Raw genomic sequence first — 72089 nt, 5'->3', positions numbered from 1 at the left:
AGCGGAGGTCGCCTTTTGCTCGGGGGAAGGGCCCATGATATCTATGCCCCATACAGCGAACGGGATAGGAGATAACACTGATGCTGGCAGGTTCGGGCTTTTTCTGGGAACATTGCTAAATTTCTGGCACTGGGGGCACTTCTGAACGTAAGCGACGGAGTCGGAGTGTATTGTGGGCCAGTAGTACCCTTGCCTGATGATTTTGTGAGCTAGAGCTTTGGCTGCCAGGTGGTCTCCGCAGATGCCTTCATGAACCTCCCGGAGGCAATAATTGGCCTCCTCAGGGTCTACACATTTCAAGATAGGTGCGGAAAAGGTTCTTCTGTATAGCTGACCCTCTTCTAGGAAGAAACGTGCAGCTTTGTGCTTCAAATATATAGCCTTGTTCTGGTCTTCTGGGAGTGTCCCATCTCTTAAGTAAGCTATGTAAGGAGTCATCCAATTGTCTGGGCTTCCGATGCACAGGATCTCAGCTCGCTCTGTGCGGGGTACTTCAAGTTCTTCGAAGTATACTGAACTAACGAGGTCGGAGGAATTCTGCACGAGCTTGGACAGCTCATCCGCTGTGGAGTTCTCTTCTCTGTTGATCTGAAGTATGGTGATGTTGGGAGTGGCTTCCAAGATGCTCCGTATCATTGCCTGGTACTGTGCCAGTGTTGGATCTTTCGTGATATATTCTCCGGTGGTTTGCTTGACCACGATCTGAGAATCACTATGGATGGTCATTCTTGAGATGCCAAGAGATTTTGCCAACTTGAGCCCGACAATGAGTGCTTCATATTCAGCCTGATTATTCGTTACCTTGAAAGCGAAAGTTATTGCCTGTCGGATGGTAAAGCCCTCCGGGCTAATAAGGATGAGGCCTACTCCGGACCTTTCGGCTGTGGATGATCCATCGACATAGAGCTTCCAGGGATCCATCCCCGAGTTGGTTCTCTCCGGGGATATCTCTTGGGGTAAAGGATGATTAAGTTTCGGGAATGTGCATTCCATCACAAATTCGGCTAGGGCCTGAGCCTTTATTGCCGTTCGTGGCAAGAATTTGATGTTGAATTGACTTAGTTCAATGGCCCAGTTAACTAACCTTCCATAGGCATCCGGCTTGTGAATGACCTTCCTGAGCTGCTGGTCCGTGACCACTCTGATCTCTCGACCTTGGAAGTATTGCCTCAGCTTCCTGCTGGAGTGCACGAGGGCCAAGGCAAACTTTTCCAAGTTTGGGTACCGAGTCTCGGCATCCTTGAGGACTTGGCTGACATAGTAGACGGGGCTCTGCGTTCCTCCTTCCTCCCGGACCAGTGCCGAGGAGACGGCTTTGGGGCCGGCGGCGATGTAGAGAGACAGAGGTTCTCCGGGCTTGGCTTTGGAGAGCACCGGGGGGTCCATCAGGTGCCTCTTGATTTCCTTGAAAGCTGTATGACATTCTGGTGTCCAGTCCACTAACTTCTTGTTCCGGACCCCTTTCAGCAACTCGAAGAATGGGAGACATCTCTCCGCTAGTTTCGGGATGAATCCTCGCAGGGCTGCTAGGCATCCTGCCAACTTCTGGATGTCCCTCTGCGTTTGGGGTATCTTCATTTCCATGATGGCGGTGATCTTCTCTGGATTTGCTTCTATTCCTCTTTCGCTGACCAAGAATCCCAGGAATTTGCCTGAAGGTACCTCGAACGCATATTTCTCCGGGTTCAGCTTCATGTTGTACTTCCTTAGGTTATCAAAGCACTCCTTGAGGTCTTTTATGTGATCCGGGGTGGTGAGTGACTTGGAGATCATATCGTCTACATAAGATTCCATGTTCCTCCCCAACTTCCTCTTGAAAATTGTGTTCATCATTTTCTGGTAGGTGGCTTCAGCGTTGATGAGTCCAAAAGGCATCATGATGAAGGCGTAAACCGCCCTATGAGTAATGAAGGCCGTTTTGGCGATGTCTTCGGGATTCATACGAACCTGGTTGTATCCCGAAAAGGAGTCCATGAAGCTGAGCATGGTATGGCCCGAAGTCGCGTCGATTAGCTGGTCAATATTTGGGAGGGGATAGGAGTCTTTAGGGCACGCAGCGTTGAGGCTCGTGTAGTCGACACACATTCTCCACTTTCCGTTTGGCTTCTTGACTAGCACCACATTGGCGAGCCATTCGGGATACTTGATCTCGCAGATGATGTCGGCCCTGAGCAGCTTTTCTATCTCCACGTCTATTGTTTGCTATCGTTCGGGAGCAAAATTTCTCCTTTTCTGTTTGATTGGTTTTTTCTTCGGGTCTACATCCAGGTTGTGCATTGCCACTGACTGATCGATTCCGGGCATATCCTCCAGCGTCCATGCGAATACATCCTCATATTCTTTTAACAGTGAGATGAGCTCTTCCTGAAAGGATGTCTCCAGGCCTTTTCCAATTTTCAACTTCTGGGTGGGGTTCCCGGGGTCCAATTATATCTCTAACGTCTGGGCGGCAGGCTCTACCTTGGTTTTCTCTCTTACTTCCACAAATTTCTGTATCCGGGCGTCGGTGTTGGTTATGCTGTATCCCGAGTCCTCTATCATATTGGCATCCAGCTTTAGCCTTTTACTGAAATGTTCGCGATGTTTCTTGCGGCTTTGGCCTTTGGGTAAGGCCATTACCTTCTTTCTATTTTCTGGGTCGGTTTCAGCCATGATCAGCGCCTGTCCATAGCATCTTCCCGAAGCGCCCCGGTCCCCCATGAGTTCCCCAATGCCTCCCAGGGGGGAAACTTCAGCTTCCGGTGAATTGTAGACGGGATGGCCCGGAGCTTGGTGATGGTAGGTCTTCCCAGGATCATGTTGTAAGAGGATGCAGCACTTATCACGTAGAACTTCATGACATGAGATACCTGTCGGGGAGTGGTACCAAAGACCATGGGGAGGTATATTACCCCGCGGATCGGGATCATATTATTTCCGAACCCGTAGAGAGGATCTTCGAGGCATGGATCCATGCGGAGGTGTCCCAACTTCATCATGTTAAGGGTGTGTTCGAAAACAATGTTAGCTGAGGAACCGTTATCAACCAAAATTCTTTGTACCTCATTGTCGGTGATGTCAAGGGTCACGACCAGGGCTTGGTTGTGCTCGGGATCCAGGTCTTCGTAATCTTCATTGGAGAAATATATGCGCTCATCTTCAGCCGGCTGGATCATCAAGACATCGCTGCCCTCATCTGGACTTCGGGGCGGGGAGGAGGTCCCCCCAAAAATCATGTTGACCACATGTTTTCCTTCACCGGAGGGTTTATCTCTGTCATCAAGTCTTCTCTATAGGTACTGGTTCATGTTGCCCTTTTTTATCTGATCTTCAATGAACATTTTGAAAGAGAAGTAGTTCTCCGTGGTGTGGCCATGATCTTCGTGGTACCCACAATATTTGTCCCGGGCCCTGTTCCCGGGGGGTGCCAACAACAGCGTCCAGAAAAAAACCGCTGCAGTTAATGATTACACAGCTGTAATTATTTAACAGGCGCGAATTTTGAGGCAAAAGGGGGGAAAACTGCAACATTTCGTGCATACACATATATTTGTACAAGAAGCTCAACCGCCACCTGACACTCCGGGAAAAGCGCCAAAACATTTACCACCTGTCACATTTGCACCAAGGCCTACCCAAACACAACCCCGGGGACTTGTACCCAACAACACCTCGGGGTTAGGGGCCACAAATCAAAAGAAAAATGACAAAAATTTTCCAAGTGCAAAGAACCATAAGGCCTACCCAAACACAACCCCGGAGACTTGTACCCAACAACACCCCGGGGTTAGGGGCCACAAATCAAAGGAAAAATGACAAAAAATTTCCAAGTGCCAAGAACCAAAAGGCCTACCCAAACACAACCCCGGGGACTTGTACCCAACAACACCCCGGGGTTAGGGGCCACAAGTCAAAGGAAAAATGACAAAATTTTTCCAAGTGCCAAGAACCAAAAGGCCTACCCAAACACAACCCCGGGGACTTGTACCCAACAACACCCCGGGGTTAGGGGCCACAAGTCAAAAGAAAAATGACAATTTTTTCCAAGTTCCAAGAATTAAAAGGCCCACCCAAACACAACCCCGGGGACTTGTACCCAACAACACCCCGGGGCTAGGGGCCCCAAGTCAAAAGAAAAATGACAAAAAAATTTTCAAGTGCCAAGAATTAAAAGGCCTACCCAAACACAACCCCGGGGACTTGTACCCAGCAACACCTCGGGGTCATGAGACAAGTCAAAGAAGTGAATTTTTTCCTACTCCCCCATCCGGGAAAACCCGCATAAGGGAGTGGGAGGAAAATGATGGGCCAGAAATAATCAGGCCCAGATAGAAGAACAGGGGCCCAAAAGAGATGTCACCCCAGGCCCAAGCCGAAGTGGTCCCCGGTGCCACGTGGCACAGGACAAAAGAGAACTGTCTCATGTTACCCAAAATAGAACAATTGCATCCTAGCCATTCATGGGTAATCATCCCAAGACAGCTCCGATGGAGAAAGGACACCTGACCACACAGCTCATCTGGACCATCCAACCTGTCACCAACCAAGAATGATCAAAGGCCAAGATGAAGAGGTACAAACCCCAAAACCCCTAAATCTTGGGACATATAAAAGGTCCCAAAAAAGAGGGTTTTAGGGGTTGGAAAAACATTTGACTGCTATACACACATACACACTATTAGAAATATGTGTATTAGTTTGATGATAAGTTAAACAAAACACTTAAGTAGAAATCTAGTGTTTGTAGCCTCAACGGATAAGACCATCTTGGCTATCCGTTGAAGGAGTAGCTTTACTTAGCAATAAGTTTAGTATTGTAGCACATTTCATTCTCTGGATTCAAGTTGTAATTCTTAGATGTTGTAGGAAATTATCAGTAATGTTGACTACTAGTGGATATGCAAATAGGAGGGCTAATTGTAAATATTTCATGCCTTGTAATTTTGTATAAGTGAAGAAGTATCAACTGATATTGAAGACCTTCAACGGATAAGAAACAAAGCTTCAACGGATGTCTCTAAAGCTTCAACGGATAATATCCATCAACGGATAAGTGCTTCAACGGATAAAGACTTCAACTGCTAATGCATCAACGGATAAAGCTTCAACGGATAAAGCCTCAACGGATAAGGCATCAACGGATGAAAGTTTCAACAGATACTTAGTTCAATAGCAGTTGATAGTGACAATTCATAAGCTGACAGAGGCACATGGGTTGACAGAGACAAACTGGAATGTGGCAGCCTCTAGGAGGAATCAAGAAAATGCAGCATTTCCATTTTGGTGCAAACAAGGGAGTATTCAAAGATTAACAGCTAAACCTAAATTGCATTGGATAGAGAAATGAAGAAGAAACATGTGAAGAGCCTTTTAATTGTATTTTACAGTTTTGTCTTCACTTGTAAACTTGGTGATATATAAACCAAGTAGCAGCTAGTAATTAGATGTGAATTTTCAAGAGCGTTTAGAAAAATCCAGAGAGAAAATCATCTAGTTTGTACTAGGAAGCAGTTGTGATTTAATTCTTTGAATCACAGATTTTCTGAAATAACACATCTCTGGTGGAACAACAAATCCACCAGAAAAGTTTTTAAGTTCTTTGTGTTCTTTACATTTGTGTTTGAATATATATCTGTCTATATCACCTTCTCGCCATTCACACACATTTGCTCAGTAAAACACTTAGCCTTAGAAACTACTCAAAACTTGAAAAAGTTTTGAGATTTACATTCAACCCCCCTTCTGTAAATCTCATTGTTAGTCCATTGGGAATAATAATTGGTATCAGAGCAAGCTCTTAACATACAAAGAGTTTAAATATCTATTCTGCTAACATCATGAGTGCACAGAAGAATCCTCCTGCTAGGAAGGATATTGGAATAAAGATTCCAGTCCTAGAAAAAGATAACTATCATCACTGGAAAGTGAAGATGCATTTACATCTTCTTTCTCAAGATGAAAGCTACATCAACTGTATTGAAAATGGTCCTCACATCCTCACAAAGTGGCCACAGCTGCTACTGCAACAGTTGCTATTGGACAGTCCATTCCCAAGCCAAAAGCAGAATGGACTATTGAAGACATAGAAGAAATCCGCAAGTACAAGAAAGCCATGAAAATTTTATTTAATGGCTTAGATCAAGATATGTTTGACAATGTCATCAATAGTTAAACTGCAAAGGAAGTTTAGGATACTGTACAAACCATCTGTGAAGGTACTGAGCAGGTTAGAGAGAACAAGATGCAACTTCTTATTCAACAGTATGAATATTTTCACTTTGAAGAAGGAGAATCATTAAATGATACCTTCAACAGATTTCAGAAACTGTTAAATGGATTGAAGCTGTATGGTAGAGTGTACCAAGTCAAGGATTCTAACTTAAAATTTCTGAGGACTCTACCAAAGGAATGGAAGCCTATGACTGTCTCTCTAAGAAATTCTCAAGATTATAAGAACTTCACACTTGAAAGATTATATGGAATTTTGAAGACTTATGAACTTGAAATGGAGCAGGATGAGCTGCTGGAAAAGGGAAAGAGAAAAGGAGGAACAGTTGCACTTGTAGCTGACAGTGAGAAAATTGAAGTCAGGAATGAGGAGAAGACAATGCCAAGTCTCAAAATTGGCACAAGCAAATCAGAATCAAGCAAGGGTAAAGAGCAAGTAGCTGAGGATGAAGACAATTCCAGTCAGGATGACTCTGATGATGTTGATGAACATCTGGCTTTTCTGTCCAGGAGGTTTGCAAAGATGAAGTTTAGGAAAAATACAAAATTCACTATGCCAAACAAAAACATGGTGGACAAATCCAAGTTCAAATGTTATAACTGTGGCATTAGTGGACACTTTGCAAGTGAGTGTAGGAAGCCAACCTCTGATAAGAAGAAATTTGAGCAAGTTGATTAAAAAAGAAGTATTTTGATTTGCTCAAACAAAAGTAAAGAGCTTTTCTCACTCAAGATGATTTGGCAGCAGATGGAGTCAATGAAGATGATGATATGGAATATGTCAACCTAGCCCTGATGGCTAATTCTTATAAAAATGAAACTAGTTCATCAAGCAACCAGGTAATTACTACTGATCTCTCTCAGCTTTCTAAAAATAAATGCAATGAAGCCATAAATGATATGTCCAATGAATTATATCATTTGCGAGTTTCCCTTAAATCACTAGCCAAAGAAAATACTAGGATCAAAGAGAATAATGTGTTTTTAAGTGATAGGAATGTTGTGTTAGAGGATCAGATAATTGAGCTTGAAAAGATTAAACTTAAATGCTTGACTGTTGAGAGTGAACTAGAAGAAGTTGTTAAGAAAGTAGAAATTCTTTCTAAACAGTTAGAGAGTGAGCAAGAGGTAATCAAGGCTTGGAAAATATATAGGGATATTAGTGTTCAGATTGCCAAGGTTCAGGGAATTGAATCATTCTGTGAGGATGCCTGGAAGAAAAACAAAAAGGAGTTAGAATTAATTGATGGATTGTCAACGGATGTGGAATCAACGGATGATGAAAGTTATCCGTTGAAGGAAGAAAAGGAGCATCCGTTTAAAACAGGCAAGTAATTTTAAAAATAAAAATCTCAATAAGAAGGATGGTTCAACTTTCAAGAACTTTGTCAAAGAAGGAGCTAACACATCCAAAGATGCCAGTAAGGTGAATATAGGACACATGACTTTAGATCAGCTGAAAAATAGGCTTAAGTTGGTCGAGGATAAAAAGGAAACTAAAAGAAAATCTAAAAGAAATGAGAAGGTAGGGATTAATAAACATAACAATTACACACCTGATAGGTATGCTCCTAGAAAAAGCTGTGTGCATTGTAAAAGTGTTAATCATCTATCTGATAACTGCAAATCTGTTAAGAATGCTCCCATGCCTTCAAATCCCTCCATGCCTAACATGTCTATGTCACCTCTGCATGCCATGCCTGTTATGTCTCATCAGGATCCCCATGCACATTTTGCAAACATGCCATATATTAATAATCCTTATTTTACTACATTCAGTATGCCTCAAATGCCATACAATATGCCTATGTGGAATAACATGTTTGCACAATCTATGCCTTATCAAATTCAATCAAATGTGCTAAATGATTCTGTGACTAACCCTACACTTCAACCAACTACATCTGAGACCAAGGTTGACCCAAAGTTACCTAAGTCAAAAGATGCAGGAGGAATGAAGTCTAGGAAAAAGACTAACAAGGCTGGACCCAAGGAAACTTGGGTACCAAAATCAACTTGATTGATTTTGTTGTGTGCAGGGAAAAAGAAGGAATCTGTGGTACTTGGACAGTGGCTGTTCAAGACACATGACAGGAGATTTCACCCTGCTCACAGAGTTTAAGGAGAGAGCTGGCCCTAGCATAACCTTTGGAGATGACAGCAAAGGATTCACTATGGGATATGGCTTGATTTCAAAAGAAAATGTCATCATTGATGAAGTTGTATTGGTTGATGGTCTCAAACACAACTTATTGAGCATCAGTCAACTATGTGATAGAGGGAATACTATTTCATTCAATTCTGAAGCCTGTATTATCACAAGTAAGAAGGAAAATAAAGTGGTTTTAACTGGAGTTAGAAAAGAGAATGTGTATTTAGCTGACTTCAACTCTACAGATGCAGAATCTATCACTTGTCTTTTCAGCAAAGCAAGTCCAGATGAAAGTTGGCTATGGCACAAGAAGCTGTCCCACTTGAATTTCAAGACAATGAATGATCTAGTCAAAAAGGACTTAGTTAGAGGAATGGCTCTAGTAGAATTCACAAGGGATGGACTGTGTGATGCTTGTCAGAAAGGAAAGCAAAAGAAAGTATCATTCAGTAAGAAGCTTGAATCTGCAATTGATGAACCATTACAACTGCTACACATGGATCTTTTTGGACCAGTCAATGTATTGTCAATTTCAAGGAAAAGATATTGCCTAGTGATTGTAGACGATTTCTCAAAGTTTTCATGGGTTTATTTTCTTGAATCAAAGGATGAAGCTAGTGAAATCATTATCAATCATATCAAGCAAGTCAACAATCATCCTGATTTCAAAGTAAGGAATATTAGGAGTGACAATGGAACTGAGTTCAAGAATTCAACCATGAAGTTGTTCTGTGAAGAAAATGGGATCATGCATGAGTTCTCAGCTCCAAGAACTCCACAGCAAAATGGTGTGGTGGAAAGGAAGAACAGATCACTAATTGAAGCTGCAAGGACAATGCTTGAAGAGTCAAAACTCCCAACTTATTTTTGGGCTGAGGCTGTTAACTGTGCATGTTACACTCAGAATATTTCTCTAATCAATCAGGAAAAAGGCATGACTCCCTATCAACTATTCAAGAGAAGAAAACCAACTTTAAACTTTCTGCATGTCTTTGGTTGCAAATGCTACATCTTAAGGAATCAACCTGATCACAAAGGGAAGTTTGATGCAAAGGCTGATGAAGGAATATTTGTTGGTTATTCTGCTGGAAAATCATATAGGGTCTACAATCTAAGAACCAACATTATCATGTAATCTGTACATGTTGTGTTTGATGATAAAAAGATTGATGGACTAACAGATGAGGGACATCATGAAGGACTCAAATTTGACAATATTGAGATATATTGTGATGATAGTGAAGATGAGAATGATGAAGAAGGCATCTCAAGAAGAATTCAAAATCTGCCTTTGGATAATGCACAGAATGTTGCATCCGTTGAAAGTCATAATTCAGCTTCCGTTAAAAGAAGTAATGCAGCATCCGTTGAAAGACAAAGTGCATCATCCGTTGAAGTTCATAATGAACCATCCGTTGATCACAGTCTGTCAACGGATAATCAATTCACTTCATCAGTTGATAGAGCTCCCAATTCCTTTCAAAGGATCAGCAACTCAGGGGGAGTTTCAACCAATCAACATTCTATCACACATCATGATAATACTGAGGCAACCTCATCTAGAGCTAATCTACCACCTCAAAGGAAATGGACCAAGAATTACCCTTTTGAACTGATCATTGGTGATGCTACATCTAAAGTGCAAACTAGAAGGGCTACTCAAGATGAATGTCTGTATAGTAGCTTTCTATCACAGGAGGAACCTAAGAAAGTAGAAGAAGCTCTATTGGATCCAGATTGGATTTTAGCAATGCAAGAGGAGCTAAACTAATTTGAGAGGAACAAAGTATGGAAGCTGGTACCCAAGCCAAAGAACAAGAGTTCTATTGACACAAAATGGGTATTCAGAAACAAGATGGATGAAAATGGCATTGTCATAAGGAATAAAGTCAGATTGGTTGCTAAAGGCTATTCTCAACAAGAGGGAATATATTTTGATGAAATATTTGCTCCAGTTGCCAGACTTGAAGCCATCAGAATCTTTCTAGCCTATGCAGCCCATGCCAATTTCAAAGTCTATCAAATGGATGTCAAGAGTGCATTTCTAAATGGGGAATTGGAGGAAGAAATTTATGTAAGCCAACCTCCAGGATTTGAAGATCCAAACTTTCCAGACTATGTGTATTATCTGTTGATAGCACTCTATGGACTAAAGCAAGCACCTAGAGCCTGGTATGAGACTTTGTCAAAATTTCTTCTAGATAATCACTTCACAAGAGGTACTGTTGACAAAACTCTTTTCTTTAGAAATGTTAATGGCTCTACAATACTTGTTCAAATTTATGTAGATGATATTATATTTGGATCTACAGATGATAAGCTTTGTAAAAAGTTTGCTAAGTTAATGCAAAGTAAATATGAAATGAGCATGATGGGAGAGCTAACTTATTTTCTTGGTTTACAAGTTAAACAAGTTAGTGGTGGAATTTTCATTAGTCAAACTAAATACATTTATGATCTTTTAAAGAAGTTTGACTTAATGGACTGTTCACCTGCAAAAACTCCCATGGCCACTGCCACCAAGCTTGAACTAAACAAGGCTGAAAAGTCTGTGGACATTTCAAGTTATAGAGGCATGGTTGGCTCACTTTTATATTTAACTGCTAGTAGACCTGATATAATGTTTTCTACATGTCTCTATGCTAGATTTCAAGCTGACCCTAAAGAATCTCACTTAGTGGCTATTAAAAGAATCTTCAGATATCTCAAAGGGACTCCAAATCTAGGAATTTGGTACCCTAGAGAGTCTGGTTTTGATCTAATTGGCTTCTCAGATGTAGATTATGCAGGCTGCAAAATAGACAGGAAAAGCACAACTGGCACCTGTCAATTTCTAGGGAACAAGCTTGTGTCATGGTTCAGCAAGAAGCAAAATTCTGTTTCTACATCAACAGCTGAAGCTGAGTACATTGCTGCTGGTAGTTGCTGTGCACAGATGCTATGGATGAGGAATCAACTATTTGACTATGGACTAACTGTTGACAAAATTCCTATATTCTGTGACAACACAAGTGCCATTGCCATTACTGAAAATCCAGTGCAGCACTCAAGAACCAAGCACATCGACATCAAGTACCACTTCATTAGGGAGCATGTGATTAAAGGTACAGTGGAACTTCATTTTGTTCCAAGTGAAAAGCAGATTACAGACATATTTACCAAGCCACTTGATGAATCAACACTCACAAGATTAGTAAGTGAGCTAGGTATGCTTAATTATTCATAAATTTATGTCCTCTTTATAATCTGCCTTGAAGCCTGAAATGAATTTGCTGCAAGAACAAAGTTGACTTTAAGTAAAAATTATTCTATCATTGGATATTCCCTATCCGTTGAAAGCCAAAATTGTTCTATCAACGGATGTTCATTATCCGTTGAAAGACAAATACATTTCTGGTAATTTTATCCCTCAACGGATAAAATAGTGTTGATCATCAACGAATAACTATTTACCTTATCCGTTGAAGTGTCACATCAGTTACTTTAAGTGACTCACAGCCGTTGATTCTTTTACTTAACCGTTGATACAGATATACACTATTGTATGTATTTGTATTAAAGGCAGTTTTCAGAATTTCTATAGTTTTCTTTACTCTTAAACGGCTGTAATTTATTTAAAAGTATCATTTAATCATTTTATTTACGTTTTAATTCAAGAAAGTATAAAAGCCCATTGAATTCTTATTTTCACTTTACGCTTTCTTGCAATTTTTATTCTCCTTCTCTCCCAAAACTCTCAAGTTTTTCTTTGCAACCTCTACTCACAACAATGGCACCAGTAGTCAAAATTATGTCTCAGTCTGGATTTGTTTATGAAAAGAACAATTTCGTAGCCTTGGTTGAAAAGAATGAAGCCCATTCTGATTATCACAAGATAATGGACTTCATCAAAAACTGCAAACCAAGCTATGCAATGCTGGAAGCCCCAACCATTTACTGTGAGGTAATTGAGGAGATTTAGACAACTGCAGAGTTCAACTCCACAGATATGACTATTGCCTTCTCTCTCAAAGGTAAGGATTATTGCATTAACTGTGATGATATACAGTCTTGCTTTAAGTTGCCTGAGAATAATGCCATGACACCACACACTGATAAAGATGTATCTGCTATGTTAGATTCCATAGGCTATGCTTTTGATTCTGCTAGCTTAGGTAGTATTAGAAGGAAGGGCCTTAGGAAAGAATGGAGTTTTCTTGGAGATGCCTTTATCAAGGTTTTCTCTGGGAAGATTAGCAATTTTGATGCCATAACTTCATCTCTTGTTAATATGCTCTATATGCTAGTTTCTGATAGGTACTTTAATTTTAGCAACTATGTCATGCTAGAATTAGGTTCCAGGTTAGGTAACAAAGCTAATAGACCATAACATCTATTATGCTAGATTCTTTATATTATTGGCTAACCATGTTGCTGAAGGACTGGTTATATCTAATGAGAGGAATAAACTCAAATGCTGGGCACAAGAGAAAAGGGTCCTTGCAGACCTTTTGAGAATCAACCTCAACAACTAGGTGCCATTGGTATATTTGCCAATCATGAATGCACCACAGGTAAGTGAGGTAAACACTTCAATAGCTCCTACTGTTTCCAACCCCACTATTTTTTTGCCTTCCAGTGTGGCAATGGAATCTGTGTCTCTGTCCAAACAGGTTCCTACCAAAGCCATCAACACTAAAATTTCAAAACACAAGTCAAAGAAAACCACCTCTGTTGTTTCTCAAAAGACAACAGTTGTAACAACTACCATAAACCCTGAAGGGAGTGAACAGGGTGTGAGTGGTGAGGGGAAGGGTGAAGATCAAGAAACCCCCAGGATAAGGTGGGAGAGGTGAGTGGTACCCCAGCCAGCCAAGCCACAGTCTCTCAAAAGACTGTGGTGGTTCAAAAGGAGTCAAACACATCCCTAGTTGCATCCTCCCAAAAGGATGCAGCTATTGAAAATAGTCCCCAACCAGGGACACAGAACAAAAGAGGGAGGGACACTGGAGCCACACATTCACCAATCAAAGCCTTTTCAAGAAAGAAGAAGGCCAAGACCCTAGTTTCTATACAGGGGGCAAACACAGCACAGATACATCCACCTGTATCTTTGCCTTCTCAAATTCAGCTTGATGTGACTCTAGCAAATGTGGAGTCACAGCCCCATTCTCTCATAATAGAAACACATCAATCATCAAACTCTCCATCACCCTCTCTGAATGTGGATATGATATTCACATCAATTCCTGATTCTCCCTCCTTAAAACTCAGGGAGGAGCCCCACTCAAATCCTGATGATCATCATCTTTTAGATGATTTGTTGGATCATCAGCCAATTCTTTCAGATATAGTTGAAGAATCTGTGTCACCTCACTTAAAATCAATTCACAAAGATTCAACAATTATGTCACTTTCAATATCTACATATTTTCCTTCTTCAACGGATATCTCTCATCCGTTGACAAGTGGTTGTTCTTCGACGGATAAGCTTAACAGCAGTTATCCGTTGATACCATCAGTTTCCACTTCAACGGATACTCCCTATCCGTTGATGGTCTCTACACATATAACAGAAACAATTCCAACTGTAGAGGACATGGTTACTGTACAATCACTTTTAGGTTTGAGGGAAGGGAGTGATAATTTGAGTGAGAGGCTGGGTTGCTCCCAGGCAAAAGGAGAGGTTGAGAGTCACCATATGCATGCTATTTCTTCCAGCATGGCAAAAGTGAGTGAGGGGAGTGCCACCTTAGAAGGTGAGGGTGAGGGTGTGAGGGTGTGTGTGAGCCAGGGGGAGCCCCTGATGCAAGAAAATAGAGAAAATGAGAGAAAGGCAGGTACAGAAGCTATAAGGGTGGATCCAGCCATTGCTAGTGAGTTAATGATAGTGGATGATGCAGAAAAGGAAAGACAATTTCAGCAACATTATAAAGCTGTAATTGATAACATTTCCTTGGATGCTGACACTTTTACTCACCCTGTTCCGGCCTATCAATTGTTGGCTGCTCAGGGTAATGTGGAGGCAGAACAGACTTTGAACATTGTACACACTTCAGAATCTCTTCTCAGAGACAAAGCTGCTGTTAATAGGCTGCCTTCTCAAGCTGGTGAGCCATCTGAAGAATTTGGAGTAAATTCTAATGATGATGACTCTAATTCTTTGGATGAGAGCATGAACTTAGGGGGAGAAGCAGACCCAAGTTCTGTTCCTGATCTACCTGATTGGGCATGGGCAAAGGCATCTACACCAGGAGAATTTGGTGTCACCTTGGTCAGGCAAGTAATGACTATTTAAAAGGCCCTTCAGGAGACTACAGATGCTGGTACCAAGGCAATTCTTCAAGCTCATCTGGACTCTCTGCATCTCTTGCAGTTGCAGCATTTCAAACAGAATCTAAGTGTGGATGAACTCAAGCAGGACATTGCTGATCTGAAATCCTACAATGCTGAGAAGTTGGATTCAGTCATGCCTTATGGTACTATGCAAGATTTGTTGGGGAGACTGAGGAAAGAATCTGATGCTGACAAGAGGCTGGCCAGATTGGAAAACAGAGTTCGGATCATTGAAGACTCTATGGTCACCATTCTTTAGAATCAACAAACTCCGACAAATCTACTAATGCAGCTGGCAAAAGCACAAGGCTTGACCCCTACCCTTGATGATAACAAAAAAGGGGAGAATAAAAGGGAAGGGGAAGGAGAGCCATCAACAACAGTTCAAATATCGGTGCTAGTTCCTGCCATCACCACTTCTCCAACTATTCAAATCAAAGGAAAGCTTGATGGAATTGATCTAATCCAGATAGCAGCAGCTGAATTGCAAGTCAAAGAGCAAAGGAGGAAAATTGATGAAAAGGTGCAACAAATTTTTGGTTCTACAGCTTCTAAATCACAATCTGTGAAGTATAGCACAAAGGTGGAATCAATTATTATGGAGCTCAAGCCAGTAAGGAGTAATAAGGTTGGAGAGACTTCTGCCAAGAATATGAAACCTATGGTTCTCAAGCCCAACAAAAGATCCAATAAGGACTCTACAAAGAATCCTCTAAGCCTTGCTCAGATGAAAGAAGTGGATTTTCCTCTTCCAAAGCCTGATGAAGACAAGGTTTTGGGTGGAAATATCATAAAGCACAAAGAGACCATGGATGTGGTTGAAAGGATGAACATGGCTATTATCTTTAGAGAGGGAAAGAGCATTTGTGTGATGCAAGGACATCCCAAATTCTCAATAGCCAAGAGGGAAGAAGCCAGAAGGTTGAAGGAAGAAGCCAAAAAGCTAAAGGCTGACAAAAGAGCACAAGCAAAGCTTGAAAAACAGCTAAATTCAAGTCAAGCTGAAGAAGAGAAAGAAATTGAAGACAAGAGTGAAGATGTAGGTATGGGGGACATGTTTAGTGATGATGAAGGAGAAAGAAGTAAGGAAAGAGAGGAATGGCAGAAAGGGAACAGAAAGAAGGCCCATGCAAAAAGAAAGATGGTAGATGAGACTGAAGAAACCCAATCAAAATCCAAACCACTATCTTCTATTCCTGAACCCATTGTGCATGACCCCTTCATAAATATTCATGGTGAAACAATCACTCCTAAGGAGGAACCAATTGATTGGGACACCATCAAATTGCCCACCTTCTTAACCACTTCTCCACCCTCAAAGAAACAGAAAAGAAAAATCAAATCAATACCTCCTCCAACCTCAATCAAATTCACTCAGAAGCCTAAGCCTAAGCCACAAGCCTCTAAGGATGATTATGTCCACATTTGTGACATAAAGGAATTTTCAGACATTGAACTCTATCTGGATGAGCTGGAGGAAGTAAGGGGAATAGATGCCTACAGACAGCTACCAGAAAGACTAGTGTTCAAATACAAAGGAAGTGGGGAAAGAACTTGGCCTCTCTACAGGATTCTGAATGAAGGCTACTCTACCTTGGTTAGAGTCTACTCAGCCATAAAAAGGGATTCTGGCTTTACCAGGACTGCCAAGACTGAGATTCTCAACAAGATTTCCAACATAAGGAAGACTTGGTGGGAGCCCAATGCCTTGCCTAGAACATTACTCATTCAATAAAGAGGAATTATAGTTCACAAATCACCTCATTGGTTGATGGAGTTCAGAGACAACAAAGGAGTCAGAAGATTTTTCAGACTTAAAGATCAACTCAAGATTGCCAGTAATGAAACTCTCAAGGATATGCAATCTAAGTTGGATATCAATGAAGAAGATGAAGCTGAGTTCTACAGACAACTTCAACTTCAAATAGAGGAGAATGACAGGAGGCTAGGAAAGAAAATAAGGGATCAAAGGAAAAGAAATTAATCTGCTCAGGCTAAAGGAGCACCCTTGGAAACAATGTAATTCTTCAATTCCATCTCAGCATACACATTTTTGCAGTACTTTTGAATTTCTGCTTTATTACAGTTAATATGTTTGTCAAGTATTTTGTTATCATCAAGCTAAACCCAAATTTATGCCTACAGGTCTAGTAGACATAAATAGGGGGAGATTGTTAAGAATATGTGTATTAGTTTGATGATAAGTTAAACAAAATACTTAAGTAGAAATCTAGTGTTTGTAGCCTCAATGGATAAGACCATCTTGGCTATCCGTTGAAGGAGTAGTTTTACTTAGCAATAAGTTTAGTATTGTAGCACATTTCATTCTCTGGATTCAAGTTGTAATTCTTAGATGTTGTAGGAAATTATCAGTCATGTTGACTACTAGTGGATATGCAAATAGGAGGGCTTATTGTAAATATTTCATGCCTTGTAATTTTGTAAAAGTGAAGAAGTATCAACTGATATTGAAGACCTTCAACAGATATGTTAGATATATTTGATAATGTCATGGCTAATATGTTTTATGTTTAGATTTCAGATCTTATTTGAATAGGACAAATCAGTACTTAACTGATCAGTACTTATACTGGACGACAGAACTTAAGGGATATCAGTACTTATGTTATCAGGAGATAAGCATCAGGAGATAGATATCGGAACTTAAGTGCTGAAGGACGATCAGATAAGGACAGTAGCTGATTAAAGTTAAGAAGATCAAGATAAACATAAGAAGAGATATGCATGAAGAAGGAATTCCATAAAGAATGGAATACTTGGAATAGAAGATATCTGATTGATATATTTTAGAAAGCAGAATTATATTCCATATCAATTAGCGATTATCTTGTAACTGTGTAGTATATAAACACAGACATAGGGTTTACACTATAAGTGTTATCATTATCGAGAATATTATTTACTATAACCCTAGCAGCTCTCGTGATATTTTGTTCATCACTGAGAGATAACAGTTCCAGATTGTAACAGAGTTTATTGTTTCAATAAAGTTTGTTTTCTGTTACATAAGTTCTTGAAGTTTGATTTGATTGTAATAAACACTGTATTCACCCCCTCTACAGTGAAAGTGTGACCTAACAAGTGGTATCAGAGCCTTCTGTTAACACACATACAGTTAAAGATCCAAACACAATCATGTCTGACACAGAAACTCCAACTAAGCCTACCAAAACTGAGGAATCATCAAAGACATCAACTCAGAGTCGATATGAGACTATCAGAGTTCCCATATTGAGACCATCTGAATATCCCATATGGAAGGTAAGGATGACCATGTTTCTGGAAGCAACAGATCCAGAATACCTTGATAGAATCAAGGAAGGGCCTCACAAACCTACCTAGCTCGCTGTTGTAGTTGCAGGTGAAGCAGCAAAGACCGTACCAAAGGAAAAGAGTGATTACACTGCTGAAGATATAGCATCTATTGCTAAGGATTCCAAGGTACGACACTTATTGCATAGTGCCATTGATAATGTAATGTCAAACAGGGTAATCAACTGCAAGACTGCTAAGGAGATATGGGATGCACTGGAAACAAGGTGTCAAGGAACTGAAACAGTTAAGAAGAACAGGAAGACAATACTCACTCAAGAGTATGAACACTTTGACTCTAGGACTAATGAGTCATTGACTGATGTATATGATAGATTTGTCAAACTCTTGAATGACTTGTCATTAGTTAATAAGGAGTATGATCTTGAAGATACAAACCTTAAATTCCTGTTAGCTCTTCCTGAATGTTGGGATTTGAAGGCAACAACAATAAGAGACAACTACAATCTTGATGAAACAACTCTTGATGAAATCTATGGAATGCTCAAGACTCATGAACTTGAGATGGAACAAAGAAGCAAGAGGAAAGGAGGAAAGTCAAGGACAGTTGCTCTCAAGGCTGAAGAGGAATCCCCCAAACCACCTTCCTCAAAGAAAGACAAGGGTAAAGCTCTTATCATAAAGTCTGATACTGAGTCATCAAGTTCTGAGAGTGATGATGACTCAGATTCTGAAAGCTTGCCTGAAACTGATGCTGATGAGGAGATGATGAAGCTGTGTGCTCTTATGGTGAAAGGAATCACAAAGATTGCATACAGGAAGTTCAGGAAGGGAAAGAAGTTTTCCAGAAAAGGCATAAGTTCTGATAAGAAGAATTTCAGAAGATCTAAAGGAAGAGGAGGAAAGTCTGACAGAGGAGATTACGCTAATGTTAAATGTTATAACTGTGGTGAGAAAGGCCACATATCTCCTGATTGCAAGAAGACCAAGAGTGACAAAGGCAAAGCTCTTGTCACAAAGCAGAGAAGCTGGACAGACACCTCAGACTCTGAAAGTGAGGAGAACTATGCATTGATGGCAAATGCTGATAAATCAAGTTCTGAGAGCAGTTCTGAAGCTGCTGAAACAAAGGAAAAATAAGAATATTAACTCCTTATCTTCAAAATCAGGAGTTAAGAGTCAGTCTGTTAGATACAAACCACAAAATCCTTGTTTTCATTGTGGTAGTTTATGGCATTCCATTTATACTTGTAAGGAATATCATAGTTTGTACTATGATTATTATCAAATAAAACCTTCTTTAAAGAAAGTTTCTGTTGTTCCTTCTAGTGTAATTTCTGATTCAAAGTCTGGTAGTATAAGTTCTGATGAGAAAACTGTTAACATAAAATCTGATGCTAAATCCGCTGCAAATGTTAACAAACCTAAAAAGGCCAAAGGATCCAAGCAAGTCTGGGTCCTTAAAACTAATAATTAGTGGTCTTTTTGATTGCAGGGCAACAGGAAAAATATTTTAGTTCTGGACAGTGGATGTTCAGGACATATGACTGGAAATAAGGCCCTGCTATCAGACTTTGTGGAGAAAGCTGGCCCAAGTGTTTCTTATGGAGATGGCAACATTGGAAAAACTTTGGGATATGGCAATATCAATCTTGGGAATGTCATCATTAAAGATGTAGCTCTGGTCTCAGGACTTAAACACAACTTACTGAGTATAAGTCAAATCTGTGACAGAGGTTATCATATTGATTTCTTTGCAGAACATTGTGAAATAGTTAGTAAATCTAAAGAAAAAATTGTTCTGAAGGGATTCAGGCGTGGTAACATTTATGAAGCTAAGCTTTCAACAAGTTCTGATGGTTCTGCAATCTGTTTAGTAAGTAGAGCCTCAACTGAAGAAAGCTGGAATTGGCACAAGAAACTCTCTCATTTAAACTTCAACAAGATAAATGAACTGATCAAGAAAGATCTTGTGAGAGGACTGCCAAAATCAGTGTTTGTTCCTGATGGTCTTTGTGACTCATGTCAGAAGGCTAAACAAAGAAAATCTTCGTTCAAGAGCAAGACTGAATCATCAATTCTTGAGCCTTATTATCTGCTTCATGTTGATCTATTTGGTCCAGTGAATGTCATGTATATTGCAAAGAAGAAATATGCGTTGGTCATAGTAGATGAGTTCACCAGATACACATGGGTGTATTTCTTGCACACAAAAAGTGAAACTGCATCTATCCTGATTGATCATGTCAAACATCTGGATAAATTGATCAAAGATTCTGTGAAAATTTTGAGGAGTGATAATGGCACTGAATTCAAGAATCTGATAATGGAAGAGTTCTGCAAAAATCATGGAATAAAGCAGGAATTTTCTGCTCCTGGAACTCCACAGCAAAATGGAGTTGTTGAAAGGAAGAATAGAACTCTCATTGAAGCTGCACGAACAATGCTTGAAGAAGCAAAGCTTCCAACCTATTTCTGGGCTGAAGCTGTGCAGACTGCTTGTTTTACTCAAAATGCAACACTCATTAACAAGCATGGAAAAATACCATATGAGATGGTGAAGAACAAGAAGCCAAATCTCAAATACTTTCATGTATTTGGATGTAAGTGTTTTGTTCTCAAGACTCATCCTGAACAGCTATCCAAGTTTGATCTAAAAGCTGATGAGGGAATCTTTGTTGGATATCCACTTTCTACAAAAGCCTTCAGAGTCTATAATTTGAGAACAAAAGTGGTCATGGAATCTATCAATGTCTCTTTTGATGACAAGAAGATCACTGGACTTGAAGATTGCATTGATCATGATCAGCTGAGATTTGAAAATGAAGATTCATATTCTGATACCTCAAGTCCTGACAGTCTAAGTCCTGATACTGTAAATTCTGATGGATTAAACTCTGATGTTATTGAAATTGTGGTGACTACGTCAAAGGAAGATGCACCAATGCAGGGGGAGCATACTCAAGATATTATCACATCTCAAGAAGCATCAGAACATACATCTGGCTCTTCAAATTCTGATTCGTCAAGTTCTGATAAGCCAAGTACTGACAGTACTGAAAATCTAAATACTGAAGGATCCAACTCAGAGAGCATAGTTTCAGGGGGAGCATCAGAAAATGAAACCGAAGACAGCATGAATCATGGGGGAGCATCCAGTTCTAGAGAAAATCTTCCATCTGCAAGGAAGTGGACAAAATCCCATACACCTGATTTGATAATTGGTAATCCTGAGGCAGGTGTCAGAACTAGAACAGGTACTTCGAATGAATGTCTTTACAATTCTTTTCTCTCTCAGTCTGAGCCAAAGAAAGTGGAAGAGGCTCTTCAAGATGCTGATTGGGTGCAAGCAATGCAGGAAGAGTTGAATGAATTTGAAAGAAACAAAGTCTGGACCTTAGTGCCAAGACCTAAGAATAGATCGGTTGTTGGTACAAAGTGGGTATTCAGAAACAAAACTGACAGTGATGGCATAATTGTAAGGAACAAGGCAAGGCTGGTTGCAAAAGGATATTCTCAACAGGAGGGAATTGACTATGATGAAACATTTGCTCCAGTTGCTAGGTTAGAAGCCATAAGGATATTCATGGCTTATGCTGCTCACAAAAAGTTTACTGTCTTTCAAATGGATGTGAAAAGTGCTTTTCTCAATGGAGAATTGGAAGAGGAAGTATATGTTGAACAACCTCCAGGCTTTGTAGATTCCAAACATCCAGATTATGTCTACAGGCTTGATAAAGCACTTTATGGACTTAAGCAAGCTCCTAGAGCATGGTATGAGACTTTAGCTCAGTTTCTTCTGGAAAGTGGATTCAACAGAGGAACTATTGACAAAACACTGTTCTATCTCAACCATGGCAAGGACTTACTTTTGATCCAGATTTATGTTGATGATATTATTTTTGGGTCTCCAAATGACAAACTTTGCAAAAAGGTTGCCAAATTAATGCAGTCAAGATATCAGATGAGTATGATGGGAGAACTTAGTTATTTTCTGGGCCTTCAAGTCAAGCAGAGTGAAGAAGGAACTTTTATTTGTCAATCTAAGTACACCAGAAACTTGCTGAAGAAATTTGGAATGCAAGACTGTTCAAGTGCATCCACTCCCATAGCCACTGCAACTAAACTGGATAAGGATACTGGTAATTCAGTAGATATTACTGATTACAGAGGTATGATTGGCTCACTTCTCTATCTAACTGCTAGTAGACCAGATATCATGTTTGCTACCTGTCTTTGTGCAAGATTTCAAGCAGATCCAAGAGAACCTCACTTAACAGCTGTAAAAAGAATCTTTAAGTATCTTAAAGGAACAGCTGATCTAGGATTATGGTATCCTAGAGAATCAGATTTTAAATTAATAGGTTACTCAGATGCAGATTTTGCAGGTTGCAAAATTGACAGGAAAAGCACAAGTGGTAGCTGCCAATTTCTTGGAGGCAGGTTGGTTTCTTGGTATAGCAAGAAACAAAAGTCAATTTCCACATCAACTGCAGAAGCAGAGTATATTGCTGTAGGAAGCTGCTGTGCACAGATTCTTTGGATGAAGAATCAGTTACTGGATTATGGGTTAACATATTTCAAAATCCCTATTTACTGTGATAATCAAAGTGCTATTGCTATGACAGGTAATCCAGTTCAACACTCTATGACAAAGCACATCAGCATCAGGTACCATTTCATCAGGGAACATGTGGATGAAGGTACAGTGGAATTGCATTTTGTTCCCACAGATCAACAAGTAGCAGATATCTTCACAAAACCACTGTGTGAAGCTACCTTTACAAAATTGGTAAATGAACTTGGAATGATTTCAGGTTCTTTCTCTAAATCTGCTTAAACTTGTTCTATGTTATCAGACTTTATGATCAGTATTTACAGAATTAATCTCTTTGTATATTCTGTGCATTAATTGATAAATGTTTTTAAGTACTGACTGTTGTCTGATACATATCTCTTAACTCTCATAAGTGATATATCTGTTTAAGTAATCATTCTATCCTATGAGGATAATTGTGCTAGATACTGACCTACTAGTCTTCAATAAACAAATGATCCCATAAAAGAAGTAATTATTTATGTGGAAAACTTATGACACAAGCAAATTCTAATACTTGAGCTTAGTTTAGTTTACTTTATTCATCTTACTACTAAGTCCCAAATTAGAATAATGCTACTCATCTGTTTAAGTTCTGATTCTAGTAAAACTGCTGAATGTACTAAGTGCTGATAAACCTCACTTATCAAAAGAAGAAGAACAAGAATCAAAGAATAATATCAGGTACTCCTTTGAGATCTAGAGTAAAAATGTGAATGGGACGACCCAAGTGCATTGCTGGTATTAAGTAAATATGCATTAGAAAAGCAAAATATTTTCTTGGTGACTTTTCACACTCTATGATTACTGGAGAAATACTCCGATAATAGCATAAATTCTGATAAACAGTCGTGACTCACTTACACTGAGAAGCCACTGTAAAATAGAATTTCAAAAGATGCATAAAATTAGCACAAAAACAGTTGAGGTGGACTCATGCATGAACTCATTTATCAGTAGGTTTCAGGATAATGACAGCTCTTTAGCAAAATTTTAATTATGACTTATTTCTAAGATGTACTGAAGTAGATCAGACTTTACTCTTTATTAGTTATTTAGCTTAATGCACACATACATCACTCCATATGAATGATGAAATTTCTGTGGTGGTCTATGTTATTTTAGATAAACAGTCATTGTGTCATTTTTGCACAAATTCTGAGGACAAGTTCTAGTTACACGTTCTGATGATTAAGTTCTGACGTTCATAACTAAGAACTTGTATGAGTATTTACTAAGATAGATATTCCTTGTTCGAGTTAAGACATTATGTCTGATGACTGTTAAGTTCTGGTATAGGTCCAAGTTCTGATTTTTCAGTCTAACCCTTTACTTGACTTATCTGTGAGTAAAATTTGGTAACAGTCTCAGATTAATTTTGAAATGTTGAGGTGGAAGATTAATAGTCTATGGTTAAAACATAATGGCACTCGTCCTTGAATAGTTCACTCTTGTTACATGTGCACATTCCTTTTCCAATGACTGTTATTCTTTTTCAAAGTCTAGGGAGACGAGGTAGAATTAATTCTACCTGTCAGCATTAAATATCTTTGCATCTCTTGGCATTCTCTTGCCTATATACACAGCCACTTCACATTAGTCTTCTCATCACACTTGTATCACAAATTCAGTCTTGTTTTTCATTTACTATCACAAATGGCTGAATTTGGCTGGTTCTACAATTACGGTGATGAGACTGTGCATGTCTTTTTGAATGGAATTCCAACTCCCTACCCTATCACCAACATCCCTCACAATCTCTGGATTCAATTTCCAGAGGTTATCAAACGTGATCTGGTGGCCGTTCGAAGAGACCTTCACCTTCGTCGTATCCGTCAGCAAGAGCGAATCATTCGACTCGCTATCTTGTTTGTCGAAGATAGGAAGAGGAAGATGACTTAATCTCGTCTTCTTCCTGTTCTTCTTCATCCTCAGCTTTGTCAGGCTTCTTAGCTAGGACTAAAGCTGTTGACGTTAGGATTAGAAGCTTAGGGAAAATCTTGTATTGATGTAATTTCTATTTCATATATGTATTGACTTGATATATTAATGAAAACTGTTTTTACTTCAAGATTTTGTCTCTGAGTTATTTTATCTTGTGTTGTTAAATCCTGCTTGATATTCTGATGACCATTTAAATTTTGTCTTTATTTAAGTTCTGATTCTTTGTCAGCACTTATTCATCGAAATTATCTCGGTCATTTTTAACATGATTCATTTTCAGAATATTAATGTTGCAGTGAAAAATAATTCAATCAGTGCTAACGGTTTTAATTTTGAATTAAAACTGTGTCTCTTGATAACTGAAATGGTTTTTCCTTGAAACAAGGCAACTGGGTAAGTAATCATTCCTGTTTTCTCGAGCCCAGTAAATATCCGTTATTACTGCATGTCTGACAGGTGTCTAACGGTAACATTTTTTTTCCAGAGTATAAGAACAACAGAGAGAAGATTTCTTTAATCTTTTATTTTCTTTATACTTTATCTCTCTTCTTACTTTTACTCTCTTTCTCATTCTTTCTCACGTTGGTTTTTCATACAGACATTATCTCAAACACCTAACAGGCATACTTGAATTTCAATATTTTTTCACATGGCACCAAAGGATTTAATCATTGATGGAGCAAAGTTTGTTCCAAACAACTATGCTGCAATTCTTGATCATGCTGAAGCTCCATCTGAATTGCATTTTGTGCAAGATCTTCTTGCACATAGTGAGGTTGGGTACGCCTTAACTCAGCCTGAATTATTTTCAAGTCAACAAGTTCTGCGGTTCTGGAGGACTGGAGTTTTTGATGATGGTGGTAAATGAGGAACTCCCAGTATTATCTTCCAAGTGGGTGATTCATCCTATGTAGTCACTCCTGGTACAGTACGAAGAGCATTACATCTTCCAGAAGATTGTACCTTCTCTATACCAGAGGAATCAGAACTTCGGGGGTTAATGACTGATTTGGGATATGAAAAGAGTCTGACGAAACTTGGACAGTTGAAACGGGCTAATATCAGAAGAGAATGGAGTTTCTTCTTCGATTGCATCACCAAGGCTTTTGGCAACAAGTGTTCAAATTTTGATGCCATCCCAATTCTGAGTCAGCACATCGGGTATGCTATTATCCATCAAACTCATTTTGATTTTGCAACTGGAATAATTGGTTTTATTGGGGATAGGATGACAGAGGATCGAGATGTTGTTTATTTTGCTAGATTCTGTCAACTTATTTATACATATTGTACTGCTGAACCCCAGTTAGTCAGCACTCAAACCCCACCTTTTAAGGTTGCAAAAAGGTACTTTAACGACCTGATAAATGCTGACACAAAGAAATCAATGGTGAGACAATTACAGATTCCTCAGTCTGTGAAACAGATTCTGGTAAATGCTGATCCTGCTACTTACAAATTTGTTTACTCAAATGTTCAACCAACTCACCATAACCAAAATCCATCAACCTCAGTACCTACCTCTCATTCTACTCAACCTACCCTCAGAACTTATCTCAAATCCTATCTCTCCACTTCACAGACTGCTCAACCTTCTTCTTCAGCACCTACTGTGAAGCCTACATCCTCTAAACCAAAGAGAACAAAGACTGTTCCTCAAACATCTCAGAAGAGGAGGAGGATTACTTTGAGAGATGAATCAGATTCTGAGGATCAGATTCCCTCTTCGGAACCTGTGGTATATGAAGCTGAGAAGGCAACTTCTCAGAAGGATTTTGCAATTGGGGGTTCTAGGCTTCTCAAGAGGCTTAGACGTATGACGGTTCCTGAAACTCCCAAGGAATCCAAATCAACAAGGAAGTACAAGAAACAGAGGGCACAAAGGCCAGTTTCAGATGATGAGGAGGAAGCAGCTAAGGAAGGGGATCAGGAATCTCTGATCTCACAAGATAAGGAATTTGCTCCAGTCACTTCTTCTCCATCAACTCCATCTCAGGAACCTGTATCTGACAAGGCTAATTCACCTTCTATGTCTCTTGTTGATCCAGGCACAAGTGCTGAAATTGATATTCAGAACCTGGTTGTGCCTGAAATACTTTTCTTAGAAGCTCCAACAGCAAATAATCCTTCCACAACACCTGTTACTGATGCTGTTCAAACTCCTGAGTTATCACTAACACCTTCTCTGCATCAAGATGCTGATGATCAGATTTTAGGTGAGCATCAGGATATGGCTGTTGATCAGAACTTAGTATCAGATCAGCAATTAGAGGATGTTGAAGCCTCCATTGCTACTCACACAGTTGTCTTATCATAAGATACTGATTCTCTAAGTTCTGATGCTGCAAATGTTGGAGATACTGGTGAGGCTGCTACAACTGTAGATTCTGATGAAGCAGGTCCTTCAGGACATACTCCTCCACTGACTCTTCCTAAGTCTGAACTGGTAAAGGAGTTTGTTATCAGGGATGCACCAGTACCTTGGAGTGAAACTCCTGCAGGTCAGGAGTGGACTAAGGAATGGAACTCAGTTTCATGTGTTCCAAATGCTTTACATCTTGCTGAGCACTTGACTAAAGCTGATGAAATGTTACATTCTGATGATTTTAAAACCCAGCTTAGAGTCACTGCATTGAGTACTAAACATCTACAAGGTCTTCATTCCAACACTCATGCAGAGCTACACAAGATTCAGGAGAACTTTATCAAACAGGAACAAGTTTGGAAAATTGATAAGAAAAAGTTCTTCCAACCTACCATTGACAGGGTTGCTTATATTGAGAAAACTCAAGAGAAGCAACAAGCTCAGATTGATCAAATTCTGACAAATCAAGCTTCTCAGCAATCGCAACTTACTGAAATCCAGACCTCAGTGGAACTACTTATCTCTCTTTTATTACCTGCTGATGCCAAAAAGGGGGAGAAGGTAATTAAGTCCAAATGCAAAACCAACAAGTCACTGCAAGGAAAGGATGATGGAAAAGATGACCAAGGAAACTCTGGAATGGGTAGTGGTCATAGTCAAGGTAGAAGGTTTACATCAAGACAAGCTAGTCACAGAACAAGTTCTGATACTGGGAAAAGAATAAGTTCTGCTGCTGGTAAAAGGATAAGTTCTGATGAACTTCTAGATCTTGATGAGGAAATGTCAAGACAGTTATTTCTTCAAGAAAATCCAGGGATGGTCTTGGAAAGTTTAAAGGAAGAAGAAGCCAGACTTAAATCAGAGAAAGTCACATCTAAATCTGAAGCTTCTGGTAAAAAGTTACTTCCAAAACCTAAAGGCATTGTGATCAAAGAAAGGATACATACTGAAGAAACTTGGCTAGATCACAACCACAGATAGATCCAAGATCCAAGGGTAAAGAAAAGGTTGGTGAACCTATCAAGCCTTATGTACCTCCTGAGGAAGAAGAAATTACTGATGGAAAAGATGATCTTGCTCTGACTTCAAGAAAAGTTCTTAAAACAACCTCTGACATGGCTCAAGTTGTTCAGAGTCAAGAAATTGTAAGTTCTGATATTCAGAAGAAGCAAGTAACCTCTGACAGTGCTCAAGTTAACTTGATATCAGAAAATAAATCTAAAACACTCCTACCAGGATTCACTAAAGCAAAACAGACTCAATCTTTGAAGACTACTCCAAGTGGTTTTGAAGCAAGAGTAGTTACTGGAAAGGAAGCTAGAGATAAAACTGGATTGGGAAGTGCTGATGAAAGAAGAGTACACAACACTACCGATGATCCAACTTTCTTGAGTGAACCAGGTATTGGAGCAACTCCTGAGAGATTGAATCAATTAGAATCTGTACAGATGGTTTACCATACCTACTTGAAAGAATACATCATGTTGTATTTCATGACAGATGGTAGGGTTTATCATATAAGACAAAATGCCATTCCTTTGAAGTATTTTGAAGAATTGGAGCATGTACTTTTCTTACTTCAAGTGGATGACAGAATAACAGAGACTGCTGCAAACTACTTAAAGGAACAGATTCAGAGACAGAAAAGGCTTTATTCTGTTAAGTCTGACAGCAGATATGTTCCAAAGTACAGAGATCACAATGGGGATATTGTTGATATGAAGCCTAATACTGCACAGATCAGAACATATCTTGGTATTAAGGGGCTTGAATTCAATCTAGAGTCTAACAAAGCTTATGTCATAAGACTAGATCGGGAGTTGAGAAAAGCAAAGATTAATGATCTCAGAGCTGCAATATTTCAAACTGGTGAAGATACTGCAGAGCTTAAAGATGTCAAACGGAGAATGATTGATGAACTCAGATATGCTGAGAAATGTTTGTTGAAGAATTATCTCAGAACAACTCCTGACATCAGAGAGATCAGAAAATGATGAAGCCAAGTCGAAGATCTACAACTGCTTAAATTCTGATATTTATACAGATTGAAGTTGTTATCAGAAGTTGAATTGGTAAAAACTTTAAGGACTGTAAGTTGTAGTTATCTTGTCTATTTCTCATGCATTTGTACTTAATGTTTTTGACATCATCAAATATCTGTTAAACTTGTATATTTTGCTAATTTACAAGTTGGGGGAGATTGTTAGATATATTTGATAATGTCATGGCTAATATGTTTTATGTTTAGATTTCAGATCTTATTTGAACAGGACAAATCAGTACTTAACTGATCAGTACTTATACTGGACGACAGAACTTAAGGGATATCAGTACTTATGTTATCAGGAGATAAGCATCAGGAGATAGATATCGGAACTTAAGTGCTGAAGGACGATCAGATAAGGACAGTAGCTGATTAAAGTTAAGAAGATCAAGATAAACATAAGAAGAGATATGCATGAAGAAGGAATTCCATAAAGAATGGAATACTTGGAATAGAAGATATCTGATTGATATATTTTAGGAAGCAGAATTATATTCCATATCAATTAGCGATTATCTTGTAACTGTGTAGTATATAAACACAGACATAGGGTTTACACTATAAGTGTTATCATTATCGAGAATATTATTTACTATAACCCTAGCAGCTCTCGTGATATTTTATTCATCACTGAGAGATAACAGTTCCAGATTGTAACAGAGTTTATTGTTTCAATAAAGTTTGTTTTCTGTTACATAAGTTCTTGAAGTTTGATTTGATTGTAATAAACACTGTATTCACCCCCTCTACAGTGAAAGTGTGACCTAACAGGATAAGAAACAAAGCTTCAACGGATGTCTCTAAAGCTTCAACGGATAATATCCATCAACGGATAAGTGCTTCAACGGATAAAGACTTCAACTGCTAATGCATCAACGGATAAAGCTTCAACGGATAAAGTCTCAACGGATAAGGCATCAACGGATGAAAGCTTCAACGGATGCTTAGTTCAATAGCAGTCGATAGTGACAATTCATAAGCTGACAGAGGCACATGGGTTGACAGAGACAAACTGGAATGTGGCAGCCTCTAGGAGGAATCAAGAAAATGCAGCATTTCCATTCTGGTGCAAACAAGGGAGTATTCAAAGATTAACAGCTAAACCTAAATTGCATTGGATAGAGAAATGAAGAAGAAACATGTGAAGAGCCTTTTAATTGTATTATACAGTTTTGTCTTCACTTGTAAACTTGGTGATATATAAACCAAGTAGCAGCTAGTAATTAGATGTGAATTTTCAAGAGCTGTTTAGAAAAATCCAGAGAGAAAATCATCTAGTTTGTACTAGGAAGCAGCTGTGATTTAATTCTTTGAATCACAGATTTTCTGAAATAACACATCTCTGGTGGAACAACAAATCCACCAGAAAAGTTTTTAAGTTCTTTGTGTTCTTTACATTTGTGTTTGAATATATATCTGTCTGTATCAGCTTCTAGCCATTCACACACATTTGCTCACTAAAACACTTAGCCTTAGAAACTACTCAAAATTTTAAAAAGTTTTGAGATTTACATTCAACCCCCCTTCTAAAAAACTATCAAGTTGCTAACCGATCTCCACGGGGATTTGTTTTGGCCACTAGAAGCAAAATATATATCATTTTGTTACATCTTGAAAAAAATTAATTGAAAATTATTGGAATCCTAATTAGCAATGACATGTCATTCACATGAATTATAAAAAAAAATTATGCTTCTTGACTATTAATTCTTCTAACAAATCTATCATCGGTTCATTAAATTTTAGATCTATTTCATTTAGAAATTCTTTATAGTGATATATAAAGTGATTATAGTATCTAAAATGAGTCCCCATCAAGATTGGATAACCATTTACTAATTTTTGACAAGAACAATAAATACTTTGATATAAAACTCTTTACAAAATTGTTTGGTCTTATCACACACACTTATGACAAGATGCTTAGCAACCTTTTTTAATGCTAATTGCGCAAAATGAACCTTAACGTGTTTATTTGTTTAATTTTAATTTTCTGCCAAACCAGACAAAAGAAGGATAGCACAGGTAAAAGAAGGATAGTCCAAATCTCGGCATCTGGACCAGTGTTACAGAGGCCAAGTGGAGAGATTGCTCGAATCTAATGGCAGATATGATTTGCAGAAGAAGAAATACATGAGCTCAGCTTAAACACACGGCAAACCAATAACCGTCTGAGAAATACCAGCTATTCCCCTGATGTTCTTAACTTATTATATGAAAACAGGTGTCGACAAGAGACAATGGTAACTGAAATAAATAAAACAAAACATATGCTAATAGTTGGAGCTGTAGTTTGTCCTCATTTATCCATTCTAATTTTCATTCTTTATTCCATTCCGGTGAAGTGAACCCAACTAAATAATCCTCAACTCCAACAGAACAATTAAGCTTTGGTATCAAATCCGCTATTACCCGAGCGGCTAAAATTCTGTGAGCTTTCTGAGTGAAATGCATTCCGTCCCAGCTGATATATTGTTCAGGATTTGAACATACGATACCGTTTGTGTTTCCACAACCATCAAAGGACGGAGCCGCAGTTCAGGAAGGACCAGTGTCTCCACAACAAACTTCTGATACAGACATGTGAATTACAATATTGTTTTTGAGATGTGAATGATTAGTTTTATGAACGTAATTAGTCTTGTGGACAACAAGTACACAGAAGTACACAGACTTCATCTCTAATAACAATTACCTAGCTGCGGAGCATTATGAAGAACCCATTTGAAGGCTTTGTAGTAATCGGCATACACAATTGTAGTGTTGGGATTTTCCTTTTGCAAGGTGATTATAGTTTGCTGTAGATACTCGTTGTGAAATGCTATAAAATCATTGAACTCTATCAGACAGTGATGTTCGTCATAGGCAGACTCGTTATTACTTTTGAAGAGCATCAGGTACACTGGGAAACAGCCCAATGGAAAAACTCCCGGAACAATTACTCTTTCGGCCCCTAAATCAACAACTCTCTGAAATATGCAAAAACTGTTAAGCATGATAGGACTTGAGGAAAAATAATATTTAAACTGAAATGTAGACTAACAACAACACTTAACACCATAAGACTTACTTTTACAGCATTCTTGATGGCATCAATAACTTCAGGCACCATAAGTTGCGCCTCTTCAATAGTTTTGCCTTCGAAGAATGCATAATTGTAGTCATTTCTTCCAATTTCCCCAACCATAAAAAGAGATTTATTCAAACTTCTGTTGGATATATATATTTAATCTAAAACATATTCTATGAAATATGGAAGTTGTTCGCTGAATGATTTGATATTCTGTTAGTAGAGTGATTGTAGGAGAGTTGATTCAGTAATAAAGTAATGGAGTGATTATACGAGTCTGGTAGAATTAGTGTGCGAGATTTTAGCATTCTCTGGTGACTTACTTTCTATATATGTATTTGTATCTAAGAAAAACCGATAACAGTGTCTTGCATACAGCTTTTACATCTTTGCACTACTGTTATTATCATTTGCTAAACTTGTATTCTTCACGTGGTATCAGAGCCTTGCACCTGGTGGAATCTGAATTTGCTTTACAATGGAGACGACAACCAAACAAAGGGAGAGTTCTTTTGGACTTAGTTATCCAATGTTGACAAAGACCAACTATGCAGCATGGGCGTAAAAATGAGGGTTTTTATGCAAGCTCATGGTGTGTGGGAGGCCATAAAACCTAAGGAGACTAAAGATGGGAAAAGTAATATTGAAGACAAGGTCGACAAACGAGCTCTCGCAATCATCTATCAAAGAATATCGGAGGAACTACTAATGTCAATTGCTGAGAAGGGTACGGCAAAGGAGGCTTGGGATGCCATTAAAACTGTGAGTTTGGGAGCAGATAAGGTCAAAAGGGCAAGAGCACAAACGCTCAAGGGGGAGTTCGAATCCTTGCAGATTAAAGAAGCAGAACAATTGGATGATTTCTATGTAAAATTGAACAGCTTGGTAACTAACATTAGAGCGTTGGGAGAAAAGATGGAAGAAGCGTATGTGGTGAAGAAAATGCTCAGGGCAGTTCCCTCCAAGTTCTTACAAATCGCATCTGCCATTGAGCAGTTTGGGAATCTGGAGGAGATGTCAATAGAAGAGGTCATGGGTTCGCTCAAAGCACATGAAGAAAGGCTTCGCGGACAATCTGAGACAAGTCCAGGACAGCTACTATTGACAGAAGAGGATTGGAGAAAGAGGGAAAGGAACGATGGACAATTGCTGATGACTCGAGAAGAGTGGTTAAAGAAAACCAATAGAGAGGGAGCAAGAGGTGGCACTGATTTTAAAGGACGAGATGGGAATCGGGGAAGCAGAGATAGAAGCAAACTTAGATGCTTCAATTGTCAAAACTACGGGCACTTCGCGTATGAATGTCGTAAGCCTCGGAGGGATGTAAGGGACGTGCAAAGAGAAAGCAACCTGTCTAAAATTGAAGAAGAAGAGCCTGCACTCTTACTTGTAGAGTGTGGAAGTAGTAAGTCAGAAATGATTATGTTGAATGAAGAGAAAGTGGTTCCAGAACTGAAGGCAACAGATGAATGGCGAGAGTCACAAGTCTGGTACCTCGATAATGGTGCCAGTAATCATATGACCGGGCAAAAAGGAAAATATGACAGGGGTGGTGAAGTTTGGAGATGGCTCTACTGTTGACATAAAGGGAAAGGGGACGGTTGCATTTAAGTGTAAGAATAGAGAAGAGAAGCTACTACGAGATGTGTATTTCATACCAAAGCTGTGAAACAACATCATAAGTCTAGGACAGATGTCTGAAGATGGCAACAAGGTAGTTCTGGATGGGGAAAATTTGTGGATCTATGACGGAAGAGGGAGACTCCTGATGCGTGTGAAAAGATCAGTCAACAGGTTATATAAAATATGTTTGGAAGAAATCACATCCATGTGCATGATAGCAAAGACTGAAGAGAACACTTGGCTATGGCATACAAGACTCGGGCATGTGAATTTTTAGGCCTTAACTCAAATATCAAAAGAAAGAATGGCGTATGGTATACCAGTTTTTGTGCAACCAAAGAAGACATGTGAGGGGTGTTTTATGTCAAAGCAAGTGAGAAAGGCATTTTCAAATCAAACCACTTAACACGCCAAGAAACCATTGGAATTAATACACGGAGATATATGTGGACCGATATCTCCACCAAACCCTGCCGGAAACAAGTATTTTTTCTTATTGGTTGATGATTATACTCGTAAAATGTGGGTATACATGCTAAAGGAGAAAAGTGAGGTCTTTGATGCGTTTAAAAATTTCAGAAGTCTAGTTAAGAAAGAAATCAACAAACAAATAAAGATGTTTAGAACAGATAGAGGAGGAGAGTTTTGTTCGAGTGAATTCACAAATTATTGTGAGAAAGCTGGCATAGCTAGACAGTTCACCGCTCCATACACCCCACAAAAAAATGGGGTGGTCGAGCGACGGAATAGAACGGTTGCAGCAATGACCAGAAGTCTGTTGAAAGGAACAAAATTGCCTGCCTTTATATGGGGTGAAGCAGTTCGTCAATCTATCTATCTTCTCAACAGACTACCTACGAGAGCTCTTTCAAATATGACGCCTTATGAAGCCTGGAAAGGTAAAAAACCTAATCTTGAACATGTATGTTTATTTGGGTGCCTTGCATATATGAAGATACCTCAGGTCCATGTCAAGAAGCTGGACGATAGGAGTAAAGTTGTGATATATTTGGGAAAGGAGCCGGGCACAAAAGCCAGTCGTTTGTATGATCCAATCACTGGGCGATTGCACGTTAGCAGATATGTGATATATCAAGAAAATGAGGTCTAGCCATGGGAGAAGAAATACAAGAATGATGAGGAGGTGAGATTTCCAAACTCGTACATTACGATAAATACAGATTCATTAGAGAATGAAAATCCAGAAAATGGGAGTGAGGCAGGTACACCTATGCACACACCGGTGCATACACCTGTGCACACGCCTATGTCCGGTAGTGTGCATACGCCTGTGTCTAGTCAGCTTGGCTCATCAGCTAACTCTACTATAGAAGATGAAAGCGTGAGTTCAATAGCATCAGATGTAAGCAGCGAACCGAGAAAGCTTAGATTGTTGAGTGATATCTATGATGAAACAGAAGAGATAAAGATTGATGAGGAGATGCTTATGCTGTCAGCTGAGGAACCTTCATCTTATGGTCAAGCTGTAAAAGAAAAGGAGTGGAGAAGTGCCATAAAAATAGAATTAAGCTCGATTGAGAAAAATAATACGTGGGTGTTAACTGATCTACCACAAGGACATAAAGTTATAGGCTTGAAGTGGGTCTTTAAAGTGAAGAAGGATATGAATGGAAATGTGACAAAGTACAAAGCACGACTGGTGGCCAAGGGGTATGTTCAGCAACAGGGGATTGACTATGAGGAAGTCTTTGCTCCCGTCACAAGAATGGAAATAGTGCGTTTAATCTTGGCATTATCAGCAAAATATGGGTGGGAAGTACATCATATGGACGTAAAATCAGCCTTTCTGAATGGGGATATTCAAGAGGAAGTGTACGTGTTGCAACCTGAGGGATTTGAAAAGAAAAATCAAGAGCATAAAGTATATCGTTTGTTGAAGGCTTTGTATGGGCTCAAACAAGCCCCACGGGCTTGGTATACGCGATTGAGGCAATGTTTGGAGAGTTTGGGCTTCGAAAAGTGTCCATATGAACATGCTGTCTATACTAAATGAGAAGGCCACGAATTCTTGATAATTGGGGTGTATGTTGATGATCTTTTGATCACGGGGTCGAGTGCGGAAAATGTACAGAAGTTCAAGGATCAAATGATGAAAGAATTTGATATGAGTGACTTAGGAAAGCTCTCATATTATCTTGGTATCGAGGTAAATCAGAAGCGTGGAAATATAGAACTGAGACAGACGGGATATGCAAAAGGACTGTTAAAGAAGGCTGGCATGTTGGGTTGTAATCCAACACGATATCCAATGGAACCCAAGGCACAGCTGAGTAAGGATGATACTGGAAAAGCGGTTGATTCAACAGCATATAAGAGTTTAGTGGGAGGGCTGAGGTATCTAGTACATACTAGACCCGATCTATCGTATGCAGTAGGCATGGTAAGTCGTTACATGGAGAGGCCAATGGTGCAACATCTGAATGCAGTTAAACGGATTCTACGTTATGTGAGTGGTACACTAGAGTATGGCCTGTTATATACCGAGAATTCTGGGAATCATCTATTATCTGGCTACTCGGACAGTGGTCTTGGAGGTAATGTGGATGATCGGAAAAGCACGAGCAGTATGGCATTCTATTTGAGTGAAAGTCTGGTCACCTGGGTATCCAAAAACAACGATGTGTTGCTTTTTCTTCCTGTGAAGCAAAGTTTATGGCTGCAACAGCTGCAGCCTGTCAAGGTATTTGGCTCAAAAATTTACTGGGTAAAATCATGTATGTGAATATTGGGCCAGTTGTACTCTATATTGATAATCGGTCAGCCATATACTTAGCGAAAAATCCGGTGTTCCACGGAAGGAGTAAACACATAGACCTGCGCTTTCATTTTATCAGAGATTGTGTAGAGAAGGGAAAAATTGTCATTAAATATATTGGGACTAGCGAACAAAGGGCAGACATTCTAACCAAGGCATTGTCTACTGCTAGATTTGAAAAAATGAGGGAATTATTGGGTGTTAAGAAGCTGAACAAATATGTTTCAGATTAAGGGGGAGTAATGTTGGATATATATATTGTTAGTGTAGGTGCCCTAGAGGCAATACATTATTCTTTTATAATCTTTATGTCAGTTGATCATTCAATAAATGTATTTATTATGACCTTAATTACTGCGATATTTTGTTAGCATAATAAATGTCCTTAGAATCATGATACAAATTGTATAGTTTAAGTACATGACTTGAACTTGAGATTATATAATATATCATATTCTTAAAGGTCCCTAGTCGAGTATTATTATATAGGACAATAATAATACATAGATAGACTAGTATATTGTTTGACAAGATAACCACATCTCATTGGTTATAAGTATGGGGATACTAAAGTCAATACATAGGTACATGTGAGAGTACATGGTACTGGACAGACTCACAGTGAGATTCTTCATGTTTAATAAAGTCATAAGAAAGACTCACAGTGATAATGGTGTAACGATCCTTTGACTTGAAATCATTATATTTCTATACGAGGATTAATATACTTTGACTACATTAAAAGTTACTTTTGATCGGGTGATGATAAAAGTGGACATCGGGTATATCATGAGTCGTATGAGAAATATGAATGATAGATAAAGGATTTAACCCTCCTATAATTAGGAGAGATATTATTGTCCTCTTGATTGAGTGAGATTATAAAAGCATGGCCATGCTCAAATAATGATTTGTCTCGATAATCTACTCATGGATCAAGTAAACCCGGATTAAATGTTGAAGAGGATGACTAAATACATGCCTCGAGTTTCTTCTATAATATATATGGTTAAAGGGATTATATTACACGAAAAATATTAATCACGAAAGGTTTTATCTAATCGCGATTTAATTATTATTTAATTGGGTAACAATGATGTATTACTAGATAACGCTCATTATTTATAATTTTATTAGAGAATAAAATTATTGTCAATTAAATAATAGCCTATAGGGTCGCACAAATAGAGCACTTAATGGAATAGTTAATTTAAATTATAGATTTAAATTAATTGATGATTATTTGAATTTTATGATAATTAAGTAAGACTTAATTGAGATAATATAAATTCGAATTAAAAGGAATGTTTTTGCCCATAATAATTAAGTATGACTTAGTTATTAATTAAATAATAGAAATTTGTTTTTATTATTTAATCCAATACCTACTAGGGTTGGGCTTTGCTATTATGGGCCTTTTTAATCAGCCATTATAAATAGATAATGATAGGTTAAAGAGGCTTGTACGTTTTTAAGAAAAAAACCCTAGCAGCAAAGAGAGGCAGAGGCAATTCAGATCGTCAAGAAGGATGCTAGTACATCCATTCCGTAGTCAAGTTCGTGAGACGTTCTTGAAGGTGCTCGTGTGGATACCATAGAGGTGTTTCTCCGAGAGGTAGACACAAAGCGTGATAGCTAGGATCTCCGTTGAGTTCGTGAAAGTTAAGCTCTTGAAAGGTATGATTCGTTATCTCCATAATCTGCCCATAATTATACATGGATCCTGTTTTGGGTTTCGAAATTTATGTTTTATTTACGTTTATCCGCTGCGTTTTATGCCTTCGGAACCCAACAATGGCATCAGAGCTACGTGTATAAGGGGCTGATTTGGTTACGTGTTTACTGTATTTTTACAAGTATGCATGTGTGATGAGTCTGCCATGATAACAGTTATGTTATATGAGTCTACCATGATAACAGTTATGTTATATGAATGATATGATAAATCTGTTAATGATCTATATGATGATACTAGTATGTTTAAGATCTTCCATAACTCATATGTATGCGATCTCTTAAAATATGTATACTGATACATGTTTTTGGTAACTGGGATATGGATCGTGTGTATACTGATACATGCTTCTGGAATTGTATTCTGATACATGTTTTGCTTGTATTCTGATACTTGATTTTGCAAAAATTTCCGCCATCGGGGGGCTCGCTGCCCCCCCGAACCCCCCCAGCGACCTCACCGCGGAGGTCGATCCGCGTGCTTAGGGTTTTGTTTTTAATTTGTGCTTATGACATATGCTTTACTAATTAATTATTCTTGATTGGATCATGATAAGTGATAAATAGTATGTCATCTTTATATGATATATCATGTTCTTTAATGGTTACTTGAGCATGGTGCATAGTTATGGCCTTAAGACCTTAGTTGTAATGGTTTATTCTTTTGGTTTGTAATAAATACGACTTGCATGTCGTTTTCTATTTGTAGTTGTTTTATCTCGAATTTCAGTCGAATTCTTTTGTAAGTTCATTAGTATAATTCTTAATGTAACATCCAAGAAGGACAAGGGAAATAGGAGGCATCCTATGGAGGCCAAGGAGACAATGGAAGCAATAGAGAAGACATATGTAATAGTTATTTTTACACCATAGATTGACCTTGATCTTTTCATTAGCCTGAAAAGATCACATAGGATTGGGCCATAACTATTGCACGTTTACTTTACGCACTTTTCATATGATGTATAAATAGTATGTGTAGAGTAGAAAATGCATGTTTTAATTAGATTAATGATGCATGTATGTATTAGATACATCACCCATGCCATGCCTTTAAACAAGATAAAATCTGTAACGACTCAAGATTTAAAATTAACAAACGATCATGAGATTCTCGTGTTTATGAAACACGGAATAAAATACGAATTTTCTTTATTTCTGACATGGGGCGATTTTGTCAACAACGGGTTCATAGAACTTGTAAGGCTGTGGGTTTTAAGCGAGACCGATGTGACTCCTCCACTACCTGGAAATCAAACCATTGACGAGTATTGATTTGAAGTATTTTATTCAAGGAAAAATTGGGAATCTCTTTATGATGGGATCATGATCGTTCTAAATTAAAAATCCCTAAGTAAAAATATTAAGTTTTAATCAGATGCTTTCCAATGAATGAACACTCATTAAATCCTAGATCGATAAGGGGAAGGGCTGTCAGTGGCAGGGGACTCCTATCTATCATGGTGAAATGCGACGAATATAAACGGTTATATTCGGACGTTGTATCATTGGGTCTAACTTAACTGAGTCATCATAATAAGGTGAATATAAATGGTTATATTCAACTATTATGAACTTAGAAGCATAGAGTTTGGTTAAAAATCTATTAGATAGATAAGATCAATTATTGTTCACCAAATTATCCAAGAATTATATATGATATAATTGACAACTGTTGTCTACCTAAATAATCATGTTTTAAGGATACCAGTGGTTGACTTAGAACATGACGAAATATGGATCTTGGCTCACTAGAAAGATTTATGGGATATACTTTCCGAATTAATAGTTAGGGCTATTAATTTGATAAAAAATAGTGGGAGATATATTATGAATATATCATAATCATATGAACATAAAATTTTAACTCAGACAATCTAATGTTTATTTTGCGCTTTTATTATTGTAGATACTGAGTAATGGCAAACAACACAAACACACTGTCTGTACGTTCAGTCCTTGAGAAGGACAAGCTGACAGGAGGAAACAACTTCCTAGACTGGCAAAGGAATTTGAGGATTGTCCTAAGGCAGGAGCGCAAGCTTCATGTCATTGATATTCCTCCTCCAGGCCCCCTTCCTGAGGGTGCTACTGCTGATGAACGAGCAGCACGCACAAGGGATGAGAATGATGCAAATGATGTTGCATGTCTTATGTTGGCAACTATGAGTGCTGAGCTTCAAAGACAACATGTGCATATGGATGCATATACTATCAATGAGCACTTGCAAAGCATGTTTGCAAGCCAAACTCGTCAAGAAAGGTTCAACACGAGTAAGTCACTTTTCAATTACAAACAAGGGGCGAGTGAACCAGTTGGCCCACATGTTCTGAAGATGATTGGTTACATTGAGTACCTTGAAACTTTGGGTTTCCCGATTGGTCCGGAAACTGGTATTGACCTAATCATGAATTCTTTGAACAACAAATTTACTAAGTTTGTTGTGAACTACAATATGAATGAATTTGACAAAACACCTACTGAATTGTTGCATATGTTGAGAACATATGAGACCAACATGAAGACAGCTGAACCTGCTCCCATACTGATGGTGGGAAATAAAGGTAAGGCCAAAGGGAAGGGCAAATGGAAGGGTAAGAAGAAGATTGGATCTGATTCTACACCCAAGCCAAAGTCAGGTCCCAAACAGGCTTTAAAGCCTAAAGGTGGTGTGGCCAAGGGTGAATGTCACTACTGTAAGAAAGATGGTCACTGAAAGAGAAACTGTCCAATTTACTTGGAGGATCTGAAGAAAAAGAAAGCAGTTCAGATTTCTGGATCAGGTATTTATGTTATAGAAGTCAATTTGTCTATTTCTACATCTTGGGTATTTGATACTGGATGTGCTTCTCACATTTGTATAAATGTGCAGGGCCTGCAGAGAAGTAGAACTTTGGCTAAGGGAGAAGTGGACCTAAGAGTAGGCAATGAAGCAAAAGTTGCTGCTTTAGCTGTAGGGACTTATTATTTATCTATTCCATATGGGCTTGTTTTAGAACTAGAAGACTGTTTTTACGTGCCTGCGATTTGCGGAAACATTATTTCTGTTTCTTGTTTGGACAAGAAAGGTTTTTCGTTTACAATAAAGAACAACAGTTGCTCTTTTGCTTTGAATGATTTAACCTATGGTGTTGCGCGTTTATTTAATGGTTTATATATTCTTGATTTAGATAACCCTGTCTGTAATATAGAAAACAAACGACTTAAAATGAATGACTCAAATCAAACATACCTCTGGCATTGTCGTCTAGGCCACATAAATGAGAAACGCATATCCAAATTACATAAGGATGGATACTTGGATAAGTTTGATTTTGAATCATACCAAGAATGCGAATCTTGTTTGCTTGGTAAGATGACTAAAGCCCTTTTCACTGGTAAGGGTCAAAGGGCCACTAAACGTCTGGAGCTAATACATAGTGATGTATGTGGCCCAATGCGTGTAATGGCTAGAGGAGGCTACTACTACTTCATAACATTTACTGATGATTTCAGTAGATATGGATATGTATATCTTATGAAGAACAAATTCGATTCTTTTGAAAAATTTAAAGAATACAAGGTTGAAGTAGAGAAACAAATTGGCGGAGATGCAAGTATTAAGATCTTACGATCCGATCGTGGGGGTGAATACTTAAGCACCGAATTTAGAGAGTATTTGAAAGAGTGTGGTATTGTATCACAACTCACTCCGCCAGGAACACCTCAATGGAATGGAGTTTCAGAGAGGAGAAATCGCACCTTGTTGGACATGGTGCGATCGATGATGAGTCATGCAGATCTTCCAATTAGTTTCTGGGGTTACGCTCTAGAAACAGCGGCTTTCACACTTAACCGTGTTCCTACTAAGAAAGTTCAAAAGACTCCATATGAGATATGGAAGGAGAAATGGTCAGGCATGAACTTTATGAAAGTTTGGGGATGTAAGGCGTTTGTGAAACGTCAAGAATCTGACAAGCTTGGACCTAAATCCGAAGAGTGCATTTTTGTAGGATACCCTAATGAAACAAAGGCGTATTATTTTTATACTCCTTCTGAGCAGAAAGTGTTTATTGCTCGAGATGCTGTCTTCATGGAAAGAGATTTTGTTTCCAAAAGAAACAGTGGGAGAACTATAGATCTCGATGAAGATCGAGAACCGCAAAATAGCATTGAACCTGAAGTGGAACAAGAGCAGAATAATGATAATGCTCAACAAACACAGGTTGTTCGTAGATCTGGTAGATTTCGCCATGAGCCCGAGAGATATGGATTTCTCATGACTCAGTGTGGTGATTTGATGCTCATAGATGAAGATGAGCCTCTCACATACCAAGATGCTATGAACAGTCCAGACTCAAAGAGATGGCTTGAAGCCATGAAATCCGAGATAGATTCCATGTACGAAAACCAAGTATGGACTTTGGTTGATCCACCTGAAGGGGTAAAACCCATAGGGTGCAAATGGGTTTTTAAGAAGAAAAAGGGCATGGATGGAAATGTTCAGACCTATAAAGCTAGGCTGGTTACAAAAGGTTTCAAACAAATTCATGGTATTGACTATGATGAAACTTTCTCACCAGTGGCTATGGTCAAGTCTATAAGGATTTTACTTGCCATTGCAGCATTCCATGATTATGAAATTTGGCAAATGGATGTCAAAACAGCCTTCCTTAATGGAAACCTTGAAGAGAACACAGCCTGAGGGTTTTGTCGATCCAAGGAATGCTGGCAAGGTATGTAAATTGCGTCGATCCATTTATGGATTGAAGCAATCCTCTAGGAGATGGAATATCCATTTTGATGAAATAGTCACAGAGTATGGCTTTGTTCAAAACGAAGATGAACCGTGTGTTTACAAGAAGGTTAGTGGGAGCTATGTGGCATTCATAGTACTATATGTTGATGATATACTACTAATGGGGAATGACATACCTTCTCTAAAGGCTGTTAAGACTTGGTTAGGGAGCAATTTCTCCATTAAAGACTTAGGAGAGGCATCCTACATTCTAGGAATGAGGATCTATAGAGAAAGATCTGGAAGGATGATCGGTCTAAGTCAGAGCACATACATTGATAAGGTTTTGCATCGTTTTGGAATGCAAAATGCAAAAAGGGGATATGTCCCCGTGTCTCAAAGGATAACGATCTCTAAGGACCAGTGTCCGAAATCATTGGGTGAGAAGGACCACATGAATAAAGTTCCATATGATTCATCAATTGGATCTATCATGTATGCAATGGTATGTACTCGCCCAGATGTCTCGTATGCTTTGAGCATGACGAGCAGATACCAGGCTAATCCGGGTGAAGGTCATTGGACGGCAGTTAAGAATATTCTTAAGTACCTGAAAAGAACTAAAGATTCATTCTTGGTGTATGGAGGAGAAGAGAAACTCGTTGTAAAAGGTTACACCGATCCAAGTTTCCAAACAGACAGAGATGATACTGTATCACATTCTGGTTTTGTGTTTTGTCTAAACGGAGGTGCTGTAAGCTGGAAGAGTTCAAAGCAAGAAACAGTAGCTGATTCTACAATGGAGGATGAGTACATTGCAGCTTGTGAAGCATCTAAGGAGGCCGTTTGGATTCGAAAGTTCATTTCTGATTTGGGAGTGGTTCCATCAATCGCAGATCCCATTGATCTATACTGCGATAATAATGGAGCCATTGCACAGGCTAAAGAACCTAGATCACACTCCCGGGCTAAACATATACTCAGGAGATTTCACCTTATTCGAGAGATTAATGAAAGGGGTGATATACACATATGTAAAGTGCACACAAATGATAACATTGCAGACCCACTGACCAAAGGCTTGTCGCAGCAGAAGCACGATGGTCACACTAGTTTCATGGATATTAGATATATGGGTGATTGGCTCTAGTGCAAGTGGGAGATTGTTAGTGTAGGTGCCCTAGAGGCAATACATTATTCTTTTATAATCTTTATGTCAGTTGATCATTCAATAAATGTATTTATTATGACCTTAATTACTGCGATATTTTGTTAGCATAATAAATGTCCTTAGAATCATGATACAAATTGTATAGTTTAAGTACATGACTTGAACTTGAGATTATATAATATATCATATTCTTAAAGGTCCCTAGTCGAGTATTATTATATAGGACAATAATAATACATAGATAGACTAGTATGTTGTTTGACAAGATAACCACATCTCATTGGTTATAAGTATGGGGATACTAAAGTCAATACATAGGTACATGTGAGAGTACATGGTACTGGACAGACCCACAGTGAGATTCTTCATGTTTAATAAAGTCATAAGAAAGACTCACAGTGATAATGGTGTAACGATCCTTTGACTTGAAATCATTATATTTCTATACGAGGATTAATATACTTTGACTACATTAAAGGTTACTTTTGATCGGGTGATGATAAAAGTGGACATCGGGTATATCATGAGTCGTATGAGAAATATGAATGATAGATAAAGGATTTAACCCTCCTATAATTAGGAGAGATATTATTGGCCTCTTGATTGAGTGAGATTATAAAAGCATGGCCATGCTCAAATAATGATTTGTCTCGATAATCTACTCATGGATCAAGTAAACCCGGATTAAATGTTGAAGAGGATGACTAAATACATGCCTCGAGTTTCTTCTATAATATGTATGGTTAAAGGGATTATATTACACGAAAAATATTAATCACGAAAGGTTTTATCTAATCATGATTTAATTATTGTTTAATTGGGTAACAATGATGTATTACTAGATACCGCTCATTGTTTATAATTTTATTAGAGAATAAAATTATTGTCAATTAAATAATAGCCTATATGGTCGCACAAATAGAGCACTTAATGGAATAGTTAATTTAAATTATAGATTTAAATTAATTGATGATTATTTGAATTTTATTATAATTAAGTAAGACTTAATTGAGATAATATAAATTCGAATTAAAAGGAATGTTTTTGCCCATAATAATTAAGTATGACTTAGTTATTAATTAAATAATAGAAATTCGTTTTTATTATTTAATCCAATACCTACTAGGGTTGGGCTTTGCTATTATGGGCCTTTTTAATCAGCCATTATAAATAGATAATGATAGGTTAAAGAGGCTTGTACGTTTTTAAGAAAAAAACCCTAGCAGCAAAGAGAGGCAGAGGCAATTCAGATCGTCAAGAAGGAGGCTAGTACATCCATTCTGTAGTCAAGTTCGTGAGACGTTCTTGAAGGTGCTCGTGTGGATACCATAGAGGTGTTTCTCCGAGAGGTAGACACAAAGTGTGATAGCTAGGATCTCCGTTGAGTTCGTGAAAGTTAAGCTCTTGAAAGGCATGATTCGTTATCTCCATAATCTGCCCATAATTATACATGGATCTTGTTTTGGGTTTCGAAATTTTTGTTTTATTTATGTTTATCCGCTGCGTTTTATGCCTTCGGAACCCAACATATATTTAATCAAAAGCATATTCTATGAAATATGGAAGTTGTTCGCTGAATGATTTGATATTCTGTTAGTAGAGTGATTGTAGGAGAGTTGATTCAGTAATAAAGTAATGGAGTGATTATAGGAGTCTGGTAGAATTAGTGTGCGAGATTTTAGCATTCTCTGGTGACTTGCATTCTTTATATGTATTTGTATCTCAGACTTGGTTCAATAAGAAAAACCAGCAACAGTTTCTTGCATACAGCTTTTACATCTTTGCACTACTCTTATTATCATTTGCTAAACCTGTATTCTTCAACTTCCATGACTACAGTCTGAGAAATATACGCACCAATTTAAGTCAAATTATGAGCAAATCCAAATATACAAAAGTAATTAGATTAGTTTATGAGTACATACGTCTGTCTTCTGTGTTGCATTGTGAAGTGAAGTAACTGGACATCCACTCAAGTTGAATGCCAAGAGAATTATTTGTATTTTGTGTTCTAGGACCAAACATTGTAATATTTTCCACTGCCAAAGCGTCTGGTGACAAAGCTGTAGCACCAGCAAATGCAAAGTTCACCCCATGGCCAAAGGTTGCATTATCCTTCAAGTAAGGATTCAGCAAAGGTATACCAGCTGTTAATGTTGTTTATTAATTAAAGAAAAATTTAAAAGATTACATATATATTAGTGACATCTAAAACAAAGGGAATAGTGCTCAACTATCCATGAGTATCAACTCTCAGTGGTTTGCATGTCAGTAAGAAGTGTGTACCTAGGGGTGTACACGGATCGGGTTGGGCGGGTTGGGAGAATTTAGCAACCCAACCCAATTAGTTCGGGTTTTCAAAATTTCAACCCAACCCAAACCGTATAAATTTATAACCCAAACCAATTTGTATACTTCGGTTTGGATCGGTTTGATCGATTTATTAAATATACAAAATTAATATAAAAAAATTATAATAAAATATAAGGTTTCAAATTTTAAAACACTTGAAAATAGTTCAAAAAAAATATTACAATCCTCCATATTGAATAGTCTTAAGCATCTAATTTTCGACATCAAAAGTACTAATAATATTGCTTACGCTTTAAATATTGGAATGAATCATTAATGCAAAAAATATAACATTAATCAAACATCTATTGTTGTTACAAAATGAACTATGAACACAGAGGTTATAAGTTACATTTAGAGTTAGAGATATATGGATCTATGTAAATGGCCTAAACATAATTTTGGATTAACTTATTAGTATGTACATATATATTTTAATCGGGTTGGGTTGGATTGGTTTAAAATTATCGAAAACCATATCCAACTCAATTAAATCGGGTTGACATTTTTTCAACCCAACTATATATCGGGTTGAAAAAAATCGGTTTGGTTCGGCCGAAATAGGGTCGGTTCGGTTTGGATTGGTCGGGTTGGCCAAACCGTGTACACCCCTATGTGTACCAGTCTGTGCAATGCAACATAATGAATTATTTTTACCTATATAGTCGATCATCAGAAGTCCATCTGAATAACGGCCAGTTGGTCCCAGAAAGGTGCTCTGACCAAAGGGAAGCCTAGAGGGTGGAATCAATGGCTCCTTCACTATACGGTTTTCAGTGTCAGAAAAAGAAGCTCCAAGCTGAAAAATCACAGAAATATTACAGCGTCTCAATAAACGAATATCGGGTAGTTGCAAATCGAAAGATATTGCGTGTGGAGCATAGAAACATAGGTAAAAAATAATCCATAGCTCAAAATGCAGTTTGGAAGAAGACATAATCATAATTGCAGAAATTATTTTGTAAAAACATATGTTGGCCATCCTTGGCTACTTATACTACCCAACTTCACAAGTGTATCATGGTTATATTATATAGACACTCCTCCCTCGTAATTGCATGTGTTAAATTTTAATTTTAAAATTTGAAAACAAAATAAACCTAAATAACCATGTATAGAGAGCGTATCCCATTATTATAACACATGTTCTGGATTGAGCACGCAGCTGAGATGCGCACAGTGCGGGAAAATAATATAATTAACAGAAATATAAAAATACATGTGCAGCACGCTGGGTGTATTCTAGCGCAGAAAAAAACTTAAGGGAAGGTGTATGCCGCCGCATTACCGATGTAACATGGTTTGGTTTGATATTTGGTTTAATAATTGTGATATGATGAAATAAAAAGTAAAAAGTATGTCCTCTTAAAAATCGACCTATCTTATGATTTTTGTATACAAAATATTAGTAGTCATATTCTCATATTTAGTAAAAAAATTTGGTAATTATCATACCTTTTGTTCACAGTAGCGTAATAATGTTTGGAAAATTAATTTATAATTTAATCTATATGTAATGCATGCAATCTAGTTATTATATTCAGTTTTCCTCGTGTGATTATTCCATGTTAAAATGGTGATTTATTCGAAATGATACCACTTATTTATTACGAAAATAATTGTGCATATTTGGTTCATCATAGATGGGAAAATAAAAGATAAACCAGAGGGAGTTTGTGTAGTAAATAGAGAATGGTCGTATTTATAACTTATACTATTGTTATAATTTAATTTTTGTCGACCTCATTTTCTTCTAGATGAATAGACTTCGGCTTGCAAAGAGAAAAATACGAGGGATGATCCCCCGATTCACCTCTGATTTGAGAATAAGTTAATAGGTTTTTGTTATGGATAATTTGGAATACGAGATAGTGCTGTCAACTGTGTGTGTTTGGATTTTACCTGTACATTAATGTTATGTCCTCGGAGTCTTCGGTCAGTTGCGTCTAAGAGGGAAAGTAGACGTTGTGAACGACGGACCACGTCTTCGTCCTAATTGGGCATGGTTCGGCCCATAACATTCATCGTCAAATAATGGAGGTCGTGAGCTTGACAGTCCTTCCCCACAACCAACGGGATTAATATACGCCATTTAGGATCACTTTTTGTTGTGCCTGTAAATCTGCAAATCACTTAACAAACACGTTAAAAAGCACTGCTCTGATACCAATTGATAGGTCCCATAAAAGGGCTATATTAAGCTAGAAGGGGGGTTGAATAACTTAATTACCAATTTAAAAATTATAATGACGTTTTAAAATAGTTTATCCCTTTTTAAATTTTACCGAGTGGTTATGCAGTTTATATGTGCGGAAAATAAAGTACAAGGAAAGAAAATACCACACGACGATTTTATCCTGGTTCGCGATGGCGTAACCTCTAATAGATTCGCTCACCCCTACTCCAGTCCCCGAGCTCCTCTCCTGGACTCGAGATTTTCCCTTACAATAAACTCGCTCCATTAGTAGGCGGAGAAGGCTTTACAGCCTTACAAATATTTGTCTTGGTGCGTAACACAAGGGTCACCACCTCAAAATAAATGTAACACCTACACAACTTATCATAGACAATAACACCCCGCTATTTCTTCAAAGTTGATGTAGAACCCTTGTATGGACTTGGCTTCCTTAGCTTTTGTCGGTTTTGGATCTTAGTGATCCGGTCTTGGGTCTTTTTTCTTCTTCACGGTGCAAATACTACTAACTCCTCGTTAGTACGTATAGGACTTGGGCCTTAGAACGAGAATCACCTCACGTCACTTCACTTCACTACAAAACTAATAAGACAATCTACAAAACAACAAGTATAGAGAAAAGATGGGTTGAACTAGTATGTTACGGTACTAACCCTCAAGATAATATAATATTCATATAAGAATATTAAATATCAACTATGTATACTTGACTTGAGATATAGAATAATATGTCAAGTATACTTTCGATTACTCCGTCTTTATAGAGTATATGTTTATCCGAGTAATATAAGAAGTCTTTTATATATATAAGCAATATGGCTTATGACTTCTTTAGTATTCTTCTTTTCTCGATTATGTATTTATAAATCAAAAAATACTTTAGTTACAATCTCGGAATTGTAACTTATCCTTTTTAAGCTCGTAGGCTTAAGGATTTTAGTACACTTATATTTTGACAATTATAGAGCCAAAGTATACTTTTAACTTCGTACACAATTTATAGGTTCTATATAAGTCAAGATCGAGATAAAAGAAGTGCAAATAATTGGCTTTGAATTTGTGCTCTTGAAGTTTAGGTGGATGATTATGAAGTTTACTATTTATCGATTTATAATCTCACGAAACACTAAAGATGTTAGTGGGGATTATACGATCTTTTCGTTATGATACTATATACACGAACTATACGTTGACCAAGATCCAAATAAATGAAGTGCAAGTAATTGGCCAACTCGTGTGATTAAATCCACCTTTGAAGCTTAGACGGATGATTACGAAGTTTACTATTTATCGATTTATAATCACACGGAATACTAAAGATGTTAGTGGGGATTATACGATACTTTTCGTAATGATATTATATACACGAACTATGCGTTGGCCAAGATCCAAATAAATGAAGTGCAGGTAATTGGCCAACTCGTGTGATTAAATCCGTCTATGATATTTTACAAAATTACGAAGCTTACTATTGATCGAATTATAATCCCACAGAACACTAAAGATGTTAGTGAGAATTATACGATACCTTTCGTAATTATTTCTATATTCACGAAATATGTTGGCCAAGATCGAGATAAATAAAGTGCAAGTAATTGGCCAACTTGTGAGGTTTGTCAAATATGAAATCTCACTCGTGAGGAGTTATAGAGATTTATGAAATCTCACTCATGAGGAGTTATAGAGATTTAAGTACTTGTATTTTATAGATCTTCTTCTTTTAAAGCTTCTTTTTGAAGATCAAGTACTTTATTCGAATTCCGAGTTCGATTTTTTTTTCTCTTTTCATTGAGAACCTTCTTTATAGGAGATCTAATATTAGAGCTTGAGATGAAGTAGAAAAATTAAGTACAAAGCTCAAATAAAAGAAACTCAAAGAAGAAGCTAAAAATTACCACTTTTGAAAAACGGTCGGAAAAGTTCGCCAGAGGTTCGGCCGGATTTTGGCACTATGAACGAACTTGGGCAGCCCTTCGGGAGGCCGGAGAGTGGTAGTGGATGAGCTCACTTGGTGGGAACAAGCTTGGTTGCGTGAAGCTAAGCTTGGGTTTCAAAAACCTTGTATATATGTTTATATATTAAAGAGAGAGAAGGTTTTTGAGAAGAAGTGTGTGTATAGAATTTGAAAGAGATGAAGAGAAGCACTTCTTGAAAAAATCCCAGAAACTTTGTGGCTATTTAGCTTAGTGAAAATGGGTTGGGGTGGGGGTTTATTTATAGGAAAAGTTAGGTGGATTGAATGATGGAGATTTGAGGAAAATGGATGGTGGATATTGTATGTCACATGGATTGATGACTTGGCAAGTAGGTTATGTTTCTTTGACATAGCCATATAAGACAAAAACAATTATGGGATTCAAAACTCAGCTGATATACTTAATTAAATATATATTTTCCTTTTCTTTTAATTATTATTTAATCACTTTAATTAAGGATTAAATATCATTAATTATGACCACATTAAAAACTCCTAAATAAATACCATAAAAAATATGATAATTACTTAAATAATATAAAATAATGTCCTGCAAGTTTTGGTCAACCTTGGTCAATGGTAACTAGGTCAAATTTGTCGGACATATATTCACCACCACGATCGGATCGCACAGTCTTTAAAGAACGATCACTTTCTTTCGCCAAATATGCTTTAAAATCTTTAAATGTTTCAAATATTTGAGACCTTTCTTTGAGAAAATAAATTCACATCTTGTGACTATAATCATCAATAAAAGTGAGGAAATAACAACTACCTCTAATAGAGTTTATGCCCATGGGTCCACACATATCTGAATGTACTAACGTCAAAGGTTTTTTAGCTCGCCATTCCTTGTTTTATGAAAATTATTCGCGATGATGCTTGCCAAAAACACAATCTTCACATATTTGATCTTGTATTTGAAAGTTTGGGATGCCTCTCACCATATGACCTTTACAAATATTGGATAAAGTGCTAAAATTTAAGTGATTATATCGAAGATGCCAAAGCCAAGACTTGTCATTCACAATATTAGCGGAAGAGACACATTTTGAATTTTTAAAGGAAATATTTTAGTTGATGTCATCTTGACTCTTGTAAAAAAGGAGACCATTTTTATCTGTTATCTCACAAAAATCATCTTTAAAATTCACATGATGTCCTTTTCTTAAAAGTTGTCCAATACTTAAAAGATTATGCTTCAAATCGGCAACATAATAAACACTATAGATGTAATTTGTACCTTGCATATAGATATAATTTGTACCTTGCATTATTTTGATTGGACCATCTCCACACTCTTTGACAAAGAACGTTTTGTTATTACCCGTCTTGACTTCTCGTTGGACACATTCATCAAAATTTATAAAATAATTTTTATTTCCGGTCATGTGGTTGCTACAACCACTATCGATATACCAAACATCATCAAATAATTCTTCTTGAACATTGCTAACAAGAAGCATGCTTTCATATTTCTTCTAAACATCGTCATGAAAAAAATTGGAATCATTTTTTTCATCATTAATTCTTTTGTAACAGTCTTTTTTCATATGCCCAATTTTATAATAATAATGCCGTTAAAAATTAAAAGAATTCACTCTTGCTCTTGCAGTGAAACCCCCACGAGCTCTTCCTCTTTCTCTTTTATATGATCTAGAATATTCACTTTGCACAATTCCTCGACCTCGTCCTCGATCACGAAATGATCCTATTCCAGCTTTTTCTCTAAAACCACCATGATTAGTGTTTTGAACTTGAAAAGCTTGCTCGGAAGGAGAGGAGTCGAATTGCTTGATGCCGGTTTTGTGAGATTCTAGTGAGCCTAACAATTCTTCAAGAGAGAAAGTATTCAAACCTATTGATTTTTCAATAGCCACAACAACATCCTCATATTTTCGAGTCATGCTACGAAGAATTTTTTACAAGACTCATTTGTCCGGAATTTCTTCTCCATTAACATAAAGTTGATTACCAATCGAAATTATTCGATTATAAATTTTCTCCTCCGTTTCACTTTCCTTCATCTTAAGTAAATCAAATTTACCTCTTAGAGCTTGAAGTCTCACCATTTTCACTTTTTCTTCGCATTTGTATGCCTTGTTGAGGATGTCCTATGCCTCCTTTGATGTTGATGTCGTTGGAATCCTCTCAAAAATTACTTCATCCACAACTCGGTAAATAAAGTAGAGAGTCTTCTTGTCCTTCTTTCGATTCTCCTTCAAATTATTTAATTGGTGTGGTGAGAGATCGGTTTAGTTTGCCGGTTCTTCATAACCACTTTCCACAATCTCCCAAAAATCTTGAGAGCAATATAACACATTAATTTAAATGTTCCATCGGTTGTAATTTTTTTTCGTCAAACGTGAAAGTTGAGGTTGTAATATATTGTTGTTGGACGCCATCACTTAACCTTACTCTTCATATCACTTTGCAGGAATTTAAATATATAAAAAGTTGAAAATTAAATAAAAAAACCTTCTTCTCAATAATTCACACAAAAAAGATATAAACTTATAAATGCATTTCACTCAAAATGATTTACTAAAACTTGATGATTTCAAAGTTTGAAAGAGTGTCCTATTTATAAAATTCCGTAGAACCTCCTAGAATGCAAATTAATATGGTAGCTACACAACAATCTATATGAACTTAAAGGTGTATAAACGTCTATAAATGTTTATGAACTTAAAAGTTTATTCTAGAACTTTTTAAGAACATTCTAAAATTATTAAATAAAGTTTAGCTTATTAGTATTTTTAACAGCAGCATCTGGATTAGTGTGTTATAGAGGCCAAGTAGAGAGATTGTTAGACTAATAATCCTCAACTTGAACAGCACAATTAAGCTTTGGTATCATATCCGCTACTACCCAAGTGGCTAAAATACTGTGAGCTTTTTGAGTGAAACTAGCTCTATAGCCCGTGCAATGCACGGGCATGCTCTAAATTGGACGAATCGATATTATTTTAGTTATTCTTGTTGATAATATTTCATGTTGTCCCCCCTCCTAATGATGATGGATTTATTTGTGTATATGAGTAGATTTTTATTGTGATGACATTGGTGCAATAGTGTTTATCTATAATTGACGTAGAGACTTGTAGTGGCATTTCTTATTTTTTACCATTAAGGACGATCCATGGAAGTTTTTTAGAAATTTTAGTAATTTTACATAATATAGTTGTTTGTTTACATAAGATTTTATTTTATAATTGTTATTTGAATTTTAGTATTCTTCAATTTTAATTTTCGACCTCAGTAACTCTTTCCCCTCTCTCAAAAAATATTAATAAATCCACATCTCTCGGCATACTAGGCGCTTTCTGGTTGTATTTCATATGTAAACTTTACCAAGATTATTTATTTTAGTTAATATTATTCGTTCATGCCATAATGACGCAGTAAAATACCAATATAAACCAACATTATCATATATTTTATGAATTATGAAGACCATAAGTTAAAGGTTTTTTTACATAAATTCACACATACATATACATATATATGTGTATATATATTATATATATATATATATGTGTGTGTATTTATATATATATATATATATGTATGTATGTGTATATATATATATATATATATATATGAAAGCCCTTAATTTATTTATTTTTGTGTAAATACAAAAATATAATACTTAAAGTATGACATGGTTAGATATAAATATATATTCAGTTAGAGGTATAAATGGTTGTGATGCACATAATCATATTTAATATATAAGTTTATCTAGTTCATTTGTTTGTAATATTTAATTCGCAAATGTTTATAGTAGATCTAAATATTAGTGTTAATGTGATAAATATGGTATATGCCTGTCAACTGTGTTATTAAAGGTCAGTGGTAGGCTGTGATAATATCATTAAAATTAATGATGAAAAATAATATTTTGTAAAAATAAAATTTATTATAATTTAAATGTACTACCACTTTTTATAAATAACATGATTTTGTACTCAAGTTTCTCATGTATTAATATTGTTTATTTTTGTTATAATAATAATAATAATATTATAATTATTATTACTATAATATAAATAATAATTATTATTATTATTAGAATTTTTAATATATATGTTTTATAGACCTGCTATTAAAATGAAATATTTTTTCTTTTTTATGAAATTTTAAATTATTACTATTACTATTAATATTTATTTTTACTTTATATTTAAAATTCACTTATTTATATTATTGATTTGATAATTACTAATGTATGTATTCTCGTTTTTAGAATTTAACTTACGATAAAAATAAGGACAATTTTTGTAGACAAAAAAATTTGAATCATTAGCTAAAAGGGAAATTTAAGGGAAATTTCATTTGAAGATCATGTTTTTAATTTTCGGAGCAAATAAAAAGGATAAGATAATACTACGTCATGCCAAATAGAAAAAAAAACTGAGGGTAATATAATATTTTTATCGTCTTACTCTGATAATATCTCTAACTAAATTATTATATATATACAGATTTACGTACATACTTACATATGTTTGGATGTATATATGTATGTATACATGCGTTCATGTATTTCTATAATAATTAGTTATAAATGAATATATATATATATATATTAAGTATGCAATTATTAATCTATATTAGTAAGCCAATTATGGGATAACTTATATATTATATGATGCATGCATGTATCTCTATAATAATTAGTTATAAATAAATATATATAGTAAGTATGCAACAAGTAATCGATATTAATAAGTTAATGATGTGATAACTTATGCATTATATGAATTCTTATGCAATGATTATCATTTAAATTTTTTATACTAATTTTTTTTAGACTATGTAAATTTTACGAAGAAATTATTTTCAATGACTTGCATATTAATGATGTTTTAATTGACGTAATAAAAATTACATAAATGAATCTGTATTAATTATATAATAATGAATGAGTATTAATGATTAAAATAAATAATGTATGGATATTAATTACTGTATTTATGATTAAATAATGAATGAGAATTAATGGTTAAAACAAATATTGTATGGATATTAACTATTGTATTTGTGATTAAATTTGCTCATTAATTATTGTATTTATGATTAAATAATGAAGGAACATTAATGGTTAAAACAAATATTGAATGGATATTAATTATTGTATTTATAATTAAATTTGCTCAGCAAACCCCTGTTGCTGTATTAGATATACAATAGATGAATTCCGTCCCAGCTGATATATTGATCAGGGTTCGGACATACCGGAATATTCGAGCATCCACAACCATCAACGGAGGAAGCAGAAGTTCTGGAAGGACCAGAGTTTCCACAACAACCTTCTAATGTAGATGTTGCATCAAATCCTATTAATGAACATATGAATTATGAGCATTTCGATCTGCATAAACGATATATATCAATAAATACAAAAACAAGCCTTTTACAATCTTTACGGGCATGTGAAATACAACATGCCTTTTGAGATGTGATTTTTTCTTACCTAGCTGCCAAGCATTATAAAGAAGCCATTTGAAGGCATCGTAGTAATCCGCATACACAATTGTAGTGCGGGGGTATTCTTCTTGCAATGTGATTATAGTTTGTTGTAGATACTTGTTGTGAAATGCTATAAAATCATTGAACTCTTTTAGACAGTAATGTTCATCGTAGGCTGATTCGTCATTACTTTTGAAATCTTTCAGGTACGATGGGAAACAGCCCAATGGAAAAACTCCCGGAACAATTACTTGTGTGGCCCCTAAATTAACGACTCTCCGAAACATATAAAAACTCTTTAGCTAAATACGAAAAGTAAAATGCAGACACTGTTGTCAATTTAGTAAACTAATAACATCAATTAACACCAAATGACTTACTTTTACAGCATTCTTGATGATATCAATAACTTCAGGCACCAGAGTTTTTGCCTCTTCAAAAGTTTTACCTTGTTGGAATGCAAAACTGTAATCATTTCTACCAATTTCTCCAACCATGAACAGAGAATTATGTGAATACAATCTGCGATTAATACATATAATCAAACAAATGTGTGCGTGAGTAAACGAAATCAAACGGAGGAAGAAAAGATATAAACAGAAGAGAGATCCTCGAGTCCAGTTGAAACTGTCTCCTTAAAGCTATTTCGCCTCTCACCGTATGTGCGAGTCGATAGCCTCCCAGGATAAAACGAGGTAGCGGCGGTGTTACGGATAACGAGCACCTTCAGCGAGCTTGAACGGGTACGAAACTATCATCGAGAGAGAGAGAGAGAGAGAGAGAGAGAGTTTTGTGTTTAAAGGCGAATATGTTTTTGGTGTGTCTAACCCTAACGCCTTAGAGGTGTTTATATAGGTGTAGATAGACTTGTGCGCTACTCTTTTCCATTATTAAATATCATTAATTATGGAATCGGTGTAATACTTGCAAGCTACTCTATTCCATAAATAATCTGAAACAGAATCAGATTAAATATATCAAGACATACACCATATCAATTAATCTGAAACAAAATCAAATTAATTTATGCCATAATATTTGAGCCAAATTCTAATGGAGAATAATAATTTCCATTATTAAGAGAATATCATCATATCTCACACATCTTTTAGTCATAATGCTCAAAAATATGACTTACCAATATGGGACTTATACCCATATTTTCTAACAATCCCCCACATGGGTGAGATTGGTGATCTTAGTAGCACACACCAAACAGACAGACAGACACGGAGTTTGACTTGGTGATAGTTTTTTCGATCAGATATAGCATACGATAGGTAGAGAATGCTCCTTGAACCTTCGCTCGAGTAAGCATACCGACTTTACTGGTAGACAGTAGACGTGCTTGTCCTTGAACTGTTCGACCGTTTATGTAAACGATGATATACTTATCACTATATCATTTCTGACTCGTTCAGCTCTCATGAGTATGTCCATTTTGGCCATGGAACATCATCCTGGTTCTGCAGAAGTTTCTAAAGAATTGTGCCTCGCAATTCTCCTTTGAAGCGGCCCCACTTCTCTCCCATATAGGTGATCTTTATCTTATAGAGTAACCCGCGTTTACTCAACTGAATTCCATGCGTTCACTCCTGAGCTCTATGTATTCATCAAAGATCATTAAAAGCTCAAAGCTTAACCTCGTACCTTACGGGTCTCACTGTTTCCTCATCATAGGAACAGGCCAGGGGTTACCCCCACAGTGATTTGGTCATCATGATTTAGTTGTCCCATTGAACCAAGTTCTTGGGATCTCCATTCAACAATGGTTGGGTGTCCACCATGATGCCGTTAAGCAATAGGCTTAAGGCCCATCCCTCTCGATGATTTCTCAACCACTTCTCTTGATAACCCTTTGGTTAGTGGATCCGCGATATTATCTTTTGACGGTATATAGTCAACAGTGATAATTCCGGTTGAGATCAATTGTCTAATGGAACTGTGTCGTCGTCGTATATGACGAGACTTTCCATTATACATCGTGCTCTGTGCTCTGCCAATAGCGGATTGACTATCACAGTGAATCCCTATTGCAGTTACAGGCTTTGGCCATCTTGGAATATCCTCCAGAAACTGACGTAGATATTCAGCCTCTTCGGCGCATTTATCTAGTGCCACAAACTCAGCTTCCATCGTGGAATGAGTTATCACCGTTTGTTTTGAGGATTTCCATGATATTGCCGCTCCAGCTAATGTAAACACATAGCCACTCGTAGACTTAAGTGCTTTCTTGCTAGATATCCAATTTGCGTCAGTATATCCTTCTAATACTGCTGGGTATCTGCCATAGTGCAGTCCATAGTCTCGAGTTCCCCTCAAGTACCTTAGTACCCTTATGATCGCTTTCCAGTGATCAGCTCCCGGATTACTCGTAAACCTACTCAACTTGCTAATTGAGTATGCAATGTCTGGTCTTGTACAACTCATGAGGTACATCAGACTACCAATTATCCTCGATTATTCCAATTGGGAAACAGCTACACCTTTGTTCTTGGATAGGTGCAAAGTCATATCCACAGGTGTCCTAACTTTCTCAAAGTTATCCTTAAGAAACTTCTCAAGGATCTTGTCAATATAATGTGGTTGACTTAATGCGAGACCCTCTGATGTTCTAGAAATTTGAATTCCCAGAATTACATTTGCTAGTCCCATGTCTTTCATGTCGAATCTTGATTTCAACATGTCCTTGGTAGATTTGATCACTTTATCATTGCTTCCGGCAATAAGTAGATCATCTACATATAGCGTCATCATGACATAGCCATTGTCATTCTCCTTGACATAGCTGTTCTCGTTATCCTTGTAATAGGCACAGCTATCACATTCATTGATTTTGAAGCCATTGGCCAGCACAGCCTCATCAAATTTTTCATGCCATTTCATAGGCGCCTGTTTCAAACCATACAATGATTTCACCAATCTACAAACTTTCCTTTCTTGTCCTGGGACAACAAACCCTTCGGGTTGTTCCATATAGATTTCCTCATTTATGTCCCCATTTAGGAAGGCTGATTTCACATCCATTTGATGTACAGTTAGATTACGCATTGCAGCAATAGCAAACATCATCCTTATGGACGTTATTCTCGTTACAGGAGAATATGTATCAAAGTAATCAAGGCCTTTTTGTTGCTTGTATCCTTTAATTACAAGTATGGCCTTATACTTATCAATAGTGCCATCAGTTTTCAACTTCTTCTTGAAAACCCACTTGCTACCTAATGGTTTGTAACCAGTTGGCAAGTCCACTAATTTCCAAGTATGATTTTGCATAATTGAATCAACTTCATTCTTGATGGCCTCTTTCCACATAGGCCCATCAGGTGAGGTAACCGCCTCCTTATAAGTTTTTGGGTCACCTTCTTCGAGCAAATAGGTAATAAAATCAGACCCATAGGATTTCTCCATTCGTTTTCTTTTGCTCCTTCTCACTACCCCCACATTTTCGTCTTCACTTTCGTCACTCTCATTATTGTCATCTACAGACTCATGAGATCATTTAGACGTCGTAGGTTGTTGGTTTCCTGGATTACAGGGAAACATCGTCTCAAAGAATGAGGCATTCCTTGATTCCATAATGGTATTCTTTTGAATATCAGGAATCTTGGATTCATGAACAAGAAACCGATATGCAGTGTTGTGTGGATGATATCCGATGAAGATACAATCCACAGTCTTAGGACCTATCTTCACCTTCTTCGGTGTAGGGATCAGTACCTTTGCAAGGCACCCCCACACTTTCAGATGTTGGTAACTTGGTTTCTTTTTCTTCCACATTTCATAAGGACTTACATCCTTATTCTTGCGCATCGTAATATTTAAAATGTTATTTGCGCTTACGATGGCTTCTCCCCACATCGATTGTGGAAGCCCAGAGCTTAACAACATCGCATTCATCATTTCTTTCAGAGTGCGATTCTTCCTTTCAGCCACACCATTTGACTGAGGGGAGTATGGTGCAGTGACCTCATGGATTATACCATGTTGTGAACAGAATTCTCCAAATGGTTCAACATATTCACCTCCACGATCACTTCGTATCGCTTTGATTTTCTCAGTCTGTTGTGTCTCAACTTCTTCCTTATAGATTTTAAATTTATCTATAGCTTCGTCTTTGCTTTTCAACAAATATACATAGCAGTATTTTGTACAATCATCAATGAATGTAATAAAATACTTGTTTTCTCCTCTTGTTGGAGCGAATTTTAAATCACATATGTCGCTATGTATTAGGTCTAGCACTTTGGTGTTCCTTTCCACACGTTTAAATGATGATCTCGTTAATTTTGCCTCAACACAAGTCTCACACTTATGTTTTGAATCGATAGTAAGTTTAGGTATGTATTCTTTTGCACTTAAGCGTCGTAAAGTGTCATAATTTACATGTCCTAATCTAGCATGCCATAAATTAGGAGACTCAAGCAAGTAAGCAGAAGAATTCTTCATTTTATTATCGTCCTTAACGGACATTACATTGAGCTTAAAAAGCCCATCGGTTAAATAACCCTTGCCTACAAACATACCACTCTTAGACAAAATTACTTTATCTGACTCTATTACAATGCGAAAGCCATGCTTACTCAACAGAGAACCAGACACAAGGTTCTTGCGAATATCAGGCACATAAAGTACATTCTTCAAAGTCAGATTCTTCCCAGAGGTCATCTTCAAGATCACCGTGCCTTCACTCTCAATGGTAGAAGTTGCTGAATTCCCCATGTAGAGCTTCTCACCAGCATCAGAAGCTTTGAGGCTAGAGAAAATCGCCTTGTCTGAGAAAACATGCCTAGTAGCACCAATATCAATCCACCATTCACGTGGATTAGAACCGACCAGGTTCACTTCAGAGACCGTAGCACAGAGATCTATATCACCCATATCCTTGGAGATATTCTCTACCATGTTTGCTTCTTTCTTCTTGTTGGGCTTCTTGGGCTTCTTGCAGTCAGAAGACCTATGACCAACTTTATCACAGTTGTAGCACTTTCCCTGAAATTTCGACTTCGAAATCCCTCCTTTGGGTGCCAGCTTTGCCCCTTTACTAGAATTAGTCTTCTTGGGCTTGGAGCTTTGAGCATGCTCCACCATGTTTGCCTTCTCAGTGGCAACATTAACTTTCTTCTCGGACCCTCTGTTGTCTTCTTCAATACGAAGTCTAACAATAAGATCCTCCATAGACATCTCATTTCGCTTGTGCTTAAGGTAGTTCTTGAAATCTTTCCATCCAGGTGGAAGCTTTTCAATAACAGCAGCAACTTGGAAAGACTCACTTATGACCATTCCCTCAGCATGAATGTCACAAATGATCACCTGCAGTTCCTGCACCTGACTGACCACAGTCTTAGAGTCTGCCATCTTATAATCAAGAAAGCGGCCAACAATCCACTTCTTTGCCCCAGCGTCCTCGGTTTTATACTTATGGTCAAGTGACTCCCATAAGACCTTAGCTGTTGGCTTCGCGTTGTATACGTTATACAACGGGTCAGACAAACAATTTAACACATACAGATGTAGTCGGAGTGCTTCCAAGCATCAGCAGCATACACAGTCTGCATGTTACTCTCAGCAGTGAGCAACGGTGGTTCTTCCTTAAGGAAGCGATCCATATGCAACGTGGTCAGATAAAAGTGCATCTTTTGTTGCCAACGTTTGAAGTTCGTTCCGTTGAACTTCTCAGGTTTTTCAGCATGTGCAGCAGGCACAGTTGGCATAACAGGTGCAGCAGGCACCACAGGTGGAACAGATGGTACGTGCGTCTGTACTACAGGTGTATGCACACCAGTAGGCACCGCAGGTATGATCGGAGGAGTGAATCCTGCCGATATATGTCCAAGAGGAACACTAAACTGTCCAATGACAGTGTGTCCCATAGGCACATGTCCCGAAGGCACATGTCCAACAGGCGTTTGACCCCCATCAGATCGTACGATCCGTGCGTTAGGGTTAATCGGCTGCTGGTGAACCCCATCAGATCCAGTGATCTGTGCGTTGGGATCAGCCGTCATGTTCATCGAATCGTTCACAGTTTGGTTCTCCATCGATCTGTTACTCAACAAAACAAGCAGATACAGATGTATTAGTCACAGATGTATATAAAATAAATAGCTTTAAGATTGTGAATACAATCTGCGATTAATACATATAATCAAACAAATGTGTGCGTGAGTAAACGAAATCAAACGGAGGAAGAAAAGATATAAACAGAAGAGAGATCCTTGAGTCCAGTTGAAACTGTCTCCTTAAAGCTATTTCGCCTCTCACCGTATGTGCGAGTCGATAGCCTCCCAGGATAAAACGAGGTAGCGGCGGCGTTACGGATAACGAGCACCTTCAGCGAGCTTGAACGGGTACGAAACTATCACCGAGAGAGAGAGAGAGAGTTTTGTGTTTAAAGGCGAATATGTTTTTGGTGTGTCTAACCCTAACACCTTAGAGGTGTTTATATAGGTGTAGATAGACTTGTGCGCTACTCTTTTCCATTATTAAATATCATTAATTATGGAATCGGTGTAATACTTGCAAGCTACTCTATTCCATAAATAATCTGAAACAGAATCAGATTAAATATATCAAGACATACACCATATCAATTAATCTGAAACAAATTCAAATTAATTTATGCAATAATATTTGAGCCAAATTCTAATGGACAATAATAATTTCCATTATTAAGAGAATATCATCATATCTCACACATCTTTTAGTCATAATACTCAAAAATATGACTTACCAATATGGGACTTATACCCATATTTTCCAACAAATTATTCAAACTTCCATGACTACAATCTGAGAAATGTATATAACAAGGGAACTTTTGGTACTATAGGTTGTAATATTTTTCACTGCCAAAGCGTTTGTTGACAAAGCTGTAGCACCTCCAACCGCAAAGTTCACCCCATGGCCAAAGTTAGCATTGTCTTCTAAGTAAGGATTCAGCAATGGTATACCACTGCTAATGCTGTTCATTAATTAAAAAAAAAAGAAAAAGAAAAGATAAAGCAGGAACCAGAAACTCAGCTTGAGAAGTTTCAAAACATTAACATACCAATCAAACAAATTAATAGTGCTCCATTGTCCATGAGTATCAACTCTCAGTGGTTTGAATCTCAGTAAGACAAAGTGTGAGCCAGTCTGTGCAATGCAACATAATGAGAAGTTTTTACCAATGTAGTCGATCATCAGCAGTCCATCTGAAAACCGACCAGTTGGTCCCTGGAAGGAGCTCTCCCCATACGGAAGCCTAGAGGAAGCAGTCAATGGATCCTCTACCAAGCGGTTTCCAGTGTCTGAAAAAGAAGCTCCAAGCTGATAAATCTCAGAAATGTTACAGCTCCTTAATAAACGAATATCGGCTATTTGCAAATCAAAAGACATTGCTGGTCGAGCATGGAAACATAAGTAAAACATGATCCATAGCTCAAAATGCAGTTTGGTAGAAGACATAATCCTTGAGGAAGAAAACAACACAAGAAAATTGTTTCATATTGAAAAAATTAGTTTGTCGCGCATTAAATGTTGGCCATCCCTGGCAACCAAATGCTACCCAAATTAACAAGTACACAGGATGGACTACATTCCATAACTGTCTTAAATTCCATAACTCAAGTTCTCAACAAATAATTATTTCTGTGTTATACGAAGCCAACAATTTCTACGAAAATAATATTTATGTTTTGTAATGTATTGATATAACATTGTTAGAAGAAAATTAAGTGGTCAAAGTCAAGATACTACTGAAATTGAAATATAACTAGAAACAAAATATTTCAATTTTCATATTGATTCAAGCATAAAAATATTCTTAAACCAGTTTATTCAAGCAAAAAAATTGCATTTGCATGGTGAAGAGACTGCATGCATTGTTAAAAGTATTAAGCCTACTTGTGAGTTGTGACATTTCTTAGTCCCTGCATCTGAGAATGTTACTGTCATTCGAACTTCACAATTAACTAGCTATGTAGTTCTCTGTTTTCTTAATCTATTATACTCCGAACATTCGAGATTCAATTTTACCCAACAATTTGTTTTGAATTCAAATTACGTAGTTTTAACATTTAATTACCATAATTATGAATCTACATGATTTATGAATAGCCGAATGGTCCTGGATTAAATGTATATGTATTGGATTAATAACTAAAAAAGCAAGTGCCAAGTGGAATGTAAAACAGAAGAGTGAGAGTTCTAGGTGTCAGAAACTCTCCAATTTCTTCTGCATCTCCCCCTTCAACTTGAATAATATGCCAACTTCATTAATCAGATCATATTGTTAGTATAATACAAGGATCCTCTTTGTACGTTCCTCTAACACTCTAAAAATTAAGATGCGTTTGTTATCTAACATGGTATCAAAACTCAACTTTTACATTAACATGTAACATCAACTTTCTTTTGCAAAATATACATGTATATTTGATTATTAAATTCTTATTTTACAATGTAGCATGCATATGATAATTTGTGTTCTAGAAACTCAAAATCAATTATTGAACCTTCTTGGAGCTGAGATAATTGGTGTAACAATACTATGCTTCCAAGGAATTCAAAGCTTGAATATATAGATAGAGTTTGATGCATAAATATAACTGGCAGATTAGTAAAAAGAAAAAAGTACGTCTTTGTCAAATGTAATGCAATTTCAGAGATTGAGCAAGAGATAGTGAGAGAGAGAGAAAGAGAATGAGAGAGAAAGAGAACATTGTAACTGAATTGTAAATCTACATCTCTTGAAATGATTCTGTTACAAGAAAAGAGTTATATAGGCTTGGAGCCATACAAGTGTGATACTACATTTCTAACTAACTTTCCCCCCATTTCTCTATTTCTATATTTCAATATTTAATAGTCTAATATCCTCCCTCAAGTTGAATGATTCTGAAACAAGTTGCAGACATTCAACTTGGAAAGAAAGAACTTGATAACAGCAGCACTTGTTGCCTTGGTGAACATATCAGCAGGCTGCTGTCCTGAGGCCAAGTGCAACATCTGAATAATTCCCTTTTTGATTTTTTCACGAACCAAGTGACAATCGATTTCGATGTGCTTAGTTCGTTCGTGAAATACTGGATTAGATGCTATATACAATGCTGACTTGTTGTCACAATAAAGAGAAGCTGGCATAGTATGATTTAGCTGAAAGTCATTAAGTAAAGCCAGGAGCCAAGTTATTTCACAGAACGTATCTGCCATGGCCCTGTATTCTGCCTCAGCAGACGAACGAGATACAGTTGGCTGCTTGTTGCTACGCCAAGAAACAAGAGAAGATCCAATGGTGATGCAGAAACCAGTAAGTGATTGTCTGGACTCTGGACAACCAGCCCAGTCAGAGTCAGTATATGTTGTTATCTGTAAATTTCCAGTGGCATAAATGAGCAATCCTTGTCCAGGTGCCTGTTTTAGATATCTAAGTACTCGATAAACAGCTCTAGAACTTAGTTTGTCAGTGTTAGTAACATTTGTTGCATAGCAAAGACAACCAAACACCTTAAGATGATCATAATCTGGCAATTTTTTATATAGTAATTCAAAAGGTGTTTTATATTGAAGTAATTTGACAGGTAACAGGTTGATAATATGAGCAGCAGTCAAAATAAAATCTCCCCAGAATGGATTAGGAAGATGGGATTGAAACTTAAGGGCTCTAGCAATGTTAAGGAGTTGTTGATGTTTTCTTTCAACCCTCCCATTTTGCTGAGGTGTATGAGCACAACTCATTTGGTGAATGATACCTTGAGACTGAAGAAGTTCAGTAACAGCATGATTGGTAAACTCAGTACCATTATCAGACCTGAGGATTTTAACAGAAGTGAATTGATTCTTTGCATACTCAAGAAAATTTTTGATCAGATTTGGAACTTGAGTTTTATGCTGAAATAAGAATATCCAGGTAGCTCTGGAATGATCATCCACTATGGTTAAAAAATATGAACATTTAGTTATGAGTAACCTGTTTGTAAGGTCCCCATACATCAATATGGATCATATCAAACATATTGCTACTATAGGAATTACTGGAATCAAAAGATAGCCTGTGTTGTTTTGAAAAATGACAGATATCACATGAAGAAAAATCACAGTGTTTTACATGTACATCAGGAAGTTTAGTTAAGACATCAACAGAAGGATGTCCTAACCTATTGTGCCACAAATTGACAGAATTAGAATTGGAAGTACAAGCACTATGAGCAAAAGAATTACAAGTTTGAGAATGATCTGATGAGACTAAAGCAGATGAAGTTGAGGCTTGAAAGAGATCAGGGAGTTGCAATTTGTATAGACCATCTTGCAAGTTACCAATCTCTTTCTCCCTCTTCAAGATAAGGTCCTGTAAAATACATGTCTGTTCAGTAAAAATAATATGACATGATAGATGTTTTGTGAGTTGTGATGTTGAAATGAGATGGCAATGAAAGGAAGGCACACATGGGACTTCAAAAAGAGTGAAAGAAGAGGTCAGCTGAATATTTCCTATGTGAGTGATAGGAACAGTTGTATTATTTGGCAAGTGCAATACTGATTTCACAGATTTAGAATTACTCAATACTGTGTAGTCAAATGTTATGTGATTAGTAGCTCCTGAGTCTATTATCCAGTCATATGCAGCTAGAGGATTACTCATACCAGTAGTATTAGCACTAACTGTTGTAGAAAATACTGCAGATGAGAAGATCATACCAGACATATGAGCATTTGAGGAACCAGGTGTCTGGCATTGAGATTGCGTGATTGATTCTTGAATCATTTTAGCAAGTTGCTGGCATTGAGTATCAGAGAAGGCATTGAGAGTAGCATTTGAGTTGTGTTCTTTGTGAGAAGTATCAGTTTTGTCTTCATTAAGACTCACATGAGCAACAGCTACAGATTTGTTTCCTGCATTTTGCTTTCTTGGTTTAGGCTTAGGTTTGCCATATATTTTGTGCCACTCTGGATAGCCATGGAGACAGAAGCATTTGTCTCTGGAGTGTCCTGTCATTTGACAGTAATCACAAGTAAAAGCAGAATCACCTGTTTTCCTTTGACCAGCATTGTTTATCCCTTTAGTTTTGAAATTGGCGTTAAATTTCACATTCATTGCCATGTTTTTTGTCACAGGAGTATTAGAGATAGAAGCAAAATCTCTTTGAGATTCTTCTTGAAGAAGCAAGGAGAATGCCTGATTGAGTGATGGTATCGGTTTCATTAGAAGCAACTGTCCCCTAATTGCAGTAAATGCATCACTCAGTCCCATAAGAAACTGACTTAGTTTCAGTATTTCTTCATACCGATTCAATTTCTGAGCACTCTGACATGAACAGTTGGTTGTTACACAGGTACATTTTGGAATAGGTGGTAGATTATCAATTTCAGCAACAAGTGTCTTGAACTTAGTAAAGTAAGATGTAACAGAGAGATTGCCTTGTTGTAGAGAAGACAACTCTTTGCGAAATTGAAATGTCCTAGGCATGTTGCTCTGAGAGAATCTAGTAGCCAAATCTTCCCAGATTTGTTGAGCAGTAGAGAGATAAGCCACACTATTTCTTATTTCAGTGGATATTGAATTCAACAACCAAGACACAACCATATCATTGCAGCGATTCCACATTGCAATTTGAATGTTATTATCAGTAGGCTTGCTAACAGAGCCATCAATGAATCCTAGCTTAAGTTTAGCAGATAAGGCTATAGACACAGATCGACTCCATTGATGATAATTTTGCTCAGTTAAGAGCATTGTAACCAAAGGTGTGCCAGGATTATCAGAACTTTGTAGAAAATAAGGATGATTAGTATCAATTGATACAGTATTAGATGATGTACCAGCGGTTGCAGTAGCATATGATCGAGTCATGATCAAAACACAATTAGATGCACACAATAAGCAGATAACAGATGCTATACAATACGTATAACAATTGTACGTATGATCAGAACAACAATATTACAGTACTGAACAAGGATTGATAACAAATGAGTATGAGAAAGACTTAGAGTTTGTAGAGATTACAATCGCAGAGATCTCGCTCTTGAAGAAATCACAGATTGATAGCGGAAGTAAATGTTGTGTTCAGCAGTCGATTTCTTGCTCTGATACCATGTCAAATGTAATGCAGTTTCAGAGATTGAGCAAGAGATAGTGAGAGAGAGAGAGAGAAAGAGAATGAGAGAGAGAGTGAACATTGTAACTGAATTGTAAATCTACATCTCTTGAAATGATTCTGTTACAAGAAAAGAGTTATATAGGCTTGGAGCCATACAAGTGTGATACTACATTTCTAACTAACTTTCCCCCCATTTCTCTATTTCTATATTTCAATATTTAATAGTCTAATAGTCTTTCAATACATTGACTCATCATCAAGGCCCTGTGTAGATAAGGTTCCAGGTCTTAGGTACAATAATGTAAATATGTGCATGTGCTGATGATACGATTATATGCTTGTAAGTAGGAGTGTGTGCGCGCGCGAAGGGGATAAGTGTTGAAACACTTAGGATAGATAGACCTGTACCTCTTGGTCTAGGGCGTACACGGTGCATTGCTGTCTGGCATGTGAAGCCATTGTGAAAATTATTCCTTTGGTTGGGATAACAAGTTTATAGGGTCTCGATTAGCCTTCAAAAATCTGCAAAAATACGATTATTTATGAATATTGTAGTTCTAGGTGATTTATAGATCCAGTTCGGCCACTAAATTAACCTGCTTCTTCTCAAGGCCCGTCCTGACCCAGGGCGGCCTGTGCAGCTGCACAGGACCCACCCATGCGTCCAGGGGGGCCAACTCCAAATTGAGTCCGGAAGATGCATGTCTGCTGGTATCCTGCTAATAGTAATTGAATGGATTTATGAAGATATACTGGAGGTAGTAGCGAAGAATGAAAATTTGCAGACTGCAGTTATATTGCCTAATGCAGTGCAATTTGTACTGGTGTACGAGACTGCGACAAATAAAATTCTCAGTTTACTTCCAAGAATGCTATTCTTATACTTGTTTCACCAATAATGTTCACCTGCAATCCTATGACGAATCGGTCAAATATCAAGTAAGTCACTGATTGCGTCCAAATAAAATAATTTAAGTAGTTTACTCATTGTAAATTTGACTCAATGCGATCATTAATTAACTTAATTTATTCATTTCCATAAAATCAAAATTTGAAATTACCGAAAATTGAATAAAATGATAACATAAGACGGTAGAGCTCGTTTTGAGTTTCAATATAATTAGTAAAACTTTCTATTTGGCCCACGAAATCTGGTTTTGATTCTCCTAACTTTGAGTTATTTTCAAAATTTTGAAGATTAATAATGAGATTTTTATCATGATTTTGTGAGTCAAAATATAAGTTTTAATAACAATATTGAACCTACCCCTACCCTTGTTAACATTTTTTAATTTTTACTAATTTCAGTTTTTGATTTTAACGAATGATCAAATTAAATTAATTGATGATCATTTTGAGTTAAAATTACAATAATTGACCTATTTAAATTTTTTGAACACAGTTAGTCACCTACTTAATATTAAACCCAAACAAATTTAAGTAACTCTCGATTTTGTAAAAAGCACATAAGTGATATCCCCAAAACATCCCCCAACCGGCAATTTTTGGTTCCGTGGCATGGTCCAGTTTTCCCCAACGAACGAGTGAACGGAACAATGTGTACAGTTTTCCTCCCTCCTACTTCTTCTAGTTAAATATTTAACTCTCAGTCTTACCCTATACAATATAAGCACCCTACTAAACATCAACTCTTCCTTGTACATTTGCACTATAAATAACTTAAATAACTTGTAGTACAGCAACAATCCATGCAATAAACAAACCCCAATCTTAAAACTTCACTTGCGAAACAATGAATCCATCGTTCGATAGAGAATGCAGTACTGGAAGTGAGTCTGGCTGGACTTCATATTTCGAACATGAAAATTCTTTTCTTGATCCCTATCCCAATCAAAAGAGTCGCAATAATTATATCACAATAGACGAAGACGATGTGGAAGACCTGTCAATGGTGTCTGATGCATCCTCAGGACCGCCACATTTTCGCTACAGCAGGTACTATAAAAATGAGTCGAGCAACAATGCCTTATATACTGATGCTACATTGCTCAAGAAAGATAGCAAGAGCTCGAAAATAAACAAACATCCACGACAAAATGTTCACAAACAGCATCTTTCCTTTCTTGATGATACTGCTAGCTCTCCTATCTTTGAAATCTCTAATGTAAGTTTCACACGAACTCATGTTAAGCTTTTATTCTGTGTATTTCAATAGATTAATTCATTAAGCATTATATTTGTTTTTATGACAGAACAATTTAGCACTCTCAAACGACCAAGCTTTTAGTGATAACATGCTGGACTTGTCACTGCAGGGTCACTCTTCAAATCAACTTGAGGTACTAATTAACAAATTGTATCTTTCACAGTTACATTTAGTGTATAAGCCTTACACAAGCTGACACGAGATATTGCAGGAGCGTTATGGTTTCTGCGAGTCCAAAACAAGACTACAAAAGAAGCAGTTGAGTGATGATTTTTACTATTTCTATTATCGAAAAATAAAAGTTTCTAATTTTCTAAAGGATGGCTAGTTTTTGATTTTTCTAGTAATAGGAGGATTGAAGGGAAGAGGATGGGATGAGATGAAGATGAAATCCGCAACAAAGCTGATTTGCCGTCAAAATGGGAGGAAACAATTGAAGAGAGAAGTAAAAACAGCAAAATGTATATCCTGGCTTTTTCAGAATATCATTTCTTGTCAGTGAATACTGCACAAGAATTTTAAAGTTCTTGTGAGTAATTTGACTGTGTAATACAGTTTCATTGCCCTTGTTTCAATGGAGAGCCAAATGCTCTCTCTCTAGACAATCTAAAATTTACATTCAAGCAAACAGTTGATAAACAGAGCATTCAACATTGGTATTGGTATGATTTTTTAAAATCACAAGTAAAACGAAGTCTTGTAAATGGTTTTGAGCCTATGTATTAGAAAACACATTAATGTCTCATGATCTCCACACAAGGAATGAAATAAAACTACTACAGTAATTGTTTTGTTTCCCAAATGATACAAAGTTAGGTTTAAAATACTAAAATTAGCTCAATGACAGAGATAAAATAGAATACATGATGACAAGTCATATCAGTGTACAGTTGAGGAAAGAAAGTACTCCCGTTCCTAAAAATATTTTTTATTTATATTGTATACGTTTACTAATGCACACTTTTGATTATTAATATCTTTAATTTTGTATTAATATTAAATATAAAAATTTTATTGTATAAAAATATTCATAAATATGAATTCAACGAGATCACTCATGACTATATTTGATTTTATAAATTAGATGTATCTGAAATCAATATAGCAAATATATTACGGGACTCAAGAAGTAACAATTTCATACGCATCTTATATGATGTTATTTATATTAATCTCATTTCCAAGGGTATTACTAATTTAATATTAACTAAGCATATAATTGTACCTGTAGTTGTTAGACTCGTAACTCGTACGTCATGTACAATTATGTGTCTCTTGCTGTCTTCATTGTAATGCTGAAACTCAACCGCTCCCGGTCAAATCCTGTTCACTATATAGTTCACATAAACTATAGTCCTGTACTATAGTTTAATATGTAAAAGCACAAATAATTGGGCTGGTATTTACCGGCAAATCTAATAGTGATCCAAAAATTTAAATTTGTGATAGATTATCTTAAATTTTACTCGAACAGTGATCCAAATTTGGATCAGTCTTGATTTAATATAAAATAATAATTTTGTTATTTGTACTTTATGAGATTTTAAATTGATTTTGGACTTTTTATTTATATAATTAATAAAAGAATATAATTAATAGTTAACAAAATTTATTTTTAAAATAAAGCTTAAAATAATGAGAAACCATAATTTCATTAAAATTTAAATAGAAGTACATTGCATAAAATAAAATGTACATAAAATGCATAAAAGAAATTACAACAGACAAAATGACTCGAAAACCATACTAGAAAACATAAAATTTTGATTTAGTCCAACAAACTATTTATGTTTCCTCCGAGATAATCAAAATATTGTCCGTAACTGTTCATAT

At 37.0% G+C, this 72089-nt stretch overlaps 5 protein-coding genes across 6 annotated transcripts; 1 reads left to right on the top strand and 4 right to left on the bottom strand.

The window, feature by feature from the left end:
- Positions 1–31599: 31599 nt before the first annotated feature.
- LOC141706776 (GDSL esterase/lipase At5g03980-like) lies at positions 31600–32105 on the bottom strand. Its single transcript, XM_074509607.1, has 2 exons — positions 31989–32105; positions 31600–31887 (listed from the first exon to the last, which is right to left on the bottom strand). The coding sequence occupies exons 1-2, from the start codon at positions 32103–32105 to the stop codon at positions 31600–31602; spliced, it is 405 nt and encodes a 134-aa protein (XP_074365708.1).
- A 19499-nt stretch (positions 32106–51604) lies between these two features.
- Positions 51605–52438, bottom strand: LOC141706756 (uncharacterized). The gene is made up of 2 exons (XM_074509586.1): positions 52133–52438; positions 51605–52012 (listed from the first exon to the last, which is right to left on the bottom strand). Exons 1-2 carry the CDS (start codon positions 52436–52438, stop codon positions 51605–51607), a joined length of 714 nt encoding a protein of 237 aa, XP_074365687.1.
- Positions 52439–55680: 3242 nt separating this feature from the next.
- Positions 55681–56503, bottom strand: LOC141706748 (GDSL esterase/lipase At5g03980-like). The gene is made up of 4 exons (XM_074509576.1): positions 56387–56503; positions 56011–56308; positions 55773–55873; positions 55681–55707 (listed from the first exon to the last, which is right to left on the bottom strand). The coding sequence occupies exons 1-4, from the start codon at positions 56501–56503 to the stop codon at positions 55681–55683; spliced, it is 543 nt and encodes a 180-aa protein (XP_074365677.1).
- An 8368-nt stretch (positions 56504–64871) lies between these two features.
- On the bottom strand, positions 64872–67839 carry LOC141706743 (uncharacterized). The gene is made up of 3 exons (XM_074509564.1): positions 66433–67839; positions 66146–66336; positions 64872–65799 (listed from the first exon to the last, which is right to left on the bottom strand). Exons 1-3 carry the CDS (start codon positions 67837–67839, stop codon positions 64872–64874), a joined length of 2526 nt encoding a protein of 841 aa, XP_074365665.1.
- Positions 67840–69618: 1779 nt separating this feature from the next.
- Positions 69619–71024, top strand: LOC141720826 (uncharacterized). Of its 2 annotated transcripts, XM_074523472.1 has the most exons (4): positions 69619–70214; positions 70303–70389; positions 70468–70514; positions 70601–71024. In XM_074523472.1, exons 1-4 carry the CDS (start codon positions 69843–69845, stop codon positions 70632–70634), a joined length of 540 nt encoding a protein of 179 aa, XP_074379573.1. In that variant the 5' UTR covers positions 69619–69842; the 3' UTR covers positions 70635–71024. The 2 variants fall into 2 exon arrangements, with proteins under 2 accessions (XP_074379573.1, XP_074379565.1); XM_074523464.1 differs by having other exon boundaries at positions 70468–71024.
- Positions 71025–72089: the final 1065 nt, after the last annotated feature.

Source organism: Apium graveolens, chromosome 1 (assembly GCF_009905375.1).
Source record: "Apium graveolens cultivar Ventura chromosome 1, ASM990537v1, whole genome shotgun sequence".
NCBI classification, from domain to species: domain Eukaryota; kingdom Viridiplantae; phylum Streptophyta; class Magnoliopsida; order Apiales; family Apiaceae; genus Apium; species Apium graveolens.
This window is presented reverse-complemented; position numbering and strand designations above follow the sequence as displayed.

Coding starts and splice junctions, on each gene's coding strand:
- LOC141706776 (XM_074509607.1), bottom strand. CDS start 32,105: ATGGTTGGGGAAATTGGAAGAAATGACTACAATTATGCATTCTTCGAA. Junction 31,888..31,988: donor CCATCAAGAATGCTGTAAAA/GTAAGTCTTATG, acceptor TGCATATTTCAG/AGAGTTGTTGATTTAGGGGC.
- LOC141706756 (XM_074509586.1), bottom strand. CDS start 52,438: ATGACTCGAAAATATGAGGATGTTGTTGTGGCTATTGAAAAATCAATA. Junction 52,013..52,132: donor GTTTCACTGCAAGAGCAAGA/GTGAATTCTTTT, acceptor GACGATGTTTAG/AAGAAATATGAAAGCATGCT.
- LOC141706748 (XM_074509576.1), bottom strand. CDS start 56,503: ATGGTTGGAGAAATTGGTAGAAATGATTACAGTTTTGCATTCCAACAA. Junction 56,309..56,386: donor TCATCAAGAATGCTGTAAAA/GTAAGTCATTTG, acceptor TTTCGTATTTAG/CTAAAGAGTTTTTATATGTT. Junction 55,874..56,010: donor TTATAATGCTTGGCAGCTAG/GTAAGAAAAAAT, acceptor GTTCATTAATAG/GATTTGATGCAACATCTACA.
- LOC141706743 (XM_074509564.1), bottom strand. CDS start 67,839: ATGACTCGATCATATGCTACTGCAACCGCTGGTACATCATCTAATACT. Junction 66,337..66,432: donor CTCTTTTTGAAGTCCCATGT/GTGCCTTCCTTT, acceptor TGTATTTTACAG/GACCTTATCTTGAAGAGGGA. Junction 65,800..66,145: donor GTCAATTTGTGGCACAATAG/GTTAGGACATCC, acceptor TAAAATCCTCAG/GTCTGATAATGGTACTGAGT.
- LOC141720826 (XM_074523464.1), top strand. CDS start 69,843: ATGAATCCATCGTTCGATAGAGAATGCAGTACTGGAAGTGAGTCTGGC. Junction 70,215..70,302: donor CTATCTTTGAAATCTCTAAT/GTAAGTTTCACA, acceptor TTTTTATGACAG/AACAATTTAGCACTCTCAAA. Junction 70,390..70,467: donor ACTCTTCAAATCAACTTGAG/GTACTAATTAAC, acceptor GAGATATTGCAG/GAGCGTTATGGTTTCTGCGA.